This window comes from Culex pipiens, chromosome 1 (genome assembly GCF_016801865.2).
Source record: "Culex pipiens pallens isolate TS chromosome 1, TS_CPP_V2, whole genome shotgun sequence".
Taxonomy (NCBI): Eukaryota; Metazoa; Arthropoda; class Insecta; order Diptera; family Culicidae; genus Culex; species Culex pipiens.
Window position 1 is genome coordinate 134,330,956 of NC_068937.1, and position 68,301 is coordinate 134,399,256.

The 68,301-nt window shown below is 38.4% G+C and overlaps 3 protein-coding genes across 8 annotated transcripts; 1 reads left to right on the top strand and 2 right to left on the bottom strand.

The window, feature by feature from the left end:
- Window positions 1–983: 983 nt before the first annotated feature.
- Window positions 984–6,465, bottom strand: LOC120422562 (uncharacterized). Of its 3 annotated transcripts, none has more exons than XM_039586044.2 (3): window positions 6,269–6,465; window positions 4,421–5,208; window positions 984–3,745 (listed from the first exon to the last, which is right to left on the bottom strand). In XM_039586044.2, exons 2-3 carry the CDS (start codon window positions 5,169–5,171, stop codon window positions 3,717–3,719), a joined length of 780 nt encoding a protein of 259 aa, XP_039441978.1. In that variant the 5' UTR covers window positions 5,172–5,208; window positions 6,269–6,465; the 3' UTR covers window positions 984–3,716. The 3 variants fall into 3 exon arrangements, with proteins under 3 accessions (XP_039441978.1, XP_039441981.1, XP_039441980.1); XM_039586047.2 differs by having other exon boundaries at window positions 4,405–5,208; XM_039586046.2 differs by lacking the exon at window positions 6,269–6,465 and adding an exon at window positions 5,271–5,461.
- A 4,269-nt stretch (window positions 6,466–10,734) lies between these two features.
- On the top strand, window positions 10,735–45,986 carry LOC120422556 (high-affinity choline transporter 1). 2 transcript variants are annotated; one of them, XM_039586033.2, is made up of 11 exons: window positions 10,735–10,942; window positions 12,908–13,706; window positions 31,897–32,454; window positions 33,046–33,153; window positions 33,337–33,791; window positions 33,890–34,019; window positions 34,080–34,401; window positions 35,007–35,049; window positions 41,059–41,288; window positions 41,374–41,485; window positions 44,234–45,986. In XM_039586033.2, the coding sequence occupies exons 3-11, from the start codon at window positions 32,289–32,291 to the stop codon at window positions 44,513–44,515; spliced, it is 1,848 nt and encodes a 615-aa protein (XP_039441967.1). In that variant the 5' UTR covers window positions 10,735–10,942; window positions 12,908–13,706; window positions 31,897–32,288; the 3' UTR covers window positions 44,516–45,986. The 2 variants fall into 2 exon arrangements, with proteins under 2 accessions (XP_039441967.1, XP_039441969.1); XM_039586035.2 differs by lacking the exon at window positions 10,735–10,942 and adding an exon at window positions 11,269–11,382.
- A 3,162-nt stretch (window positions 45,987–49,148) lies between these two features.
- Window positions 49,149–55,991, bottom strand: LOC120422587 (pro-resilin). Of its 3 annotated transcripts, none has more exons than XM_039586076.2 (4): window positions 55,797–55,991; window positions 51,872–52,323; window positions 50,639–51,798; window positions 49,149–50,584 (listed from the first exon to the last, which is right to left on the bottom strand). In XM_039586076.2, exons 2-4 carry the CDS (start codon window positions 52,315–52,317, stop codon window positions 49,908–49,910), a joined length of 2,283 nt encoding a protein of 760 aa, XP_039442010.1. In that variant the 5' UTR covers window positions 52,318–52,323; window positions 55,797–55,991; the 3' UTR covers window positions 49,149–49,907. The 3 variants fall into 3 exon arrangements, with proteins under 3 accessions (XP_039442010.1, XP_052562235.1, XP_039442008.1); XM_052706275.1 differs by having other exon boundaries at window positions 49,149–50,467; window positions 50,585–51,798; window positions 55,797–55,990; XM_039586074.2 differs by having other exon boundaries at window positions 49,149–51,798; window positions 55,797–55,990.
- Window positions 55,992–68,301: the final 12,310 nt, after the last annotated feature.

The following is a 68,301-nucleotide window of genomic DNA, read 5'->3' on the forward strand; positions in this document are numbered from 1 at the left end:
ACACAGAGTTACCACTGCCTCTTGATTTTTGGTTCAACTTTGTGGTTCACCGTAGGTACACCGCACGCCTGCTGCCAGCAAACCTTTTTTTTATAAAATTATTTTTAATAGGTCCTTTTCGGTACTGGGACCTGGTTAGGACTGAGTCGGCTTTTGTAACTACATTTACCAGCAAACCTTATGGAGCCAAAAAATTAAATGACTTTTCTTCGGACTGGTTACTCTGGGTTATTCTGTGGATATGTATACGAATTTTAGGAATTTTGAACTTCGAGAACTTTGGAAAAAGGTGAATTATATGAATTTAAAAATTGATGGATTTAAGAATTTTAAAATTTTACAAATTCAAAATTTTGGAATGAATAAAAAAGAATTTTAGTTTAACTTTTTGTTTATTCAGAATTTTTTTAGTTTATGACTTTTTAATTTCTGGAATTTTGTTAAATTGATGAACCAATGAAAAAATTAAAAAAAAATGAAGTTGGATTTATTTGCGAAAAAACAGACCAAATTAAGAATCAATTATTCATTTTGTTCGGACACTTGGACAAGGTTGAAAATCACTATCGTGGACTTAAAAAAGCCAAAACAGCAAAACAACAACAAAAAAAGAGATTACTATGGGATATTTAGATATGGAATAACAACAAACAGAGAATTGACTATTTATGTAATTCTTTTTCTTTAATAACTATTCTTAATTATCGAGTAAGGTTGAAATACGCTTTTCATAGATTTATTTAAAAAAAATATATCAAGTTTTTATATTCCGAGAAATGTCCATCCGGGGAATTTTTCATTCCGGAAACCTACCTTCCAAGATATAGGATTGGGACCATCCAAAAACCACATGGACATGTTGAATTTGTAAAACCTTTTTTTATGGAGCGTGGACAAACGTCGTGTTTTTTTTAATCACACGGTGCTTCAAAACTTATTTTGTCGTCTATGGGCCATCATCGGAAGAGCGAACGAGTCTCACCTTGAATTCATATGCATAATTTATTAAATACATTCGAGAAAAAGAAGTTCACATTAACAAGGGTTTTCACTCCTGGACTTTGTTTAGACTTTTCCTTCTGCTGCAAAATCCTCTTCCGCCATTTGACTCATGCCGTTTACCGCATTGGTAAATGCTTTCACTTCTTTTTATTTTGTTTTTATTTTCTTGCTTCGTACACAACGTCACTTTTCATGTAGTCTATTTTCCAATGAATTGTTAGTTTTTTTCTTCTTCAAAGACAAGAGCATTCCGTTAGGTTCTACACACAAATTGGGGTTTGCTTTTTATATAGTTTTCTGTTCAACAATCCTATGTTTGCCTCTTATAATTGGGTGTTTTGCGTTTCAGCTTGAACCATTGCCGATTTGTTTGATTTTTGCTAAAAATTTTACTCGTATCGATAGACATCAAAGCAACATTGTTTAGCGTTTGGTTAATTTTGAGAAGATTTTTGTTTAATTTTTGTTTGTTTTGATTTAGCACGAACATATGCCCAAATACATACATAAAAGCGTTCGGAAGGAACTAAATGCGCGCATACAGAATAGAACAATAAGTTTCACCGAGAAATGAAAATATATTTATAAAAAAAAAAAACAAAGCAACAGGTTGTCCCAAGGAAGTGATTTTTTCTTTGTTGGATTTCGGGAAAATGTTTTAGTACCAATAGATTTATAAATATACGTCTAAAACATTTACACACTGGCTTTCTCTCTCTTCTAGAACACCAAGTGCGCGCCACACTCATTCTACTCACAAGTCACGCGTGCGCGCTCTCACCACACTACCCTACCCCTTCTAGAATATATATATATAGTATTAGTCCTTTTTTTTACGTTAATATGCTGTTTAGACAGAAAATGACTGTTGATCGCATTCTGATAGATATATATTTTTTGCTGCACATTTCTCAGCTCACCTGCCGTGATAATTGCTAGAGCTTTCAGTTAAAACCTTAATAATTCATTCATCGTAATTCTTCAATGTTGTGGTGTGTATATTATCCGCTTGACTTATCGCACTATACAGACACAAATCTTGCTTATTGTTTGCTTGCTTATTCCATTCCGTGTTCACTCCCGCTATCCGCTTTGCTGTAGTCGTTTACTATAAGCTAGTTAAATGTAGCTGCTCGTCCTGCCTGTTCGTGTGTGTGTGTGTGTTCCAGCAAGTGCAAATAGAGTTATTTACGTGCGCATGTATTGCGTGTACGTACACGAAAAAAAGTGAGGTTAAATTTTGTCCGGCCAGTGAAATCAAATGGTGCGCTAGTGTGTGTACGCGAAACGTCATAAAGCTCTATGGACGTCTTTTCAACAGTTTATTGCCATCTGTATTTTGAAACGAGCATTAGAGCGCTTTACTGCGAACTCTACTTTTTCAACAATAGTCGAATCAAAAAGACATTCATTTGCTCTTGGTTTTATTGAGTTTCGTATCTATTCTAGTTTTTGTTGCTTTTATGTTTTCGTGTTTAGTTGAAGGTTAGGAAATAACGGAAAAATATTCTCAGATTGTGTTATTCTGTTATACAAAGTACGTTGACTATATGTATCGGTTAGGACTTGATAAAGATATTTCAGATTTCAGATGCTATCTCTAGTTTTAGTTATTGTATCGAGAGTCTTGATTTTACCATATTTATTTCTGTTTGTTTCGCTAAAGAACGGACATCCCCAAAACCATCGGACCGTTTCGAATGGCTGCAGGTCCAACCGTTCCAGAGACGCTTGCCCTTTCTTAACCGTGCTGAGGTTACCATTAAAATTTGATTGCATATTTTGAGGCTGATGCAAATATTTTCAAACGTTGTTGATAAAAAAAAAACGTTTGAAAATAGTTGCATAAGGTAATAGTTTGTGAGTGAATGGACCTGGAATTTGAGCCGAAAACAAAATGCAGAAAATGTCTCAAGTTTTTTTTTCATGGGGTGCAATTTTGAACCAGTGATTTTGTGTGAATTTGCTTCGCGTAACATATATAAATACAGGGAAAAGGTTCCGACGTGTTTCGAATTAATCTTGGTGTTTGAAAACGAAGCACTTTGAAAACACTTAATTGAATGCATGATTTTCTGTTTAGGTGAGTGAAATTGCTCCCTTACATATACTTTTTTTTATAGGTTCGTTAATTATCGTAATTAATAAATGTGGCAAGTATCACAATTCTCACTAACAATTTAAATAAATAAAAAGTAATATTTTATATTAACGTTAAACTTATCCCATAGCACTTTAAACCATTACAACACTGTTATCGCAAGATGGATATTTTTAACGGGGCTGAATATTTCATTTCTTTGCTTAAATCAATTTGTTTTATGCATATATGCGTGTGGTTATGTTTAATTTTTGTTAATCCTGAGTCCATTGTTCTGCAATATTTGTTGTTTGTATTTACCTTTCTGCTGTCTTATTCTAGCTCGTTTTTGCGAGAGAAAACAAAAACAAATTCACACATGCACATCATAATTGGAGCATGAGTTTGATATACAATATTCAACCGGATGCATCTGTGCGTGTGTGTTTTTCTGTGATTATCCAAAATTCCCTCTATTATCAAAACCCCCAAATTCTCACACACACATATGCAGGAAAGTTACAACTTTCTATTTAATTATATATATACTGTACGGATGGGGTTCTTAAACCTAGGGACTTGCGGTCACTGCTGCTGCGACGGCGACCGTAGCGGGAAGCTCCTCCTCCAGCGATCACTCCTTGGTCTTTCGGTAGGCGTCATCTGAGACAAAAAAAAATACATAAATGTTTTACAGAAAACATGTTTTTGATTTTTGGCCGTCTTCGGCATTGATTTGGCTTGATCACTTCTATTACGGGCTTCACACTGCACAACAGCTTCAACGCAGTATTTTTTCCCTTGGTCTGATCCCGTAGTCCAGAAGTATCCTTGGAATTGGATTGACATTTTGAATCGTTTTTTTTCACAGAACTACCGTTACTACACACATCGAGGATTACTATGCTCAACAATCTTCCGTCTCAAGTGCTCCTCCTGTATCAAAAATAACTCTAAGCTCGCTTGTCATTTGCGATACGTTCCTGCAGCTTCAATAAACTTTGATCATCTTGCTCTCATGCCAACCTAGTTTTTCCTTTGCGTGTCGCTCTGTGTGCCGCAGCTGGTCAGCTTTCTTCTTACAGAATTTCTAGTTCAATTGCACACCGTTCCTTGAAACATTCTGGTGAGCAATCCATCGATTCCGTTGAAACTTATCGAAACTGCTTCCTGGGTTGTCCTGAGCCCATAACCTCTCGTAAGGAATGACGTCCGTTCAGTCCGATGCACAGAATTGGAATGACACTTTATTTCGTTTTTCACTCAACTACCGTTTCTACACTCATCAAGGATTACCACGCTCAACAACTTGCTATACTTACACGCCACGTTACTTACACCTCTGAAACTGCTGATGGCCGCCACTGCCGGCCGGCGGCGACGTCGGTGAATCGTCGGTGCTGCCACCCCGCGCCAGGTTCCGCTCGTCAAAGTGCACCACCGTGTTTCGTTCGCGCTGCTCCCACCGATCGTCCTGCTCGGCTTCCGGGTCGAATACCAGCGACCGCGGTGAGGTAGGTTCACGGAATTTTCCGCCGCCGCCCTTTTTCTTGTCCCCTCCTCCGCCTTCGTAGTCCCCGGTACCGCCGCCGAGTATCCGGTTGCCGTCCGGGGTCGTATTGCTCATGTCCAGCAGCAGCTTGGAGACCTTCTTGCACTTGCCCATGTGCTTTTCGGCGCGAGCCATTTCGGTGTAGGTCTTGAAGCACTTGTGACATTTGAACTTCTTCTCGACGATCTTTTTCTCCTTCATGGGTTTGAGATTTTTCATGTGTTCAAACAGGTGCTTCTTCAGTTCCTTCTTCAGCTGGAACGGTTTCTTGCAAAACAGACAGATCGTGTAGCGAACCGTTACGTCCAGTGTCGGACCGGATCCAGCTTCGTCGTGATCTCCGGCACGGCTCACCACTTCGACGTTTTCGCACGCGTCCAGTTCCTCCAGCGATTCCGAGTCCGAGTCACTTTCCTGGTCAAGAGCCTCCAGCTGCCGGTCGATGTCCTCTATGCTGCCTTCGAAGTGCTGTGGACCAATCGCACCTCCTCCGCCACCGGATGCTCCCCCGCCACGGGACCCAACATGATCGGCCATTTGAAAATCGGTTGATTCGGGATAAAGTTGGCAGTTGCTGAAAGAAAAAAAAAAGGTTAAGTGTCAACAATTTCTACAATTACCGTAATGCACTCGTACCGGAGAAAAGGTTGAAAAAGGAAAACAAATCGTCACTTATCGTGCCGACGACGGCTAGCCCGTTTGATAAGCGACAATTTGTGACATGTTCACACCGCCACTCAAATGCTCAATTGGGTGAACTGTTTTTTTTACCTCATTCCCTGTTTATTTATCGATTTCCGCGAAATCAAACAAGGTAACGTGCCAAATCACTGCGGATGTTCTCGAAAGGGTTGCGATTTTGTGGAAATAAGATGATCGTATAATAATTATATTATTGATTATTTATGGGATTTATAGGCTTACCATTAACATATAAATACATTTTTTTTTTCATCTCTATGATAAAGCCAGTGTAGAATACTAAACTTTGACTGATAAGTCAATGTTTTTGATTAATTTAAAAGCTATAATACTTTGTTTTAATTTACAACAACACAGTTTTAAGAAAATTTTAAAGACTCTTCTTACTAAATCACATTTTACGTAAAATATGACTCAACTAGAAAAGTACACAAAAATAAAATCAAAGACTGTTTTTCATCATTTTTAGCTGTCAGTTCATAGGATAGGGTGAAAATACAAAAAGTATAGAGTTATTTACGTGCGCATGTATTGCGTGTACGTACACGAAAAAAAGTGAGGTTAAATTTTGTCCGGCCAGCAAAATCAAATGGTGCGCTAGTGTGCGTACGCGAAACGTCATAAAGCTCTATTGTCAAACTGTCGATGAAAAACATAATTCAATCAAATATGTCTCCTGCCAATACGCAAATTTGTATAGTTTTCATTACTTTTAACAAATTCAATTCGTTCGGAACAATCCCAACTTAAAGAACAACACCAAAAAATAAACTTCCAGAAAATCCACCCAAAAAGTGACTGGAAGAATCTCCGCAGCCATTTATATTTTCCTCTTCCCAGCTCTTGTGTGTGTGCAGGGCCAACAGAAACGAACTCCACGAAAGAAATAAATTAAAAGTATTCCCACCCTCGTCGCCATCAGCCAACATTACCTATCGCACAACACGAATGTGCACGTCCCCGCAGATAGTTCCGAGCGTCGGAACGGATTCGCAGTGCACTGGTTCCGCCGGAAATTCAAGGGGATTTCGGACAACTTTTTCTTCACTTTGGGTTTTCACGAGCAAAATCTTCTCCTGTCACTCGACACAGTCACACAGCCAACTGCGATTTGCTCGCACTCTGAACTGACTCTGGCTGCATGTGAGAGGTGGGGATGTGCAGTTTTGACGTTGAAAAAAAGAAGTTTTCGTTGAATGAGAATTTAAAAATTATTAAGCTCAATGTCTCAATGAAAAAAATCTCACTCACTCACTCAAAAAAAACTGAACATCCAAAATCTGAAAATAAAAATAATTTTCATAAAAAAGGGACACCCCCAGTATGAGAGCATGCGATGGTAGTGGTGGTTGTGTTTTGCTTGGTAAATTCCCGGATTTTGACATGAACTTTTCCCGGATTTTGGCAACAATTTCTCGCCGGATCGCGAGTCCGTCCGAGGTGGGAGAAGAAATTTACAACAGGGCACTTGTGTCTTGTGGCGGCGCTTGCTGTGTAGTATACCTTGTGGCGTTTCTGTTTAAATTTTCCGTGTTAAGCTGTATACGCACCTCGGAAAGAACCGGTCAAGAAAAAATTCAAATGGACAGCAGTGGCAGCGAAAGCAAACCAGAGAGGGTGAAGAAAAGCCCCAAGAAATCGCTCCCTCTCCTTTGTTATGCTGTTCCTTAAGCTTTTTCTTGACCCTTTTCCTTCCGATCTGCGTACTAGCCTTTAAGCGGTATACGCACTTCGGAAGGAATCGGTCAAGAAAAATTTCAAATGGGCAACAGCGGCAGAGTAGGCAAGCCAGAGAGGGTGAAGAAAAGCCCCAAGAAATCGTTCCCTCTTCTTTGTTCTGCTGTTCGTAAAGCTGTTTCTTGACCCCTTTCCTTCCGATCAGCGTACTAGCCTTTACGCTCCATACAAAAATTTTAAAATTTGTATGGAAATTTTGTTACGAAGGGGGAGGGGGTCTCAAAATCCGGTTTTTTGCGTTACGTAATAAAATAACGCTCCCTTAGCCACCTAACTGCCGCGGTGTGAAAATTAGCAAGTTGAACTGAAATTCTACGTTGATTTGGCTGTCAACTTGGTTTGTTTTGAATATTTTCCAAAAAGTCAGCTGTAAACTCAAGGCAACCTTTGACAACAGCCAAAAAATTGTTCTGCGGTTTTCATGCGGCTGTCATGCGACCATTTTACTGCGGTCGTATCAACGCGCGTGAAATCTAATTATCGACGCCCGCAGTAATTAGGGTATTTTAACCATTAGTGGACCCCCTAGTAGAGCCGAAGCACATTTTTCAGAAATTTTCAATATTTTAAGCACTTTTTCATAACCCTTTGTACAAAACAATGAAATATGATGTCTTTTGAACAATTTTGACAATTTGTTTCATCAGTTATTTGTTTTTAAGCAGAAAAATAGCCATTTGGAAAAAAGTGTTTTTTGCCTGTTATGGACCCCCTTTTCCTATAGTGGACCCGGGTCCATAATCCGATTGTGGACCCGGGTCCACTATAGGCAAACTGTTATTTTGATACAAAATTTAACCGATATTTGATTTTTTGGTGCATGGTGTAGGTCTAATGATAGATATAATGAATAAAAGATGGATTTTGGTCACTTTACATCATAAACAATTTTGTTTTGTATACAAATTTGGCTTTAACGGTACACATCAACCATAGCTTTTGCACCCAGATTTCTGTTACAGACATTTTGGTATCTTCAATACTACGGGAACTATCGATATAATTTTTTATTCATCCCCTAAATTACTGTCTTCGTAGTTATTTACAACAAAGTTTGACTATTTTTACAATCAGATTCTTGCAGAATTGGGTCCGTAAGTTTGACAATTTTGGAATAAGAAGACAACAACTTCCTTGGTTGCTGTGCACCCTTAAACAACAATAAAACTTACAGACATTTAAACACATTTATTTTCGAAAAAGATCAGAGAAAACGTTTCAAAAACCACTATAAACATAAAAATAATTAAAAAAAGTAATCTTGATGCAATTTTTTCCATATTATTTACATAAATGGTTGGCCGAAACTAAATTATAGATTTGTTTACAGTTGCTGACGAGGTTGCTGATAAAACCACGCAGGTTAATTTAAAAAAAAGTTTTGTTATTGATTTATTATTATAAAATATCATTTCAAACTGCAATTATGATGCTTCAGTTAAGTACAATTAACTATAGTTTTGATTAGTTATAAATTTTTACGGCTGCAGCATTTTTGGTACTTTTAACATGAAAACAGCTATATTTATACTCATAATTGAAAAAAAAATATACGTTTAGGTTGATAACAACAAGCATTTATTGTATGTTTTAGAGAAACTTTTGCTTGAATACACACTTTCCTTCATTTTTGGAGGTTAAATTAACAGGGGTCCACTTTTGGAAAAGTTTGGATTTCGTTGTCCTATATTGGACCCCCCTTATTTTTGCTCGAAAATGGCAGTTCTTCGCTTTATTTTCGTAAAGATCCTAAAACTTACATTATTTCGACTTGCTGAAGTTAAATAATCAGTCAAAAATGATTGGATGGTTATTTCAATCATAAAATATAAATGCAGTTTTGTTGTGAAAATGCTAGAGGCCATGGCTGATTTCAGATGTCGAACTCAAAACACTTATTTTGGTGAAAAGGACAATTCAATGTCAGTCAACATTGTTTTAAAAGATGCTGAACATGCCAAATAAATGATTTGTAGACAACAACACGCTTGAAATTGTGATTTTATTGAATTTTTCATCAAAAACCCTTCAGAGGGTCCACTATAAGAAAGGGATAACGTACCCTATATTTTTTTTTAATATTTAAAAAAATATCTAGCAGAAGGTGGATAGAAGTTTTTTAGAAAGGCCTAATTTCATCGTAAATCTTTTGAAAACAATAGTACATCGTAAATAAGTAATGCTTTGTCTAAATTAAACCAATATGCAAAAAAAATGCTGCAAATTTTATTTGCGGAAACTTCACCTTTTGCTCGATCGGGGGAGTTTAGATGTTGAAGGAGTTTACAAAGATTGGTGAGTATTTTATTTTCAATTAAAAGTACAGTTTTTTCGCCCTCCTTATTTGCAGAGACATTTTGAAAACGGTGGGTTTGTTATTTATTTTGTTAATTAAACAAATATTTCAATTTATCAAATTGACTTATTAAAAATTACTTATTGAAACAAAACTCTCCATTTTTTTTACCATGGTAATATTTTTGTTTATGAACATGCGAAGCGAAAATTTACAAACAACGAATTTCCTTTTAGAAAATACTAAAATTGTCTAAATTTTCAATTTTGTTTGCAATTTTGATATTTTTGATTGAGTTCAGTTAGAACAGATACAGATCAACTCAAATAGTGCATCGATTTCCTTATTTGAAGCTATTAAAATGCTTTAAAAACTGCTGTCTCTATTCAAACTGTACACCACTCTTTAATTGAATAGAACCACCCTCATCACCAAACAAACAAAAAAAATCGTTTGCATATTTTGGCCAGGGAGAAAAAAGTGTTAAAAACCAATAACCTTCAAAATCAAAGGATTGTTCTGAATAAATTATCGACTTTTTTTTATTAGGTCCTATAAAAATATGTAAACATTCAGTGTATCCCTTTCACACCTTATGTTAATGCCCATCGGAGTAAGCGGTATTCACTTTTATGTTTAAATTTGTTTATAGGACCTTATATAAAAATGTTACTTTATCCACCTTAAGGTGGATGATGCCTTTCTCACCTGAATATACTTTTGATAGGGTTATCAAATCTTCGATCTTTTAGGCTCAACGGAAAGGTATTTTAATTACACATCTTGGGTCGTTTGATGGATCCGCTTAGCTTTTTTTTTCAAAAAATCTGAGATCCGCCCTCAAAAAAGTGTATGAATAACATTTAAGTGCTCATAACTAGGGTTATCAGATCTTTGTTGTTTTGGACTCGTTGGAAAGGTCTTTTAAATACCGTTCTAAAAACGTATAGCATGACGGGTTTTCTTACAAAAACCACTCTTTTTACGATCTTCCGGACTTTCTTTAAAATGGTTTTTTTAGCATAACTTTTGAAGTATTTTATAAAGTTTAGCTTTATAATTTTCAATAGGGACTTATGTCATTTTTCGAGTGATTGTATAACCTTTCATCAGTAAGGTGAGGAAGGCAAAAATCTAGATATTATTCCTTTTATGCGCATCCCAAATCCACCCAACGAACCATGAGTTCCTTTTTCCCCTCCCGCTCTCAAATGAACCTTCCGGCATGAAATCGCTCTGACGTCACGCGAACATGATGTTCCTCCACACATCGAAACATCCCACGTTGGTATGTGTGCTGGGAAAAGCTTTCTCCGATCGATAACGGCGCCTTCCCGAAGCGGAGGGTTCCACGGGCTCTCCTGGCCACGGCAGGTCACAGTCTGATTTTCATCGCAGGACAAGTCGGTCGAATTTTCCGCAAACACCTAGCGCGAGTGCGTCCGTGCGTGTGTGTGTGTGTGTGCCCGTGTGCACGTCACGACCCCGGGAGGTCCAAGAGTGCCAGGAGTTTCCGAAAGAGGCCGTTTTTGACTGGCTACTTGGATATTTCAAACGAGGAAAACTGTTCAAAGTAAGCTTACAACCATTTTGCGAACCGTGAAAAGCAGATTTTCCACTGTGGCAGTGATTTGAGAGACGACTTTTTTTCGGTAACTTTTTTTCCTCCTCAAATGGTCAGCCATTACGATTTTCCACGGTGGGAGCAGTTCGATTGTGGCGGGGGTTGGAAAATTTTCCAAAGAGTAGGCGGAGAGAGCGCAAGAGTGCGGTTGCGAGAGAGGGAGAGAGATTGAGAGATAAAGAGCTTTTCCTTGCAAGGACCTGTGTAATGTGTGTGAGGACGCGCGCGGTTGCATTCGCCAAAAGGGTCACGTCACGAGGTCGACGGCAACACACGATCGTAGGTGGCGTTGAGTCGTTGGTTGGGACCTCGCGTTTTCGCACGTGTGCGCTTGGAGTTTCCGCGGAGTGACAGAGAAAGTATGGCCGTTGTCGGGTATTGCACGTGACGTAAGAAGAGCCCTCTTTATGAATTGAAGGTGGTGATTATGTAACGCAGAGTGGTTTGAATGAATGCTTACACATCATCTCTAAAATGTGAAGTATTGTTTCTTATATTCATAATTTTTCAAAATGACAAACTGAAAGCTTCATAATTATGTTTGTAAATTGACAACAAATGGTAAACATAAAAATTAACATTTCAAAAACTTACCATAACATGATGATTGCAGCATTTCCAACCAATAGTTTGTTGCAGTCATTTTGAATTATTAATTCCAAGAAATATTCACTTAACTGCTTACACGGGAGATTAAAGGGCAGCCGTTTCTCTCTGTGTGTTGATAATACTCATGTGAGAGTTGGCTGGATAGGTTTGAGTGCGCACAACAACAGTTTCATTCATTCATAGAAACAAATTCGTTCATACGGTCACACAGAAAGGTCCTTTTTTGAAAACGTGTATGGCACGTGTTCAAAGGTGTTTGTGTGCACGGAAGCGATTGTAGGGATGCAATAGCAAAGTATTGTTAAACAACACCTATTTAAATATCATAATATCTTAAAATTGATTTTTATCATACATTTGTCAAATTAAATCTTTCATTTGTTCAATTTTTTTTTATTATTTCGATTTTCCGGCCTATTTTTCAGCAAATGCGCGCTTTCGGCGCGCTGTCAAATCCCATACTGCCCATGATCGCATAAATTTCCCATATGCATTTTCGTCACTTTTGAGTTATTGATGTAGTTTGGCTCAAAATCGTGTGCTCTTTCAAAAGAGCCTATAACATCCAGTACTTTGTTCTAGAAATCAGGAGGAATTCCAGTTTTTTCGTGAAAACTTAACACGTAGCCTTATGTGTGGGACAAACTTGTTTAGCGTTTTTCTCAGCTTGCTGTTTTTGCATATGGGACATTTATGCGAACATGGGCAGCATACTACGTATTTTGTTTTGTTAATCTTCTTCTTCAAATCGTTTGGCATTCTTGCCAGGTATGTTTTTTTATTAGACTAAAAGTGCAGAAAATCGCTGACAACAATGTCTACGGAACATTCGCCACGCGGCGTGTACCTTTGAGAGAAACGGACAATACAGAATGGTCAACCAAACAAAACGTGTTTGTTATTGTTTACATTGCGTGCTCTAGTTTTTGTTTATTCAAGGTCAAACATTAAAACGCGTTTTACTCGGAATGTCAAAAAGCGACTTGCCACAAGATACCACGACAACGTTTATTCAAATATTAGTTGAATAAATGTTATTAAACTTTCTTGTGGTTGGATTCTAATGAATTCGGAGTTTTTTTTTATATCTCATGAATTTAACCCACCGGAGGTCGCGTACGTGTACTTTGTAAACAGTTTGTAAGGGCACTTGTAAGAAAGGCGTAAACACGCGACTTCCAGAAGGTTAAAGTAAACATTTTGTGATTAAATATTCGTCAGACTTAGATGAACTTTTGGATCTTTGTGATTCCTCTTGAGATGATACCCAATTTCTGAACCAATTTTGAATTCTTCAATTTCCAGGCCCAGTGCCCCTCTGCCGTCGAGCGCACCGTGGTCGCTCTCCATGAACCTGGGGGTGGGATCCTCCTGGCAGGATCTGGGTCGTCCTCGTCCTCAACGCAGCCTCGGTCATCGTTCGGCACCCGGTTCCGTCGGTTGGCCAGAACGTTCCGCCGTTGCTGAGGAGGCTCCAGCGTGGTGAAGGCGCACATGTGCGGGCTACGCTTCAGAACAAGAAACTCTCCGTCTCAGAAGACATCCCTACGTTGGGGGGACAGCTGCTACTCCTAAACGACTACGATTACGACTACCACCCAACAGCAGCAGTAGTAGTAACCAGCACACTAACAAAACAGCATTACTACACCACTACCAGTGCAGCAGCAAAATCCCACCATTTTTCATTCCACATCGAAGTGAACAATAGAGGAAAAAGAAAACACTTGCGCGAATACGTAACTCAGTTACAGAAAACGAGTGTAACAGTGTGAGAGAAGAAGAGATTTCATTAGCAAGAAGAATAAAAGAAAAGAAAAAATGACCGTTACCAGCGACCACGTGGTGACCGTTTTAATTTTAAGTGTAACGTTTTAAGAAGTAAAATATCTGTGATGTGTTTAAAAGTCTACAAATCAATGTCCTAAGATTTCAAAGGAGAGAAAAAAGAAAACAAGTCAAACAACATAAGTTTATCGAGTGTGCGAAAGTGCTGCAAGTTAGCGAATCAGAAAAGAAGAAGAATAAGAAGAATCCATTGTGCATTCTCATACCCACACAATCGAGGATCCTTGTGCGTGAGTGTGTGCGTCAGTTTTCGAAGGTGAGTGAAATGATGTTGTTGGGCTGATAAGCGCCTTTATGCCACGCGCCTTTTTCCATTCTTGTTTGGTGACGTAAGGAAAAGTTATGGTCCTCTACTGGGTCGGATTTGGCTTTTAGTAACTATGTGAATACTTGTTGTTGTTACTTTTGCTGCCCCAATGGCAGAGCAGCTGAATTGGGATTACATAATCAAGTGCTTTCGAATGGTCTGACAAAACAGAAAAATTAAGATGGAATACTTAATGATAACAAAGCTTAAACTTAAGGAAATATTAGACTACGGCAAACAAACAAACAAACTCGCACTTTTTGTTTATGACAGTTTGCCAAAACTCGCAAACACAGCAACATGTATGCAGGCTGACGTTCGTAGCAACAAATATAGACAAACAAACAAAGCAGGTAACCTGTCAAACAGTGCGAGTTTGTTTGTTATAGTCTAATAACGCCTTCACAAAGTGTAAGTAAAGTGTCTTAAGGGAATACGGGAAGGTACGCTATATGGATTCCACAACTCGAGTTTTCAAAAGCAGTTTTAAAGAAAATGCCGTTAAGTAAAAGTGTTCTATTTGTTGCAGACAAGACAAATGGCGATAGCAAGTCAACTGTCGAGTTTAGAAATCGTAAAAATACGTAATCTCCGACTCACGTTTTTAAAAGCAGCTCAAAAAAACATTGATAAAATAGACCATTTTTATCAGAAAATTTTAACCTAACAATTCCGGTGCATTTTATCAAAATAATACAAAATGTTCTTTTTGATTCGAAATTCAAAGGATTGAAATTTAAAAAATAAAAATGTTTTCACATTTTATAAATTTCACTTTGCTTATGACTTGCACGTTTCAAAATATTCACAAAATAAACCGCGATTGGCTGACAGGGGTGCTCGAAGTTTTTGAGGATTGTGTCACGTTCCCCAGAAAACCGTTTTTCCAGAAAACCATTCCCCCGAATGTACCATTTCCCAGAAAACTATTCCCCAGAATGTACCATTTCCCAGAAAACCATTTCCTAGAAAAGTTTCTTTCTCGAAAAATCAAAGTAGTTTCAAATATTAGTTTGTTTTAAATTTCTTAGAAAATATATAAATTAGACAAGGTTATTTTATCCATGCCAAGAAATTTTCTTTTTTATTACAACAATTCTTGAGAAAATAACAGAAAATGTTAATTTGGCTTATGACTCGTTCTATTATTCTAAGCAATTTTCCCTTCTTTTTCAGTCATGTTAAATTTGTTTTACAATTGCCGAATAAATTGCAGTTTCTTTTTATTTCTTGTTTTCTGTGAATGCTATTTTTAATTTGCAAAATGTTTGTTAAAATTAAAATATGATTATGGGTGTCATTGGTATAATTCCATTTGACATTTTGGACCTTTGGCATATTGCTCATTTTGCATGATTATTTAAATTTTCTAAATTTGATTTTAGGTGACAAAAAATAATTTATCATTTTTGGAAGAAAACAAAACTCTCTTGACTTACAATAACTGACTAATTTTTCCTTCTTTTAAGGTCTCCTGACACAAGTTGAATTTCACCTTCTTTAAAGAAGGGAAAACTGTCTTGACTTGTGATATCTGCTAACAGAAGTTGAATTTTCGCTTTAAAGTTTTTTTTCTTGTATTCTTTCTTGTTTCCATAAGGAAAAACTCTCTTGACTAGTGATATCAAATTTAAAAAGTTGTGTAAGTGGCCATGTATTTTTTCCCTTACTTATAAAGAAGGGAAAATTAAACCCGTGTCAGCAGTTATAATAGCAAGGCTATAAATTTTTCCCTTCCTTAAAGAAGGGAAAACTCTCCTCCTCCCTTTTAAAGGTAAAATTCAACTTGTATCAGTCAGTAAAGTTTTCCTTTAGAAAACTTTCTAGTAATAACTGCTGACACAAGTTAACGTGGTGATTATTGCACTCAAGCGTAATATTTCAATCTTTATTTCTTTATAATTTATCAATGGTAAGTCAAAAAGTCAAATTAAAAACATTTTCAAAATTCTCAAAAATATGAAAAAGTTTGGAATTCAAAATTCAAAATTAAAGAGAAAAGAAATTTTAAAATTTAAAAAAAAATCAAAGATTATGAATTTTTTTTAGTTTTTTGAAAATTTGAAATTATGGAAATTTTGATTTTTTTGAATTTATGGAAATTTTGAAAACTTTAAAATTTTTGGAAATTTAGGAAATTTAGGAAATTTAGGAAATTTTGGAAATTTAGGAAATTTAGGAAATTTTGGAAATTTAGGAAATTTTGGAAATTTTGGAAATTTTGGAAATTTTGTAAATTTTGGAAATTTTGTAAATTTTGGAAATTTTCTAAATTTTGTAAATTTTATAAATTTTGGAAATTTTGAAAATTTTGGGTATTTTGGAAATTTTGGAAATTTTGGCAATTTTGGCAAGTTTGTAAATTTTGTAAATTTTGTAAATTTTTATAAATTTTGGAAATTTAGGTAATTTTGGAAATTTAGGTAATTTTGAAAATTTTGTTAATTTTAGAAATTTTGTTAATTTTAGAAATTTTGTAAATTTTAGAAATTTTGTAAATTTTAGAAATTTTGTAAATTTTAAAAATTTTGGAAAATTTGAAAATTTTGGAAATTTTGAAAATTTTGGAAATTTTTGAAATTTTGGAAGTTTTGGAAATTTTGGAAATTTTGGAAATTTTGGAAATTTTGGAAATTTTGGAAATTTTGGAAATTTTGGAAATTTTTGGAAATTTTGGAAATTTTGGAAATTTTGGAAATTTTGGAAATTTTGGAAATTTTGGAAATTTTGGAAATTTTAGAAATTTTAGAAATTTTAGAAATTTTAGAAATTTTAGAAATTTTAGAAATTTTAAAAATTTTAGAAATTTTAGAAATTTTAGAAAATTTCCAAAATTTCCAAAATTTCCAAAATTTCCAAAATTTCCAAAATTTTCAAAATTTCCATTATTTTTTTTGGACATTTTTGGCATTAAAATATTAGAGAACAAAAATAGTTGTTTATGCAACATGTTGCAAAAAACAGTTTTTTTTTCAGCACGAGTCGTACTAAATGTATCGAATGAGGTTAACCGAATTGGATAAATACGAAGAGTGCTGAAAAAGTCAAGTTTTGCAACAAGTTGCTTACAACATTTTTAGCAATTCCGAAAACGCTTTTTGAATGGAATTTTATATCTAACATTCTTGTGTTAAGTAAATTTACCGTCCAAAAAAAAATGCTACTTTTCAATACAATAGAGCTTTTTAGCACTGGTATTAAAAGGCATTAATTTTCCATTCTGTTAGATTTGGTAGGGAAAAGTTATCAGTTTCATAGCGGAATTGCAAAAATGAATGAATACAGTTTTATTCAATTGATTAATTTTTCTAAAATAAAAAAAAAAACAAAAAAAAAGCAAAAAAAAAAATACATTTTTTATGCCTTAATCAACAGATCAGGTAATACAACCACATTGTAAAAAAAATCCACAGTCTGGTCTCGGTTGATGGATGATTGATAATTTTGTGACTGAAGACATTTGTTGTTGACCAAATTAAATGAAAATGAAAAATGGTGTTAATGGTGTACTTTTTAAATGTGTCATTTCGTAACTCATTTCTAGAATGTTTGATGAAGTTTTTGACTAAATTTACTGTTTTCAATCACAGTCGCACGTGTGAAATTGTTTCAGTAAGTTGATTTTTTCTTGATTCAGGAAGTTGGTGTACATATTCATGATCAAAGTAAGAACAAATAATCGATTTCATGATAAAACTAACACTGTGCTCTAAACCTTAATTTAAAGAATTATGAAATCACTCACAAAGGCCATATTCCATGATCATTCAAAATGGTCCGCGGGCCACAAAAAATCACCTCGCGGGCCATACTTTGGTCACCTTTTAGGACCTTTTAAAAAACTCTAGATTTGTAATTAAAATGTTTACAGGTATTCACAAGGTATAGAAAAACTTTGGATCTTTTATCGGATAAATATGATAAATATGGAATTTGAAAAGCCTGTTAAATATCCGCGGAAAGAGTCGAAAATCCGTACTGTAAGGAAAAATTCCGTACAGTTGGTAGCCTTAGGGAAAACCATGAAACAGTACCATGGAGGCGAAGACATACATGGTAATATAACCGTGAGATAGTTTCACTTAGTCGTTGGAAAATAACTGAAAAGCTCTCTTCGCGCTAGGGAAAGCATTTTGAAAAGCTCAGCGAAATGGTTGTTGGTTTCACTCAACTTGTACCATGGCAAAGGAAGAGGTGCTATTTTAGTCTTAGTGCTAATTATTAACAGAAAGTATTTTTTTCAATTGTGAAAAATCAAAAAAATACTTTTGATGTGTTAATTTATTACATAGTTTAAAATGTGTTAAATTTAGTCATCTATACCCTGTCGATGTCTGTTCATCTGTTCGCCTACCCTAACAAGCTAAGTTTGCAGCGATCCTGGGCGGAAAATTGTGTAGGCGTCGCACCACACCACAAGGTTATTGCGACTCTGGATCGTTTTCAATGTTTGCTGATGATGGCGAAATCTGTGGTGAAATATAGAAGGAGAAAAATTAAAAAAAAAATCGTGGGAAAATGTCAGCTGCAGACAACGGAGAAATGCAATTCTTTTTTAGAATTATTCTTGAGACAAAGAAGAGATTAATGCTTTCGATTAATTTCGATATTCATGCACCAGTTCGCTTCATCAGCAGCACAACGCTATACTATTTGAATATTCATCCAGATTCCTAGCCCAATTTTACGATAACGATCGGGAGCCACCCACACGAGAATCACATTTACCGAAAAACCAGCAAACGACACCCCAGCGGGAAATAGAGTGGAAATCAACGAGTGTCGATTAAGTCGTCGTCTTTATTGGAGAAACGGTGCGCTTGAATGAAAGCATTACGCTTCGTGACACGAATGGAACTCACGTGCTTGGTTAGTTGCCACATTGGCCACCACGACTATCCGAGTTGCCCCTCCAAAAATAGTGCTGGCAAATATTTACTACCAAACAGTTTGTGGTCATTTGTGCCTTTTGTGTCATGAGGTGACAAATTAAGAGTAATGATGTTTGGTAGTAAGTTGAGGTTTAAAAAATTGTTGAGATATTTTTTTTCAGATTTTTGTTTACATTGTTGAAAATCTCTTGAGCAAATCCAAATGTCACTCGAAGTCTTTCTTCTTCCCTTGAAAAAATCTTTTCAAAAGTTCTAAGGGCAAGCAAATAACTGTTTTGTTTAATTTTTTTAGTTCTGCAAATTTAGGCGTTGAGGTTTCAAACAAATTTTGAATTTATTAAAAATGGGTGACACTTCAGTTTTAAATGTCTGTAATCTATTTTTTCTTTAATTTTGCAAAAGATTTTTATAAATTTATTTAACATAACAGAAGATTGATAAGTAACTTTTCAAAATTAATTTCTTCACAAAATCCCGTTACAAGCACGTGCCCAAAATACCACCAATGAAATATGAGTAGCTATCTTTATCCAAACACAAACAACACGCACACCAAGTCAACGGACACCTTCCAGTTCGGCGTTAGCAAAGGCAAAAATAATTAAATTTTATTAGTTTCTATTTATAAACCGCGCTGAGTTCATACCAGCCAGCATTCCAAACATGGCCGAAGCAAGAAATAAACACATGTAAGCGCCTTCTCCAAAGAATGTCAACCACCCCCTCCCTCTCTCTGGACTTTTAAAGAAGAAGAATCAAATTGCTGTTTTGTTCAAGGAGCATCCTTTTGCATGAGAGCATACAGAGAGAAATCATTCGCACTCTTTCTCTCTCTCTCAGCAAGGATGTAATTTTGTTTATAAAATAAGCAGTTTCAAGTCCACCCACTTCCTTCCCCCCATGAAAGTGTGGAGCCCAACCAACACTCACACAAGCACGTACACCCCTAACTCGAGAGAGAAAGCAGCATTTCTGAGTTCATCTCCCGCGAGTTCATCGCAAACTGTGCCAGTGTATGGGTGAACGCAAACGAGAGCGAGCTTTTCCAACCCCCTCTTTTTGGTGAGAGAGCGCGGAAAATGGCTCCTCTCTCTCGCATACAACCACCACAACCAGATGACTACTAGATGACATTCCTTTGCACGGCGAATGGCATCGCGACGTCGTCGGTGGCGTCGTTTGAGTGCAGGCCTTTTTAGAATTTTCCCTTCTTATTTTTTGTTTATTTAGCAGCCGGGAAATTTCTGCTGTCGGTTGGGGGTGGCTCTACACACTAGCGTTACGATCGAAAATTGTAATTTATTCAGAAAGGGCTGATTTACTGTTTGAAGGTTGAAAATATATTTTTGTATTTCGGTTTAATTTTATTTTGTTTTTTAAAGCTTTGTTGTTTTTTTTTATTTATGTCTCAATATCAATTTCAGTTAAAATTTATTCAGATTTTGATTGATTGTCCGAAGCCTTGATTATCCGAAGGTTTGCATGGGACTTATTTTCTTACTTTTAACATTAAATTCGAGTTCATCATCTTCATTTAGGCCGCAATCTTGGATTTAAAAATTCTAAATCACTTTAAAGTAGTTTAGGAGTCAGTTCAACAATAAAAAATAAGGCAACGAAAAACAATGTTTTTTTTTGTGATTCTATTACCCGAAGTTTCGATTTTCCGAAGTGAAATTTTGCTAGGCCTTCGGATAATCGAGTCTGGACTGTACTATGATTTTTGCCTTTCTCACCATACTGAGGAAAGGCTATAAAATCACTCGAAAAATGAACTTATTAATTTGACCTCGTAGACCCACCTTCACGTATACATATCGACTCTGAATGAAATTCTGAGCAAATGTCTGTGTGGATGTGTGTAGGTGGGTGGACAAAAAATTGTCACTCGACTATCTCCGGACTGGATGAACGGATTTTGACCGTATTAATCTCATTCGATTCGTCTTGGGGTCCCATAGGTCTCTTTTTAAAATCAGCAAGTTTAGTTAAGTACTTCAAAAGTTATGCTTAAAAAACGATTTTGGCGTAAGTCCGGAAGATTGTAAAAATTGTGATTTTGGCAAGAAAACCTGTAATGTTATACATTGTCAAAAAGCTTTTAAAAATACTTTTCCAATGAGCCCAAAACATTGAAGATCTGACAACCCTATCGAAAGTTATTAGCACTTAAGTGTTATTTATACACTTTTTGGAGGCCGGATCTCAGATATTTCAATGAAAATGATGTTCGGGTTCATCCTGCAACTTGTCGTTAGTTAGATAATCAAAAGACCTTTCACTTTCAAATGAGCCTAAAATATCGAAGACAACAACCTTATCAAAAGTTATTAACACTTAAGTCACGGCATGTTTTCTAGAACAAACTTCTCAGGAAAAAATAGTCATCGCTACACCCAAAACTGGCAGCGCTAGTACGAGAGAATGATGGTCTCGAGTCGAGAGAATAGTGGTACCATTCACGGACGCAGAGAACACAGCTCGAGATGGGCGATAGAACTATTCTCTCGAGGTTCATTTGCAAAAAAAGTTCATCCGTCAAACAAAAAACCAAAAGTGTCGACAACGGGAATCGAACCAGAGACCTTTGACAAACCAATCCAATGACTTAGCTGCCTCGGCCACCACAGCTTGGTGACCATGGAGAAGTCAGAAGTCGATGTATGACACTTGTTGGAGATTTATTGATTCAACTAACGAATGAACTCATTTGTTATGATGGTGTGAGTTGGTACCATTATTCTATCGATTTTGGCACTGAGCCCTCAATAAATTTTGAGAGAACGATTATCTCGATTCTGAATTTTGGGTGTACTTTCAAATGTGTCTTATAGGAAATTTTCTCAGCTTTCCAATGCTTCTAAGAGTGAAATGTTTCATCGGGAAATTTCTGAGATATCTCTATTTTAAGTTTTTTTGGTTTTGAATTTCTATATTATTTATTAGAAACTTTATACTAACAATTCAGAAAACTTATCAAATGATGTGTTTCATTTGTCATTTACTCATCAAAATGTGCAAAATAAGACAAGAAACAACTTTGTAGAAGGTTGCAAACCGCTAAACATTTTGAAAATTATGTTTTGTCTGAGTTTTTGAATGTATGGGAATTATTCAGAAATTTAAATGATAAAACAGTGTAAAAATATATTTTTTACCATGAATTATTAGATTATTACATAGTTTTGGTGAACACATATCACGTGTCTGTTCTAATTTAGCTTGTTCAACCGAAACTTTGGCAGGTTTGAGATTGTGAATGGTATTATTGATTTTTAATGAATAAATTTGATATTTTCTTAAACAAACATTAACCAGGAACATAAATACAAATATGATTCAAAATCGAAAATGTACTACATATTACTGTTGCAAGCTTCAAAAGTCATATTTTCATGAGTTAAAAATAAATATAACATTTTATATAATGTTTACTTTTAAAAATGCACTTAAAAAGTAGCAATAAAACTCGAGTCTTCCAATTCAGAATGCTGAAAACACCGTCACAAATGTTTTTTGTTCGAACAATATTATTTATCATTTCAACAAAAAAAAAATTCAAACCGAAACTTCCTTTCCAAACTATTTGAAAAAAAATCAGAAAATAAAACATTTTTAAAAAAGATGAGATTGAAGATTAGAGTCTTATCAACTTCTAAAATATTGCTAATTCCTTGATTATTTAATACAAAAAAAAACTAAAACAATCATTTTATACAAATGAAAAGTATTTCTCCTAAAGCTTGCAACAGCAGTTTGCAGTTCAATTGCGAGTATTAAACATTAACATGTTTTGTATCCATTCAACTGGTTAATGTTTGATTTAGGGAATATGATATTAATCTCCTGTCTCGTCAGAGGCGCTGGAGCAGAAATCCCACGTTAGAGGAAGGCCATGCCCCGGGGGGCGTAGTGCCAATAGTTTCGTTTCGATATTAATTCATAAAAATCTTGAAAAACCTCATCAATATCAAACCTGAAAAAAATCGGTTGTATTAGCTAATTCCAAGCTGGATCAGAGCAGACCGGTGTTATTTGTACACAACAATTATGTAATAATCTAGTTGTTCTTGTAAAAATAATATTTTAATGCGGTTTTATGATTTTAATTTCTGAATAAATCCCACATATTCATAAAATCGGTAAAAACTTCATTTTCAAAATGTTAAGCGGTTTTCAACCTTCTACAAAGTTGTTTCTTGTCTTACTTTGCACATTTTTATGAGTAAATGACACATGAAACACATCATTTGACAAGTTTCCTGGACTGTAATTAAAAAGTTTCCAATAAATGATTAAGGATTTTAAAACAAAAAACTTAAAATATAGATATCTCAGAAATTTCCCGATGAAATATTTCGCTCTTAGAAGCATTGGAAAGCTGAGAAAATTTCCTATAAGACACATTTAATAGTAGCGATGACTATTTTTTCTCCTTTAGGTTGCCCAGAGAACACGCCGTGAACTGTTATTTATACACTTTTTGGAGGCTGGATTTCAGATATTGTGATAGAAATATTGTCTGAATCTTCCATGCGAACTATCGTTGAAAAGGTTTTTTATCAGACCTTGCGATGAGCCAGAAATATTGAAGGTCTGCGAACCCTATCAAAAGTAATGAGTAATAGAGTTGATTTGTTAAACATGTTAAGGGGGAAAGTTGCTATTTTTACCGAATTATTATTATATTTATTTACCCAGAATGAAAAATATTTATTGAATGTATTGACTTTATGAATGTGAGGAAGGCACTAACCACCAAAAGATGGATTAAGAGCGAGTTTTTATAACAATTCGACGAACTTGCTTAAAATTCCACTGTTTTTTTAGTTTCTTCTGGATTAAAAATCCAGGAGAAATATTTCGAACTGAAAATATGTCTTAATGACCTTCAATAATATCACTCATTAAGTAAAAAAAATGCCAGCACAAATTTGATAAATCCCTCAAGTAACAAACTGATGCAAACTAATTCCCACGACGATGCTGAGCTGTCACATTCGGGACTTCGACGTGGTTCTGTTCTTCATTGCCATAGTGCAAATAATCGTCAGTTGAACCACCCCCCGCCGTAAGGACCGCTCGCACCATCAATCACTTGTCACACTGTCAATGTCCAAAGCCCGGATCCGGGTTGAACTGAGAAGAAAACATAAGTACCGTCAACCGGGGTAAATCGGGACAACTGTTTGGCGAGAATGTGATTAATACTTGATTTTTCAAGTCTGAACATTGACTTCAAAGTTTGAAATTTCGTATCGACCCATTTGACGGTTGATGTCCCATATTTGAGGCAGTCCTCTTCCTCAGGGGAGTTTAAGCCATTTGAGCTAATTTGATGACAAGATAATATGGTCAGATGAAGCAGCTTAAATAATATTTTTTGATATAAGTATTTCACAATAATTAAGTTAAAATTACTGTGATCAGTTTTATGTGTAAATTTTCAATCGAACAACTAACATTTAATTTTCCAAGACAGAAAAGCTACAACCCTGATACAAATCAAGGCTAATGTAGGGAAATTTACCCCGCAAAGAAGGCAAAGAAACAAGAAACTCTTGCGCGGAAGGATGCTGGCAGTATCAATCAAAGGATAATTCAATTTTGATGCACAGCTGAGCTTCCTCGGTGCGATCGTTATCGGGAGCTAAATTATGTGCTGGTAAACGATTTTCCGCTCGATTTCGGTGTAATGATGATGAGGATGTCGTTGGGGGAGTCGTAATCGATAATGTTGTTTTTTCTCTGGTGTGTTGTGATTGACGTTCTGTCAAATTTGGTGCCACAGACAAGCAGATATGATTTGAACTTTATTTTCAAAGCAGGTTTTGCCTTCCTGCAAAAAAAATAAATAAATAAATAATAATAACTTTTTGAATATTCCTCCTAGACCATTCTTCACGTATACCTCTCGACTGAGAATCAAATTCTGAGCAAATGTCTGTGTTTGTGTTGGGATTTTGATCAAAAAATGTCACTCGATTATCTCGGCACTGGTTGAACGAATTTTGTCCGGATTTGTTCCATTTGGTCCAGCTTCGAGTCCTATGGCTTGGTATTGAAAGTTGTAAAATTTGATTCAGCTGGTCAACAGTTATGCAACCAAACAATTTTGATTTTCAGATTACCCTAATACCTCTCGCGGATATATTTGGAAACTTCCTTTTCAAAGGCTTGCTGGTAGGCTTTTATTTGCCAGTATTCAGGCGTAATCAATCACTGAGCTGATTTATGCACGGTTTGAAAAAAATATACATCAAATTGCAATAAAAATGACAAATAGCTGTGAGATTCAACTGGTACCTTTATTTTAAAATCATAATTGGCAGCCCTTTCATATTAATGACAAATATACGTTTCACCTCTCTAATCCAATGAAACGGTGTTTTCCGGTTAATTCAGCTGGTGGTCGGTTGTTTTGGGTTGTTATTTATAGCATACAATAAAATCACGAAAGCTATAAACCAGCAATGGCTATGCCGAGCAAAAAGTAGAATCAAATTCAAAATGAAACAAAATCGTGAAGGTGGAATAAACGCAATGCAATGGTTGAATAAGTGATTTTGGTGGATAATTTCACCTAATTAAGGTGACTAGTAATTTGAAGAGTATCTTTTTTGAGCAGAGCAGATACTATACATGAATTCACTTCCCTTGAGAAAAGCCTATCGTTTGCGACGCTTAACAAAAAAAAAAAACAACAAATTTCACTCAATCCAAATTGAATCCGTGCGAATCGAGGCATGAATGAAAAAAATAAACAACAACAAAAAAGCTGGAATTGGATTTCATCGGATTTTCCCAATTTTATTCCAACCCACCCTTCTCACTTCCACCCCCACACATTGTGAGTGGGAGTTACAACATTGTAATGATAGTTGGTGTGTGGAGGGGAAGAAAACCAGGAAGGACTAACCTTCAAGGTCATTCACCGCGCAGGTTCGAGAGGTGGTATTTACGCAGCTTTTCCAAGCAACGACGTCGATTGTTGGTTTTCCCACGAGAACCCACGACTGTACGTCACTTGGCGGAAAATTTGGGAAGGTGGGGGAGAGGTTTTCCGTTTGGCATTCAGCGCGCGCCGACACGTAGAGGTTCGTTCCGCGAGTAAACGAATTGGTGTTTGTCTGATAATTTGGTAATTTGTGTTCCTCACTTTGACACCCCCCGCAAGGGTCGTTTACAATTGATGGACGCTCTTGTTGGTATTGGAAATGTCAGTGCGTATGATGGTATTTTGCTGAATAACCTTTCTAATCGAAAATTTACTAACAACCAAAAACCGTCTAACTCAAAGTGGAACTTATTTGGGGACACCGTGGAGATTTTCCCTTATCCCCTTAGAAAGTGGAGCATCAACAGTTTCAAAACCTTTAGCTGGGGTTTTTGTTTGACCGCCCGATGTCGAGCTAACATATTTCGCAGGGACTGTTACAGCTCTTTGTTTTCATCAGGAAACCACCAGCTGCTGTGACACTCTGACGAGGTTTTCACCATTTTTGAGTTATATCATTGTTTTTTAAACTAAGCAATTATCTAATAAATTTTCAAAACAATATTTGTTATTTAAGAAATAATTTGTAACAGGTCTTTAAAAAAATTCAAAAACCGTTAATGCGTAAAAAAAATTACCAAATAATAACCAGCTTGTTGTTCCAATTTCCACCAGCACCTATTTTGCCTACTTATCTCGGCAATCGCTTCTCGCCGTGGCCTCCAACGGTAAGCCTGACCACTAGGATGTAACAAAACCACACTTTTTTGCGGGCATTTCAGGGGATGATCCCCTAGGTGTACTGAGTCAGAATCTCAAATATGAGCTCGATTGGTTGCGACAGGAGCTGGCGCTCCGGCTTCAAAGTTTAAATGGGATTTAACCAAGGGGCTGGAAACTCTAATATTACTTAAGAATACTGAGTATACTAACGATATTCCAGTATACTTGTTAGTATACTAACCGAAAAGCAATAAACTGTTAGTATATTAAGATACTCTCAGTATATTGATTAGTATACTGGCGATATTTAAAGGAAATAATAAGTATACTAACATATATTTTGATATACTGGTTAACATAATAATTATAGCTCTTAGAGTTTCCAACCCCTTGGATTTAACCCGTAAAATCGGTGCGTTTTGGTTTTTGCCATTTTTGAGTCCTTCAACGATTTTTGGATTTTTCAAAAACCTCATGAGCTTATAGTTTGTGTTCCAGGGTACAACTTTGCCGAAGACTGCGAAGAGATTTGACCGCTCTGAAAAATGGTACAGAATTTACAAAATCTTTTCTCTTGTTTTTCTGATAACGTAAAACATGTTCTGGCAACACTCGCTTTTGATGCGCGCTTTCGGCAAACTATGCAACGCATGCTACGGTACGTCGCGATGCGTCGGCATGTATTTGTCCAGCGTCGTGTTGTTGTTTTTATTGTTGTGATTGTTGAGAACGAAAGTTCTTATGGAACTGCAAGCAGATCTCCGGTTGATTCTCAGGGTTCAGTTGGATGCCCAGGCAGAACCGATTCTAAACCTTGCTCGAGTGCCACCTAACGCGGCTGTCTTGAAAGCGCTTTATAACGCACGGATGTTGTGTGTATTTTGAATATTCCGTATTCCGGAAGATATTTCGAGAGACCCGCATTTTAGTGAGAGTTTCCACTCGCTTTGTAATCAATCAAAGAGTTATTGTAATTTGGCAATAAAATCGGTCATAAATAAATTAATATACTGCATTGACAACATTAGTAAATACTATTTTCATACAGCAGAGTTCTCTGGCTAGATATTTTGCGAATTCATTAGACACCAATTGCACTATGCTCGAGCATAGGTTCGCTAACATGCCCCCCAGCACCACAACTGGTCGCGACAAAAAAAGATCCACACGGGTTAATGACAGGACCAGGTGGGCTTAGAACTAAATCCTGCGAGTCACTGCCAAATAGAATACCGGAATCTACGACAGATTAAAAGAACAGCACCGGTGAAAAAATCCTCTGGCACCATCGAAAACATAAGCACAACATCCAAATAAAGCATTTTCTTTCCATGTGTCAAACTTTGATCGTTGTACGCTGGATGTTTTCTCGCTGCTATAGTTACGACGCCTGGCTCTGGATGCGCGCGTTCAAAGAAAGTGTTGCCAATACTAATCAAACAAATTAATGGCAAAAAGTTTTTTTTATTTTCAAATCATTGTACAAGCAGTACTAATTATCAAATCTCTTCGCAGTCGTCGGCAAAGTTGTGCCCTGAAACTCAAACTATAAGCTCATGAGGTTTTTGAAAAATCCCATTTAAACTTTAAAGCCGGAGCGCCAGGTCCTGTCGCAACCAATCGAGCTCATATTTGGGATTCTGACTCAGTACACCTAGGGGATCATCCCCTGAAATGCCCACAAAAAGTGTGATTTTGTTACATCCTACTGACCACCCAACAACCACAGACAAACAGACGTAAACTACACAGAATGTATGGTTGAGTGCTAGCACACAGTTTCAAGCAACTGTCAAACATTTGTGGTGAGTTAAACATTGCTGTGGTAAGTTCCTGATGATTCAAATTTACCGTTAAATTGTTGATTGTTGGAACTCTTGTCTGTGTCCCATGCGACCCACGCACGGCCCATTCGTTACACGTGTTTGTCCGAAAATCGTGTCACGCCGAGTAAATGCAAACGATCACGTGTGGGCTTTCGTTTAATGACAACACAGTGCGGGAAGGGTTGCCATCATCATCATCATCATCATCAACGATGCCGTCGTCCCACTAGTACAGCAAGTGAAGAACATTTATTGCCATCATCTACTTGTACCACACACCGAGGGTGGTTGCCAACGTTTCCTGGGTCTTCAGAAACTTAATGACTTGACAAACCGTCGGTAACCCTTGACATAGTGGGTAAATGACTGATTGCTTGGCGGTTTGACATTTGTGGCGAACAGGGTTGCCGACATTATTGAAATTTTCATTATAGTTTCTTCCCGGAGAAATGATTAACATCGCGTTGATCCAATGTCTAACTTTTTAAAATATAAAAATCATAAAATGATCGGATTTGAATTTCCATGAAAAAAATAAATAAAAATGGTGACAACCTGCAGCCGCCATTACGGTTTGCGGTGACGGTCACGCTGACGGGTGTCATTTAAAATTCAAATTATTCTTGATTTTTCTTTGCTTTCTCTGGTTTCCCTTTATGGCAAACATATACCAGTGGATTTAAACCAAAGCTCGCGGTGAATATTCTTGATTGGCATGGTTTCGTGTGTATACTTAGGTGTGGAGTGTTGGGTTATACAAGCTAGGAACCTAATTATGAATCTGTCAACTTTCGTTGAAACAATGACAAGGTTGCTCCTTTGTGATTTTGTTCTTGAGTGTAAAGAGAGCATTCATTCGAAACATAATAGTGACTTATTATATATAGAATTGTAACCTTATTTAACGTTTTTGTATAGGTAAATTGAGAATATTATTAATTTGTAAAAATGACAATTTACCAAAATAAACCTACAACACTTATGTGGCTATTGAGTATCATAGTCCTAGACTAAAGAATTCCCTTCTGAAAAGGAAATTGATAGCACTTAGCAAAACAATAAAGTCAGCAAACCAACAGACCACTTTTCATCCCTTGAGAGATATTCTCTCGTGTAAGCTGTGAGCAGATGAATCGCTAGTGTCTGAAAAGGGCTTACGATACCCTAATGGCACAGGCATTTTTGTGCTCTCTTTTCCATGGAGTTGGGTGGTCACAGCGCTGAAAGTCTTCAATACACAAAAGCTTTAGGGATAGGATGGCATAATAGCAGCAGAATACCGGGATTAAATGCTCGGAACCACAGACAATTTGACGCAACTTTATTTCACAAAATATTAACAAACATTTTTTATTAAAAAAAAAAAACAAAAACACGTTTTTCAGAGGGTTTACTTTTTTGTATTTTGCTCTGTTCCTGGTCCATTATTATTACACTCTCCAAAGGGAGTTACTGGTTTGTACGTGACACACTTATAGTTTCGCTTTCGTTTCTTGTGTTATTTTCTACAATTATCATCTCGAAAACCGGAAAAACGATGATTGCGAATTATTTCGTTTTGAAGTGATGCTGAGCTGATTTTTTTTTATTTCCAAAGATTCTTTATTAGGAGAAATATACCATTTCCAATCAAACACCTATCTTCGTCTTATGGAGAGTTTGATGCTCGATTAAATCTCCAAAAATACTATTCAGGCTATAAACTTACCAGCAACAGCACCGCCTCGAGTGAGCACGCAAATGTATGCTACTTACTGGCCAAAAAGATCGAATTCAATGCACTTTTTTTCATAATCATATTTTCTATTTTGCGAGACCATTTCTCATCATTTTGTTGGCACACACAGTGACACACGCGAGAAACCCTCAAACGCTTAATGAATATCGTAAAAATCAACTTTTCACGTTAGTTAGTCACTCACTTGAAAAATAATCTCGAAACATGTAAATAATTAGCAAGCGCCATAAAAAAAACAAACGCGCAAAGTCTTTTGACGTTTGACTTTTGACTACCCATTCTAATCGAAGGCTGAAGAAAACCGAGCGAGAAGCGAAGGCAAATAAAGAACAAAGGGTGGCCACCAACACCACCAGCAGCGCCTGTTGGAGTGAGCCAGTGATGCCAGGAAATTTTCTCTATAAATGCTATTGTTCGTGAGTGGTCGCTTAAAATTTCATCAATTTTGGCAGCACTAAGCAGACCCAAAAGAGCGCTGGAAGTAAAAAAAAAACTAAGCTGAAAATAGAAAAATGGGCGTTGCCCAATGCATTCTCGTTTGATTAGAATACATTTTGGAAATATTTTTTTCAAATGCTTGTAAAAGGAATAGAATAACTTTTAGGAAAAGTAAAAATAAAAAGAAATGTTCACTAAAAGTTGCTCTACTCGTTGGTGTACTTAGTAAATTTCAAGAAGCACTCCAGATTATCCAGCATCATTCAAACACGACCGCTTATTAGGCTTAAAATGGGTAAATCTCCGCTACATGTATGTCAGATTTGTAATCAGTTTAACGAACATAACAAACTTGCCAAATAAAAACCACAAAAAGTTACATCCTAAAACGAAAAAATTCAACATCCGGCAAAGTCCTACCTCCTTCCAAAAAAGGAGTCCAATTTTGCGACCGCAGAACGTCAATGTGGTTTATCAACTACTATCTAGCTACTGCCATTGACATGCACGACCACAAAACTCTACAGTTGAAAAAAAAGTTAGTCTCGTTTGTCGTACGTGGTACTGCATTCTAAATTGTCTTCTACTCGATTGTGGAGTGAGCAAATTTGTATACCACTTCAAACATTTCTCAAAACATCAGGGGGTACAAAATCATTCTGAAAAAAATTGTTATAATTTGCGATTGGAATATTGAAAAAGTATGCAAATGTGTAGTAAAAAGCATAATTACAATTAAAGAAGTGCTTCGCTTAGAGACGGTGATTTCTAGCGGATTGCAGACTGGATTTCGCCATATATTTATGACGGTTTTCTAATACAGTTTGCCTAGGAATTGAGAATTGGGAATAATACCCATTTTACCTGTATCGGATTCTCCACACCTTAACAGTCCTCCATTGCCATCTACACCGTAGACTTGGGACAAGGAAAGAAATTTACAAGATAGGAAGTGGTAATGATCCACTTTTTAAGAGGATAAGGGAAAATCTCCACACGGAAAGAAGGTTTATCGTGAATCTTGCTAAATTTTGGTTAAAAATCCTAAAAAAATTCGCTGTTTTTTCAACCACCATTTTTTTTAGCTGGAAATCCAAAAAAAATTGCTGGATTTGACAGCTGGATCCAGGTCCTAAAAATGATAAATCTAGCTAAATTTTTAGTAAATTTTACTAATTTGCAAGCTGGAAAAATGCTGTCAGTCTCAAAAGCTGTATGTTTTGAGAAGGTCTGTTAGCTATTTTAGCGTGCACGATATCCTCAAATAAGTTTCGCTTGAAGTTGGAGGATTTTTGGGAACGTTCAAGGTCTAGGATACGCCCTAAGCAAGCGTTGTGACCAGTCAGTCAGACAAAAAAGTAAAAAAAAGCACACTAAGAAAAAAATAAATAAAAGAGAAATTGTCAGTTAGAACAGCTGAAAATTACTTTTCTACGTTAGATTATACTTTTATTTCCAATAAGATTTAAATTCTAACATTCATATTACAATCATCTAATTCTGTATTTCTGTTATTTCCTTTCAGCATTGCTCCATTTCCGACAAAAAAAAACAAAACTACGAATTCACCTCCATTTCTCACATACTTGCCCCAGGGGCTGGCCCCTTTTCCACTCCCATTTTCCACATTTCCCTCAGCACAATAAACGAAACAATAAAGCCAATGAGTCGTACGGTGTGTTGTGCGTAGAATAGAGTGTATCGTCGCATAAAGTCCGGTGACAAATCTCGCGTCGTAAAACAAAAACCCATCCTCATTATCTCACCCCATCCTCGTCGTCGTCGTGTGAAATATCAAGCTTTCAGCTTATTTTACGAGCACCGTACAAAACGTTACAAAGTTTGCACAAACGATCCCCGCGAAAAGAGGAGAGCACCTGAACCAAACTAACTACTGCTGATCATCATCACAGCAAAATGATCAACATCGCCGGTGTCATCAGCATCGTGCTGTTCTACGTGCTGATTTTGGCCGTCGGCATCTGGGCGGGCCGGAAGAAGGAGGCCGGAAATGACTCCGAGGAGGAGGTCATGCTGGCGGGCCGATCGATCGGGCTGTTTGTCGGCATCTTCACGATGACAGGTGAGTTTGGGAGGTGCTAATTAGTGTATTTCGGGTTTCTGGATTGGAGCCGGAAGTCATTCAGGAAGATCGTTTACTGGAATACGGGAAATTGGCTGTAAGAAATTTGCCAAATCGCTTGTCGGGCCTACTTTGTATAGAAACAGCTCGATTTTAGGTTTGCCTTTTACAACTGGGTAGTTTGAAACAGTGACAGCTGTGCACGCCAACACAGAAAGGCTAATTTGTGGGTTAAAATGAGGGGAAAACCATTTTCTGCAACACATTTTGAACTAAATTAAGAAATTCGATTCCTGTTCGGAATCTGCACTCGACAAAATAATTGATACTCATTTGTTCTCGACTGTGTTTCCCCTTCAAAGCAAATGTGGTTGCGGTTTACCGTAGTAGATGCCATTCATCTAACGTAGAAGAACCCTCCGTCAGTTGGGTTGAACAAATCCCCCAGAAGGCACGTTCCAGATATTTTGTGGCAAATTTTCCGCAAATGAATGCCCGTCCCTTACACTTTTCGAGTTTGCATCGTTTTTCACCACTGTTTGTTATCATCCTATCTTTTATCCTCACGTGTCACACACACACACCCATCAGCTACGTGGGTTGGCGGTGGCTACATCAACGGAACGGCGGAAGCAATCTACACATCCGGGCTGGTCTGGTGTCAGGCACCGTTCGGATATGCGCTCAGCTTGGTGTTTGGTGAGTTTTTCGAGAAAATGCACAGGTTAAATAGACTAAACACAGACAAGCAGACGTAAATAATTTAAGATTTTCACTACTCAGAGCCATCTAGTTGTGAATGTTTCTGCTTGTTGAAGTTCAAAATGTGCAAACAAAGGAATTTAGGTCATGTTCCCTAGTGTAACAAATGGTACTTCGCAGGCGGAATCTTCTTCGCGAATCCGATGCGCAAACAGGGTTACATCACCATGCTGGACCCGCTGCAGGACAGCTTTGGGGAGCGCATGGGTGGACTGCTGTTCCTGCCGGCCCTGTGCGGGGAGGTGTTCTGGGCCGCCGGTATCCTGGCCGCGCTCGGCGCCACCCTGTCCGTCATCATCGACATGGAGCAGGAAACGTCGGTGATCCTGTCGGCGTGCATCGCCGTGTTTTACACCCTCTTCGGAGGGTTGTACTCGGTGGCGTACACCGACGTCATCCAGCTGTTCTGCATCTTTATCGGGCTGTGGATGTGCATCCCGTTCGCGTGGACCAACGACCACGTGAAAAGTCTGTCGTCGATGGACGTCGACTGGATCGGCGAAATTGGCGAGGGCTACCACTGGTATTACCTCGACTACGGTCTGCTGCTGATTTTCGGTGGAATTCCGTGGCAGGTAAGATTCGGAGCACAACGCCATCTACTTTTTGAAACAAAAACCAAGTTACTTTGGATGCAAGTTTGCTTGCAAGACTAACTATATCTTTCCCACAGGTGTACTTCCAACGAGTACTGTCCAGCAAGACCGCTGGCCGGGCCCAGGTCCTGTCGTACGTGGCCGCATTCGGCTGCATCCTGATGGCAATCCCTCCGGTTATGATCGGAGCAATCGCGAAGGCAACTGGTGAGTAGAAAAGGGTCTTCCAGGGTTTCCAAATACCTCACGATTCGTCGTTGATTCCAGCCTGGAACGAAACCGACTATAAAGGTCCGTGGCCACTGACCACGCAGGAAACCAGCATGATTCTGCCGATGGTGCTGCAGTATCTGACGCCGGACTTTGTGTCGTTCTTTGGGCTGGGTGCGGTTTCAGCCGCAGTCATGAGCTCGGCCGATTCGTCCGTGCTGTCGGCATCGTCCATGTTTGCCCGGAACGTGTACCGGTTGATCTTCCGGCAGCGCGCCTCCGAGATGGAGATCATCTGGGTGATGCGGGTGTCGATTCTGGTGGTGGGAATCCTGTCGACGATTATGGCCCTCACAATACCATCGATCTACGGGCTGTGGTGAGTTTTTATTTGGGTTAACGCCCAGACAAACACGAAATGTAGTGTAGTGTGTGAGTGGTGAATTCAAATTCCCGTGGTTAGTTTCATTCAAATTGACCGTTTCTGATTGTTTGATTTAAAAATGAGATTTACTTCGGTTTGTCTGTGACCGAAGGCAAATTTGGGTAAATTTTACACAAAAAATATTAAAGTTAAGTGAAATCCGGTTAGAACCAAAAAACCTCTCAATTCAAGCTGCTCCATAGAAATGTTCCCAACATTTCAAGTCCCTATCCATTAACGCAAATGGAGCGTGGGTGTTAAAAAGCTCCAGCTAAAAAAACCCCAAAAAACTTTGCACAAAATGATGAAAAAATACTGCTCAACGCTGCCATCGGGTGGGTACCTCCGGGCGGGTGGTCCATTAGATTAGCAGAGATAAACCGTAACAGTCGTTGCTTTTTATTTTCTCTCAGAGGTGAATTTTTCATTTGGTGAAAATTGCTCACGCGAAAGCCTTGGCAAATATGGGGTGATAATTGAAGCAGTGATTTTGACGATTCGTTTGTTTCGACGAGTTTAGTTTGATTTAATTAAAATCTATTTTTATACTCCCCACCCAGGTCCATGTGTTCCGATTTGGTGTACTGCATTTTATTCCCACAGGTAAGTCCTGAGCAAATCGTATATATGTACTATTATTGAGGGACAATGGCCGTTTTACATATCTAACCACGAAGCACAAAAAAGAACCTCGTTCCACTTTTCGTTGCTCTTTCCACGTTTTCCTGTAATTGACTTGCATTATATTCGTTTCATCGTCCTTTCAGTCCCAGCGACCATCAAATTTCATTACCTGCACTTTTTTTGTTTGTCCAAATTTCCTTCCACCCAAAGTAGCAAGCCATGAAAAGGCGAGTATTATCGACGAGGACTCTTTCTCTTCGAAGAAGGCTGCCAGCAAGGTCTGGCTGTAATTTATTTCTCACAGACTACTTTGTTTATCTTTCGCTGACTTGTTCATTTCATCTTCGAAAAAAATGGTCGATTTCGAGCCCCAAAGGTACTCAAGATCATGTGCATATCGCAAAAAAAAAACTCAAGCCCCTCCAACTGAAAACTTACGGATCAAATTTGAACAGCAGCCGAAAGTTGTACCTTAATTTAATTTTTCATCCCCCCCTGCCCCACCGTATCCTTCCTCGAAGCGACTCAAATTTCATGTTTCAGCTGAAATGTTTCCACTCAATTCTGCGAAATGAAAGAAAAGTCATCACAAGTGGGCTCTTGACGAAGCAGGCGGCGCGGCGCGGTGGTCTGACTTTTCTCCACCCACTTGATTTTTGGACACACACACACACACTCACGAGAGTTGAGCTTTTCGAATTTTCATCTGAACCACGTGCTCAAGAGCAGTTTTCGAGGGTTGTGTGTTTTTTGTGTGGCTTTTGAGGTGAATCGGTGCAGGATTGTGTTTTATTCTCGCAGCTTTCTGAAGGACAGGCTTGAAATGGCTTTGACGAGTTGTCGAACTTGATTGGAGGAGATAATCGACCTGTTTTTTGTATTTTTTAATCCGGCTGAAACTTTTTTGGTGCCTTCGGTATGCCCAAAGAAACCATTTTTCATCATAAGTTTGTCCATATAATATTCCATACAAATTTGGCAGATGTCCATACAAAAATGATTTATGAAAATTAAAAAATCTGTATCTTTTCAAGGAATTTTTTAATCGATTTGGTGTCTTCGGCAATGTTGTAGGTATGGATATGGACTACACTGAAAAAAATGATACACGGTAAAAAAAATTGGTGATTTTTAATTTAACTTTTTGTCACTAAAACTTGATTTGCAAAAAAATACTATTTTCAATTTTTTTTAATATGTTTCAGGGGACATAAAACTTTTCAGAAATTTCCAGGTTGTGCAAAAAATCATTGAGCGAGTGATGAATTTTCGAATCAATACTGATTTTTAAAAAAAAAATCCAAATATTGGTCGCAAAAACTTTTCAACTTCATTTTTCGATGTAAAATCAAATTTGCAATAAAAAAGTACTTTAGTGAATTTTTCATAAAGTGCACCGTTTTCAAGTTTCATGTTTCAGCAGTTTTCCTTTTTTTTTTTTAATTAGTGCACATTTTTGCCCACCTCTGAAAAAAATATTTTTGAAAGGCTGAGAAAATACTCTATATTTTGCTTTTCTGAACTTTGTTGATACGACCCTTAGTTGCCGAGATATTTCCATGAAAAGGTTTGAAAACAGGAAAATTGATGTTTTCTAAGTCTCACCCAAACAACCCACCATTTTCTAATGTCGATATCTCAGCAACTAATGGTCCGATTTTCAATGCTAAAATATGAAACATTCGTGAAATTTTCCGATCTTTTCGAAAACTGATTTTTGAATTTTCATATATCATTTTTGTATGGACAGCTGCCAAATTTGTATGGCAAATTATATGGACAAACTAATGATGCAAAATGGTTTCTTTGGGCATACCGAAGGCACCAAAAAAGTTTCAGTCTGATTAAAAAATACAAAAATTAAAATTCAAAAAGAACTACTCATTTCAATCAATTTATGTTTAGGGGAGAGTGGGGAGACTTGATCCCCGGGGACACTTGATCCCAAGCCTGTGGGTGTGGGTGAAACAATTAGCTTTGTTCTAGAAAGTTGTGCGAAATTAACTAAAACTCACTGTAGAAAACAAAGAAAAAAATTAAAAAATGTTTCGATTGAGTTACACACATTTTTCTAAAACGAGCTGCAAAAAACTTCCAAGAGATTTTTTTTTTCTTTTTCTGATATGCATATAAAACACTTAAAAATTATTCAAAAAATATTTTTTGTATATGAATTGTTTGATAAACTTATCAACTTCAAAACACTTACGCATTTGATGTTAAATTTATCGTCATACTATTTTTACAATCAATTGTTTAAAAAAGTGCGTTTAGGGAGACTTGATCCCTGCATTTTTGCAGTCACTGGAATCAGCCTCAAGATTAATTAATTGGGCTGGGATTTCATACATAGTTTCCTTTAGAATAGTTGTACATAACTTACTGCAATTTGAACCTTTTTTCAAAAGTTTTGTAAACAAAAATTTCCAACTTTTGTAAACATGCTTAATTTTGATCTAAAAAATAATATTTTAAGTTTTTAAATATTTTACATACTAAACTTGTTAAATTTTGAACACAAACGTACAGGTTTTATGTGAAATTGCTGTAACTTATAGAAAAAGATTTCTTCAAAATGTTGATAGGGGGATCAAGTTACCCCTAACATTTTTAAAATGCCGATTTAAAATATTTTTTTAAAACGCTTGGCATGATTCGAAGGGTTCATCTGATGAAATACCCTTATTATCCAAACATAGATGAATGTTTAAGCTTTCAATTCATGCAAAAAGTTTATAGTTTTGTGAGTAATTGACAGAGTTATGTGCGATACAAAAAAAGGGGACCAAGTCTCCACTCTCCCCTATCTTAATTCAATAGAACAAAAATTGAACTGGTTTTGTGACTCAAATTATTTTGCTTGATATTTATTCATGCAAATAACAAATGAAATTTTATTTTTTTTTATTTATTGTCATGAAAACCAACCAAAAAATATAGATTTACCAAGTTTGTTCTACTAACAAAAAAATTTAAAATTTTTAAATGATCTTAGTATAAAACGGTTTATGCATTTCTTAAATACAGCCCGTTTTCAAATGCATTTTTTTTATCAGGACAAAAACCTTGTTGTTTTTAGAGTTTTGAAATAAATTAAAAAAAATTAGACAATGAAAGTTTTGCTGATTTTAGCGTGACGTACTTTATTGATGAAGCCAAGTTTGATTACTTTTTGATTCAAATTAGAATTGGGCCCATTAACGAAGCAATTTTTGAAAAAGATAAAATGCATTTCAGCTGTTGAAACGCAATATTTAATTTGGAGGACTACTTTTCCTACACACAGAAAATAAATTACCAATTGTCTTCAAATTGGTGAAATCATAAAAAATTAGCCCAGTTACATATGTTTTGAATGTTACAAAGGTCTGGGTGAATTCAACAACAAATTCCTTCTGATTCCTAAATTAAAATTTATCAAAAAATACTGAAAAAATCATTTGTAATCATTTTCTGAGTTCACACCGGAGTGCAAGGCTAGGGGATTTGGAAGACGGAAATTGTTGATGTTCCAGTTTTTTAAGAGGATAAGGGAAATTCTCCACCTTATTCTCAAGCTTGTTTATGGCAAGGTGAATGGTTGAATGCGAGTTGTAACAACTATTTGCATTGTTGTTCCCATTGTTCGTACAGGCGCCATCTTGGAATTCATGATCTTGGAATACTTTGGAGTATCCTCAGTTTCATATTCGTGGCCAGCGACCCCAAATTAGTTAGATTTGAGTGGTTGAATGGCTGTTACACCCTCAAATAAATATTCCCAATATTCTACAGGCACCTTATTGGCCGCCATCTTGGAATTCATGATCTTGGAATACTTTGAAGTATCCTAAGTTTCATATTCGTGGCCAGCGACCCCAAATTAGTTAGATTTGAGTGGTTGAATGCCTATTTCACTCTCAAATAAATGTTTCCCATAATCTACAGGCGCCATATTGGCCGCCATCTTGGAGTTCTTGATCTTGGAATACTTTGGAGTATTCTTATTGTCATATTCGTGTTCAGCGTCTCCAAGTTAGTTAGATTTGAGTGGTTGAATGGCAGTTACACCCTCAAATAAATATTGCCAATATTCTACAGGCACCATATTGGCCGCCATCTTGGAATCCATGATCTTGGAATATTTTGCAGTATCCTAAGTTTCATATTCGTGGCCAGCGACCCCAAATTAGTTAGATTTGAGTGGTTGACCTCTCAAATAAATGTTTCCCATAATCTACAGGCGCCATATTGGCCGCCATCTTGGAATTCATGATCTTGGAATACTTTGGAGTATCCTCAGTTTCATATTCGTGGCCAGCGACCCCAAATTAGTTAGATTTGGGTGGTTGAAAGGCTGTTACACCCCCAAATATATGTTCCCGCTATTCTACAGGCGCCATATTGGCCGCCATCTTGGATTTCTGGATTTCTGAATATTTTGGGATATTCTGAGTGTCATATTCGTGTTCAGAGACCCCAAATTAGTTAAATTTGAATGGTTGATTTCAAATTTTAATGCTTTCTTGTTGATTTGGCCATGACGTGTTCCCTAAAACGAGCGCCTAAAAAGAGTTGCTTCGACGAATTTAGTCGGTATGACTAGCAGGTTAGTCGGATCAAGTTCGTTCTTGTTTCAGATGAATCTTGAAATCCTACCGGTTCGAATGCTGCAAGAACGATCAAGATTGGGTGAAATGGGGCCAAATGCGAGCGAGTTGAAATTAGCGAAGCAACGGTTTCGGAGGCTTGGACGGAGGAGTGTTAAGAGGATAAGGGAAATTCTCCACGTTATTCTCAAGCTTGTATTTCGTTTGGATTTGGACGGTTTATGGCAAGGTGAATGGTTGAATGCGAGTTGTAACAACCATTTGCATTGCTGAAATCATTTAAATTGATATTAATTTTGCATGCCAATGCAAACCAGCCGGGATCAAAACCCACCGTGAACTCATGTATTTCAGACATTTTAGAATTCTACGAGTCCAGAGCTTTCTCGTTGTTAGCAGATGATAATCGAACCCATCACCATTCGCTACCAATGAGTTAACATCGCAACCATTCAGAAACGACTGATCCCGTTACGAGTTAAAGATATATTTATTTTTAGATGAAAAAGGACTAACTATGACAACCCATGACATTTTGTTGGTTTAATAATAACCGTTTGGGATATCAATACCACGTAGTAACGAATCCACTCGATACACACCACCGGTTAATTAACACAAAAGCCCAGCGGTATAATTATTGCAAACACATCGTGTATAAATATGCTGAGCCACGTGAGAGCCACGTCTCTCGACCAGCACTCGGGAACCGTGCACGTCACTGTCACTATAGTGTCACGTCACCAACCTGGATGGACGAGGACAGTTCCGTTGAGCGATTCAGGACGATTGTGCAATTACGATGATAAATTATTGAACTCCGGCCTTGATGAATATTCCAGGCACTTTTGCTCACCCACCATTTACTATACTCTGCACTCTCTGTGTTGTAAAACAGGGTGAAACTCAAAGCACTGACGTCATGAAACCTCCCTTTTTCTAGTAGCTGAACTAGGGGAACAGCATCTAATTCCAGCGTGCCTCTAATGTTGGCAGGTCAGAACTTTGACATTCAATTAAAGCTAATTAAAAGCGTTTTCAACTGAAATCCAGTGATAAATAGCTCAATAAGAAGTGAGCAAGCAAGTTTCTATAAAAAGTTTTGCAAAATTAGTTGTTTAAATAGTGAAAATCTGCAAATTTGATGGAGTTAGGAGCGAGTGCTTAACCTGCCAAACATACGAGAATTTCCCCTATATATATATATATATTTCAGCTAGAGATAGAACCTCGATTTATATCATCACTCTTCATTGTTCCTTCGATTTTCCACTCGTTCTTGTTGGGGGTGGTGGAGAAATTTCTGTCTTCTGTTCTCGGTTACATCATCATCGAGTGGTTGCAAAAGGGAGGCTACCTTGTAACTTGATTGCCTAAAACCCCCCACGACTCCTTCCAGCTCCTGATGGTGGTCCACTTCAAGAAGCACTGCAACACCTACGGCAGCCTGTCGGCGTACATAATCGCCTTCATGGTGCGGCTGTCCGGCGGGGAGGCCATGCTCGGGCTGCCGGCCCTCATCCACTATCCGGGCTACGTCGAGGAAACCGCAACGCAGATGTTCCCGTTCCGGACGATGGCCATGATCATGAGTTTGGTCACGCTGGTCGGGGTGTCCTGGTGGACCAAGTGAGTCATTGATTTCTTTTAAATTGATTTTTTTTTATTGAAAAATAATTTGTGATTGTTTTTCCTTTAATTAAAAAAAAATCAGATGGGTCTTTGAAACGGGACGGTTGGCGCCTAATTACGACTACTTCCGCTGCGTTGTCAACATTCCGGAGGAGCTGCACCGCGTTGGAGAACCGTCGGACTCGGGTGAACAGGTAGGTTTGGTAGCATGACATTTCCTGATATTTGGATTGAGTTAAGAATAAAAACGTTTCTTAATCCACCATTAGGTGGGTGGTGCCTTCCTCACATTTACAAAGTAATAATGAAAATAAGTTTATGAAAAAAATATATACCTGATACAGACTTTTCCAGAAAACATGCAGACTCTCATTTGAAGCAATGTGGCAACAGGGCGTTTCGCATCTGGCGCGACTCTCGCATGTAAACAAAAAGACCTGGCCTTTTGAGGTTAGGAAAAAAATCACCCTTTTTTGTATCTACAAAAATCTTTTTCTTGGCATAACTTTTCAAATACTTAACTAAACAGAATAAAATTTAATAGGATCTTAGGGGACCCCAAAACGAACAGAATATGGTGGATCCGGCCAAAATCGGTTGAGCCATGTCTACACACATCCCCACAGACATTTGTTCAGAATTTGATTCTGAGTCGATAGGTATACGTGAAGGTATATCTAGGAGTCGTGTTTAAGAAGTTCATTTTTTGAGTGATTTTATAGCCTTGTCTCAGTGAGGTGAGGAAGGCAAAAATGATTGAAATACAAAATCAACTAAATCCACCTATGTGGTTGGCTCCTTTCTCACTCCGAACTAAAATTGGATCGCATGAAAGATCAGCGTGCCTCTAATGTTGCCGTAGCAGCACTTTGACGTTCAATTACAGCTTATAAAACGCGTTTCTGAACTGAAATCGAGTGATAAATAGTTCAATAGAAAGTGAGCAAGCAAGTTTATATAAACAGTTTTACAACAAAAGTGTTTTAAATAGTTAAAATCACCTAATCGGATGGAGTTAGGAGCGAGTGCTTAACCTGCCAAACATACGAGAATTTTCCCTGCCAAGTGCGCAGAAAACTGTTTTTTTTAATATCCGAGAAAAAATAATAAAATGAATAAAGGCACCGACTAGTTTTTTCTTTAAAACAAATAAAATCCTATTGCTTTTTTTTTAAAAGATACTAAAAAATTTCACAAAATGCCGTATTTTTCTCGAAAAAACTCAAATTTCCATAATTTGCAATGTGGGTATCAAAAGAAGTAAAAAAATGTAATTGCATTTTCACTTAATTAAATATTTTAACGTAAAATACTAATATTTTCAAAATGTACAGTATTTTTCGAAAATATTGAAAAAATTATAATTGCAATATGGGTATCAAATGAAGCAACATTTTAAATGCATTTTCACTTTATCTGATTTTTTTTGTAAAAATCTAAAATTTTCATAATTTGTGATATTTTGTGAAATATTGTCATGAAATTGGGTTTACATTGGGTCCGAGGGGGAGTGAGTGGGTCATACGGAAATGCTGAAATTTGTATAACCCAATCTCACCCTTCCAGACCCAATGTCACCCTGATGACGCTACTAAAATTTTCACAAAATACCGTAATTTTTAGAAAATACTCAAAATTTCATATTTTGCAACATGGGTTTGATAACAAAGCCAGATTTTAAAGGCATTTTCACTTTATCAGATTTTTTTTTGTAAAACACTAAAATTTTAACAAAACACCGTTTTTGCAAAAAAAAAAACTATTTTTTTATAATTTGCAACATGGGCTGATACCCATAAAAAAGCAAAGCAATCAGTTTTTAAGATAGCTTAAAATACATTAAAAATCGCTCTTTGATGTGCTTTGGAACCGCAATTTTATATATATTTCCTTTTTATTTATTTATATAACATGACTTCAAAAGCTTAAACAATTTCATTGAAACTGTCTAAAACAACAACACTTTAGATAAGTTTATATTAAAACATATTTTAAAAATTATCCCTAAGTCACAACCGCCAACTGGAGGTAATCGGGACTGCAGTCTGAATAGATACAGGAGATTTTAGAGCAATAAATTTCGAAATCGGTGTACTAATTGTTCTGTAATGTTCCTGTTGTAACTAAAATCAATCAAAACAATCAGAACATTATGTAAAAAATGGCTGAAACAGCAGTCTAAATTCCTTACTTTTTTTAATAAATAAAATTTAATAGAAAATTTTGAAAGCGCAATCTCTAAACAAAATTTTCAGCAATTTTCCCTAACAAGCCAAATTAATGCTGATACATGCCGAATACAAATATGAATGCTTTAAAATTCTTATCGAGTACTAAGTATTAAACTATTCATCTATTTCCACAACCAAATCTGAATTTCCAAACCAAAATTTGATTTGTTTTCAATTTCGGGAATTCCCGGGACAAAATTAAAAAAATCCCGGGATTCGGGAATTCCCGGTTTTGGAAAAATCCCGGGATTTTTGTCCCGGGAATTCCCGGGATGGACGCACTAGAGAGCTGATACCCATGTACGAAGTAAAATCTTTCTAGGAATATTCACTTTACTAGAGTTTTTTTTTTGTAAAGACTCATCCTCTAATCAAGTGAACATTCATAAAAAATACGCTTCGTCTGATACCCATATTGCAAATTATCAAAATTGGAGTATTTTCGAAAATATACGGTATTTTGTGAAATTTAACGTATTTTGCAAAAAAGTTAAACTTTTGACGAGAATTCGGACATTTAATTCGGTATTGATTTTTTTTTTAGAATGATAAGTTTAAAATTATTTATGATTTTATGAAATATTTAAGTGTCCAAAGGGCGTTTAATGTTCAATGTTAATTACAATCGGAATTGATGAATTAAACAAAACAAAATTACATAAAAATTTAAAAACCAAAGAAAAAAATTCTAAATCAATATCCCTCCCACAGCTCTCGGTGATGGCCGGTGGCGGCATGACGCGGATGTACGGCGCGGCCGCCTCCTCGACGATGGTCGGCAAGGACGAGCGCAACGGGCGCATCAATCCGGCCCTGGAACCGGACGACGATCTGCCGGTGGTGGAGGCGAAGCGCCAGATGCAGCAGCACCACCAGCGGCTCCAGGACGAAGCCTTTGGGGCACTTTCGCCGGTCGTGGGCGGAACGGGCGGTGGTGGCGCGTCCAGCGGGGTTCTTCCCGGGGGCGGATCGCAGGGCCACACGGCGTTCTGAAATCGGGGGAACGCGGCGGCCGATGGTGGCGAGTGGTAACTACATGAAGAGTATTATTGACACGCAAAAGTCACACACACACACTCATACTCACATAAAGGCTACCGATCTTACTTTATTTGCACCGGAAGTGGAAGCGGAAGAGTGTGTGGTCGGAACGGGTTTCCGGAGGAAAACGATACATATCAAAGCGTATATTATAAAGTATAAAACAGCTTTAGTGTTTAGTTTGGACTAAGAAGCAACAAAAACATATCAAACTAGATTTTAAACCAAAAAGAAGGGAAAGATTAAAGGGAAAACATATCACATAAACTTACGCAGAAACGCAGCAATTTTAGAGTAGAGATATTTTATTAGTTGGTTTTTAAACTTACAAGCAAGGAATGGGATCGGGATGGGAGAGGGGTTAAAACTAAGTTTGTTAAGTTGTTCATCTTCTAAGCTACTCAATTCAAAGTGTTTCTTTCAAACTGCAGGAAAATCAATAACCAATTGTACAAATTTATCGTTTAACGAAGAGTTTATTAAAAAAGCATTTGTTTTATACACAGCATTATTACTTTTAAGCACGTTAAAGCAAAAAGTTTCCCAGTTATCGGAGTGTTTATCGAGAGAGAGGTTGTTGCCAGTTATGGTTCCCAACAGGCTAGGAGAAGAGTTTATTTCCATGTTTTGCGCAGAAGCTTTAAAAAATGACAAAACTGTTGTGAACAAGAATGAAATATGCATATATCTCAAAATCAGTCAAAGGTGCTAGAAACTAAAGAAAAAAAATAAAAACATCCGTTTAAAGGGAAGGTGGAGAAGAACACTGTTGTCGAGTTGAGTTTTTGATTATGAACTTTGTGTTGTACTTTCCTGTTGCGTTAAACTTTTCTGTTGCTGTAATCGAAATTTTAGAATAAAGAGCAGAAAAACAGATGGGTGTATCGCTTGTATGGATAAAAGAGTTGAGCAAATAGAACTGACTATGTAACAAGTATCCATTTAAAGCAAAACATTTGGGGTAGCCATTTAATTGTATAGTGATGAGGGGTATACTCCACACAACATGTAGGTGTTATATATTAAAGCAAAACTGAACATTATTAAAACGAAACAGTGGCAATTACTACGATTAATATGAATCAGAACCAGAGACGGAACTAAGTGAAACCTAATACATATCAATGGTGTCCTTCCAGAAGAAAAACATGAAAATTAAACAATTTGTCATCATTAATGTTTTACTAACGCACGTAACTGTCAAAACTTGTTCAACAAATGACCATTGCCTTTATTGTTTTAGTGTTTTCTGGTAAAATGTTTAGAGTTTCTGTCGTGTAAACCAGTTTCTAAATTTACTTACATTTGAATGCATAGCTAATTGATCTATTTTTTTTGTTATATAATTGTTAACTCAAATTTAGTCAGTGGTCCGCACTTTATAATTAATATTAATTTAGATTATTTTAAAACAATGTTTTCAATGAAACCCAACACGGTATACACAAAATACAAATCCCGTCAGAACGAGAAAAACACTCATTCCTTTCATTGAACCACCCTGTTGTTGTTTCTCATATAACCGTGTACCATCGCACAGAACGCACCCACACGCATACACTCTCAAACAAAATGTGCATTCATTGTGGGAAGAAACTACCAACGCATACTCAACCCACATATCATCATACTGTTGTTACTAAAGTGTTACTCTATACTATTATACACAAAACAAAAACACCCTAACCTGACACATACACGCAAAGAAAAACATAAGTAAGGTGACGTTATTAGATCAAGAAGAAGGAGAAATCATACCACTATGAATATATATACAAACCAAAAAGAACAAAGCTATAAACCAAAAAAATATTAGTAATGAAATGGTAAATAAGCTGGATCAAATCGATAAAAAGAGAAAGCAAGAAAAGTAATTTGTGTAAATTAAGCCGAAAAGAAGCAACCAATAGAAGCATACCGAAGCGTTTCCGGAACGGAACAAAAACTAATTAAAATGAGATAAAGAAAAAAAACAAAACAATATTGTAATTATACATCTAGGTATATATACACAAAGTAGTGTTGGACGGAACGCAAAATACAGAGCTAAAACAAACCCTGTAGTATTATTGTGTCGGCGTTTCAAGTTTAAATTGAAAGAATGTGAAACATTACCAAAAAAAAAAAAACACTCCATCGGAACGAGATTAATCAGTTTGCTTCCGAACGTAGTTCGGCATTAAGAAGAGAAACGAAACGTCAATCGTGAAGAGATGTGGGGTTTGAAGAAGCGAAATCATACATATCAAAGTGGGATTAAACACATTTGAAAGCGGGACAAAATTGTGCTAAGAACAATGGAAAATATACATATCTGTACACACTAAACAGGCACATACATAAGAACTCACGTTAGGAAAATGGGTAGCAAAACCAAAAAGGCCCACAATGATGAACATGAAATAAACAGATACATATCAACTATAATAGGACTTGAAAAAATAGAAAATAAATTGTTGTTAAAAGTATTTAATGAGACAGGAATAAAACATATATGACTATATAAATCAAAACATGAGTTTTTTTTCTGTAATTGATGACAAATCCTGAACGGCTCTAATGTTTGAAAACTTTATTCCAGCATTATAACCTTCGACGTTCATTGTTATCTTGGTCCATTTGCCTCAAAGAAAGACTCCCGGTTAAAAGTGACCCATTAGTTGTCGCTCGGCTATCGCGATCCGTTGCATAATTCGAACCCGCCACATAACTGTCGTTACGTTACGTCGTCGTGACTGGCTTGAACGGACGGTTTTCGGGCCATGTCACTGTAAAGTTCATCCCCAGCGCAGCGCGCGCCTACTAAGCCGGGCGCATGGCCCTCTGGCACGGCCAAGTTTGAGGCCAGTTTGCGAACGAGAAGGAAAAAAATTGCGAAGAACAAAAAAACAGCAAATTGCAAGACAAAACGATGAGCGCGAATGCGCCAATGTTAAAGTTCGCGTACTCTTGGTCAGGTGACCCTATTTTGGGCATAAGAAGGAGCAAAGAAAAAAACTAAAATCTGGCATCCCTGGCTTCAGAACAATTACAGTGTTGCTAAATTCGTGAAAATAGAAGTTAAAAACTATAGGTTTAATATAGGGACACACACCATAGTAAGATCCAACGTCGTCGCCGATCATGAATGAATCGTCTTATGCTGCGAACCAAGGCAGCATCGTAGTAACCACCGAGAAGGTGTCGTCGGCAAGGGCTGCTGCGATGATCGTTCGCGCGTCTCCAGTGAAAAGTGAATGCGCGAGAAACGAGCCAAAGATACAATCGCATCCACACTCAGAGTTAATGGCCACCTTGTTTTAACTCACTCAACAAAAATTATAATCTTTTTTTTTCGGCAAGACATCTGACGGTAAACGACGCATACTTACCAACTACTGGAGTCGGAGTCAAATTTCATGAGAGGAAATCAGTACAACTAAAGAGGTTTAAAGTTTCCAGCTGTATTGCCCAACCTCAATTAAGACTTCAGACGGCAAAGTTGTAAGTTATTCTCACACTAGATTTCTGAAAGCGTAAACCACAAAACTCGAACCCGACGTGAACCTCGCCAGATCCTTATCGGGTGTTCTCATTTAGATTGAGTAGTCATTGTTAGACGCGCCTAAGACTGGAGATAACATCTTCTATTGTTTAATACCGTCACGATTGCACTTGATCCATCAAGCCCAAGAACGATGTCGTCTTTTTAAACTGGCAACCAAAAAAAAAAAAAAACATTGTGGCTCTATTGTCATATTAACCTTGCTCTGAACATTTTCTTACTTGTTAGTTCACTCAAACCAAACATCGCTGACATTCAGTGGTGACCGAGCTGACTGACATCTGTTGTCAGCTTTACTGCCAAGCAGTAACGAAATCATCGTGTCATCTTTGCAGTTGGACAATTTTCGTGTATGTTCCAACGCGTCATCAATACCAATTGAATCTCGTTATGGTTAACCTGAAGCCGTTGATCATTTTCGAAGAAAATTGATCATCACTATAAAATATTCCGTATCAAATTCAAAATTCACCAAAAGGCACTGTGTAAGGCACTATTCTAAACAACTTGCTGAAGGAATTTTGTCAAAATATTGAAAGCGACGCAAAATTTATATCTTTGAACGAAAAATCATGGCAATGATGGAAGTCTTCACGTTAAGGTCGTGGATGGTTTCATTCCCTCGTGGGATGTCAATGATGGTTCCGAATTTGGGTCCAGAAATAGTAAATTTAAATGAAAAAATAATCACGATAAGTAAAATGCTTCAACAAACAACACAAAGAAAACCATTACAACCATGCAACAAACATAGCCGCCAAAATTTCAGGACGTCATTTTGTAACGTCCATTGTCAAAAAGGGCAATTTTGACATGTTCAGAACAGATAATCCGAAGCCTGTGTTAGCCGAAGGCCTGGGATAATCGAATCACGAAATATTTTTTTCTTGATTCGACTATCCCAAGTGATTTTTTGGATTCAGATCGAAGTGAATCGAGCCCGAATTTAAAAAAAATAACTGCTATTACCAGTTAATACCCAAATTATAGATGAGGACAGTAAAAAAAAAACATTTCGGATAAATAAAAATATCAGGTTGATTTTGGAGGAAAATGATGATTGCTTTCGTTTATTTCTTACTCATTTTGACTGTCGTCGACTGACTTCGCGCTCTCTTCGCGGCAAACGTCATCCAACTTTGCGAAACAATTTCGTGCGGAAACAAAATTAATCCAAAACTTTGGACCCTGCTGAACAGGCCGTTTGCCAAAAACACCGCACTGACAAATCGGCCCAATTTTGCGCGTGAGTGTTTGTGTGCTTGCGTAAATGCAACAGCTGGTGATGATTTGTTGTTGGTGTTGTGCGCGTGCAGTTGTGGCACGGTGCGATGGGCGGTCAGTACAATTCGCGTAAGCTGGCTTGCTTGCTCGGTTGAAATCTCGCGCCTGCAGCATTTTCGTACTTTGTTTTGTTTTCATTCTGATTCTTGCTTGTTGTCAAAGCGTTTGTTTCGTTCTCTTCCTAGCATACAAAAACATTAAATTAAGCTATAATATTACAATAATTTAAATTAATTAACCATAAACAGTTAAAACATAGATCCGTTCGTTTCACAGTTGTTGATAGCGTTTTCTCTTTTCAGGTCATGTTGGGGAGTATTTTCAAAGGAAGGTAGCCAAATTTTGTGGGATTCAAAGGGGATTTGGATTAAGGAGCTCTGGGGCTACCTAGCAGAGAGAGATAACTATATCATACACGTTTTAAGGCACATGTTCATTTGGGGCGCATGAGAAGCGGTCCTGGGGATTCCGTTGATTGTCCGTAGTAAAGTCTGAGGTTTGGTTCTAAGGCCGAGTTTAGTAGTTGTAGCCTCCGCTTTGAGTGTATGACTGAGGGATGGTGGCCGGGACGGATGATCCACCGTTGGGTCGGCCCGAGCTGTATCCGGCGCTGCTGCTGCTTCCACCGTTGGACGAGAAGCTGCTGGCGGAGAACGAGCTCTGCGAGTAGCCGTTTCCGGAGGAGCCGCTGCTGTGGCCGTTACCGTTGCTCGGGGCGCCATATTGCGACGACGGAGCCGATGGAGCACCGTACTGAGACGAGGGAGCAGAAGGAGCGCCATATTGGGAAGAAGGAGATCCTGCACCTGGGGCTCCGTACGACTGGCTTGGACGTCCGTTTCCGTTTCCACCTGGAGCTGGGGCACCGTATTGGCTTGATGGGCGTCCACCATTTCCGTTACCACCTGGCGCTGGGGCACCATACTGAGACGAAGGAGCGGAAGGAGCGCCGTATTGGGAAGAAGGAGCACCGGCACCTGGGGCTCCGTACGACTGGCTTGGGCGTCCGTTTCCGTTTCCACCTGGAGCTGGGGCACCGTATTGGCTTGATGGGCGTCCACCGTTTCCGTTACCACCTGGGGCTGGGGCACCATACTGAGAGGAAGGAGCGGAAGGAGCACCATACTGGGAAGAAGGAGCACCTGCACCTGGGGCTCCGTACGACTGGCTTGGGCGTCCGTTTCCGTTTCCACCTGGAGCTGGGGCACCATACTGGCTTGATGGGCGTCCACCGTTTCCGTTTCCACCTGGAGCTGGGGCACCATACTGGCTTGATGGGCGTCCACCGTTTCCGTTACCTCCTGGAGCTGGGGCACCATACTGGCTTGAAGGGCGTCCACCATTACCGTTGCTGTATCCACCGTTTCCGTTTCCTCCCTGGGCTGGGGCACCGTACTGGCTCGATGGGCGACCTCCGTTTCCGTTTCCTCCTGGGGCTGGGGCACCATACTGGCTCGATGGGCGTCCTCCAAATCCGTTTCCGTTAGATGGTCCAGCTGGGACTCCGTAGCTAGTGGCTGGTGGTCCTTGACGCGACTGTCCGTTTTGCGGGGCACCGTATTGCTGAGATGGGGCACCACCGGATGGAGCGCCATACTGAGAGGAAGGAGCACCACCGGAAGGAGCACCATACTGAGAGGAAGGAGCACCACCGGATGGAGCACCATACTGAGAGGAAGGAGCACCACCAGATGGAGCGCCATACTGAGAGGAAGGAGCACCACCGGAAGGAGCACCATACTGAGAGGAAGGAGCACCACCGGAAGGAGCGCCATATTGAGAAGACGGGGCACCACCAGCTGGAGCGCCATACTGGGAAGAAGGAGCACCACCTGAAGGAGCACCATACGAAGGAGCACCATACTGGGACGAAGGAGCACCACCAGCTGGAGCACCATACTGAGAAGACGGAGCACCACCAGCTGGAGCACCATATTGAGAGGAAGGAGCACCACCAGCTGGAGCACCATACTGGGACGAAGGAGCTCCACCAGCTGGAGCACCATACTGAGAAGAAGGAGCACCACCAGCTGGGGCACCATACTGGGAAGAAGGAGCACCACCCGAAGGAGCACCATACTGGGAAGAAGGAGCACCGCCGGAAGGAGCACCATACTGCGATGAGGGAGTCTGGGGACGACCGTTACCGTTTCCACCGTTCGGGGCACCGTATTGTTGAGATGGGGCACCGCCGGAAGGAGCGCCATACTGCGATGAGGGAGTCTGGGGACGTCCATTTCCGTTACCACCGTTCGGGGCACCGTATTGCTGAGATGGGGCACCACCCGAAGGAGCACCGTACTGAGAGGAAGGAGCACCGCCGGAAGGAGCGCCATACTGCGATGAGGGAGTCTGGGGACGTCCGTTACCGTTACCACCGTTCGGGGCACCATACTGCTGAGATGGGCTGTAAAAAAGCGTTATTATTAGATTCGGACAGTTTAAACAAGGGTATATTCCTTCTTCGTTTAATAGCTTACCGGGCACCACCGTTACCGTTGCTTGGGGCTCCGTACTGCTGGGAAGGAGCCTGAGGGCGTCCTCCGAAGCCTCCGTTTCCATTTCCGTTGGGCGCTCCGTACTGCTGCGAAGGAGCCGACGGGTATCCGCCAGCACCGCCGTTGCCATTGCTCGGAGCTCCGTACTGCTGAGACGGTGCACCTCCGGCTGGGGCTCCGTACTGCTGCGATGGGGCCGATGGGTATCCGCCAGCTCCGTTTCCGTTTCCGTTACCATTGCTTGGTGGGCCGTAGCTTCCGCTCGGCGGACCAGCTGCTGGGTAACCTCCGGCTCCTCCTCCGTTCGACGGTGGCAGATAGCTGCCACCAGGAAGAGGCGCCTCTCGTTTCGTCACGGAAGCGGCGAATGCTGGGCCTAGGGCGCAGCACAGCACGGCCAGTGCTGTGAGCTTGTGGTGCATTCTCATGCTTGTCTGGAACGAAAAGGGCGTCGTATTATCTAAGAGTGTTCCCCGAGGGAGGTCAACGCCGCTGACAGGTGATGGATTGAGCTGTACGGTCTACTATTAATCGCGGCGACGACGTTTGTAGGAAATAATCGTCAGATTAGCGATCTCGGCGGCTGGCGTGTAAACATTACAATGTAATCTCCGTCGTCGGTTCTGACGTTTGCACGACGATGTTTACGATCTTAACCTAGATGCCACATGTGCTTTATTGTTATTCGCCAGCATCTTTGCATAACTTCTCAACGCGTTGGTGTCCGAAAAAAAAACGAGAAGAATTACGCGGAGCAAATATCGACACCGATCTTACATGACTTTTGCTGATCGTTCGACATTCGACTCATTACTTAGCTGTACACGAAATTGATAAATTGTTGGCTCTTATGCAACGTTTGACGGTTGGGGAGATCTGCAGATGCTGCCGTTGCATCTTCATCGCAACTAAGCTGGCGCTGAGCAATGCATCGCGCGCGCGCGTGATTTTATCGCGATCGTCTCCATAGAGATCCCGCTGCAGCAACAACGGGGCTGCAATTATGCTGTCAAATTGAATTATTCTTCGCTTTGTTTGGTGGGCCCCCTGGGCAGACGTCGTCGAAGCAGGCGTCGTTGGTGGGAAAAAAACATCTTGTCGTTGGTAGCCGCACAACGCGGACATCCCCTAACGACGTCGAATCTGTTTGGCCTACTGCGATTGAACGGAAGCAAAACCGTGGCGTGATGATGGCACCTCTTTAGCTGGGTTTCATCACCTGCAGTCTGCACCAGACAGCACAGCATGCTGCGATGACTGCCGTGCTGGATTAATGCCGGAAAACAGTGCTTTATTCAGCGAACAACAGGGCTGAACTAAATGTGATTACTTGAACGTTTAGGTATTTTGCCGAGTTTGGTGAGTGCGTCATTTCTACCCAAAGCATTAAAATTAAAATTACATGTTTTAAGAAATTAAACCCTGATTCATCAATCAAAGATTTCTAAACAAGCTGGCGCCACGCTGTCTCCCAAACAAGGGTAGCTACACCAATTGTTGTGCAGATCCCAATCTCGGTAATTCTGCTTACTTTACATCTCAGCTGGAAATTTGCAAACATCATCGCGATTTAAGCCGATCCACCATCGAACCCCCGTTGTCCTCTCCCTAGTCACGAACCGCGTGCCGTGAGGAGCAAGGTATCCATTTGTTTGCTCGCTGTTTCTTTCCTCTTTTTATGGGGCCACTAACGGCCGTTGGCTACGGGGTCGCAGCGGCGTGGGACTCTCTTTACATCACACCACAAAGGCAGTTTACACAGAAAAATTGTAAATTTCGCACCGAAAAACTAATGTTTTGCATGGTTAGAGATTTGTTATGGTAATTTGAGTGAGACTAACCGGTTTGAAGCGCCAAAATCGCAAAATTAACTGTTTTAAACCAAAACAGAAAAATGTTGGTAAAACTGACCAACTTTTAGTAACCGTGCAAAACCGGCAAAGATAGATCATCCCGCGAGGGGGTTGATGCGGGGGTTGCAAATTAAATTAAGCTGATTAATTTTCTAATTAAGTGCCGCCTTTTTGTCTCGTAGATCGACGATCTGCCGACGACGCGGCGGGGGTAGAGTAACCTGACCGGGTTTAGACAAGACATACGGCCCGGGAGGAGGCCGTATGATGAATGGACGGTGCGGCGAGCGCGATGAGCTGGCTCGATTATGGGTTAATTGCGATGGAGAGGGAGCCTTCTGTTTCTTTTTTTGCAGCATTCTTTTATAATCGGGGATAAAAGGTTGATTACATCATTTCTTTTCGAGTTACAAAAATGACGTCCTAGCAGAGATCAATGCACCTTTTTTTGGAATATTAGTCAAAAACGTAAAAGTTGATCCCTAAACAATAACATTTTCCAAAACATTGGTTTAAAAAAATGAGAAATATTCGTTCCCGTGTATTTTGAAAAATGGATGATAAACGGATTTTTTTGCAAATTTTAAAGATCGAAGGGGTTGATTGTTGAACAAAACGGAGAAAAATATTTTCAATCTAATTTTTTTTATATTTTAACTATTTTAGATATTTAAATTTCCTGCAAAAAATCATTAATTTCGTGTGACAATTAAAAATCTTGATATAATTTTTAAAAAAATTAAATAACTCTTTTTTAATCGAATGGAATATTTTTACAATGCAAAGATCAAAATATAAGTTTGTTAGTTAGGTTGGACGAAACTTATTCTTTAAAGATATTGGAAGAATGCTTCAGTTTTCAAAATTTGCATGTTAAGGATTTTCTCCATTGCAATGGTAAAGTGTCTTTAATAAAACTAATAACAATGTTAAGGATTTAAGCTAATTTAATGTATTTACTAATTGGCATTTATTTAGTTATTTTGACAAATTAAACTTGGATTGTTAATTTATCTTCTTGGTGTGAAAAAAAAACAGAGGATAGAAAAGTAAGTTCACAGAAAAAAATTATGGTAATATTTATCAGGAAATGGTGACAGATCTTGTGTCAAAAATATGATTGAATTTACTTCAGAAAATGATGAATTTTTATCAGTTTTTGATGAATATTCATCAGGTTCACATTTTTACACATTTTTCTGTAATATTACTCAAAAAAGAGGTAATATTCAACCTATTAAATTTTCAACATTTCAAAATTCAACTTTTTTTTGCTGTGTTGTTAGTATTATTTAAAGAGCAATTTGTTCTTGTGTAAAAACAATAATTTAAATTGTCATTTTAAAGCGAAAGTTTTTTATGTACCACATTCACCAATTGTAAAATTGGATATGATTTAAAATCATATAATTTTCAGCCTAATAAGCTTAGTGTCCGATTTAAAACATTTTATCACCACATTTTTGAAGACATTCAGTTTGGAAGCGTTAATTTTTTCAAACCAAATTGATAAACACATCTTAGAATTTGTATGAAATATTTGTTTTGGTTGATTAGAGAAAAATGAGAGTTTTCGATTAATTGTGTGTTACTTCAACTTGTTCATTCTTCTGGAAAACTTATAAACCGAGTAAGCATTGATTAGTCACTTGTTAGCAAAAGAAAACATATTTTTTCCTATTTTCAGTTCATCACAATCCCGGAAAATGCTCGCACTAAAAGTTTTAGCACACTTTGCCGCTCTCAACGCATCGGTTAGTAGTGTTGTTATAAATGGGTTAACTTTTCCGTTCGTTTTTCTTCACACATTTTTACTCGAACCTCACTCCACCCTTAAAGTTTTTCCTTTAATCCCAGCATCACACTTTTGCACATAAAGAGCCGCCCACTCCGAAACGACGAAACTTTTTCAATTTTACTGCAGCTTCCGGAGATTTTCCGATTTTTCCGGTGCAAGTTTGTCGTTAAGGCCACTTTTGTGTAATTCTTTTTTCACTAAACCCGCCACAATCCAAGCAAGCGACGAACCGCCTGTTCCGGAAATCGATGCTTACTTCGATTGATCTCTAGGACCGATCTCGATGGGGAAACGACGCGAATCGCAGGTGGCGTTGCAGCAGGATCGACACGTGTCAGCTGGGCTGGATCTCAGCAGACTACGGTGTGTCGTTGGTGTGTTTGTGCTGGTGGCAGATTCCTCGGGTCGTCTCCGGTTGGATGAACGACCAAATGAACCGAACCGATGTAGTTAACTGAATGATATTCAAATCGGAGTAATCGTCACTTTTATACCGAAAACTAAACAAAAGTGCAATTTTCGTTTGTTTAGGCCTGAGAAAAAAAAACCCGACGCGGGCTAGAAGATCGGGCCAGAATCGGCTCCACTCGCGAATCTCGGCTGCCGCCGCCGATGGAGCATCAAGGGATGGGGTGCGCAATGTTTTTGTTTTTTTTTTTTGTGCTATGTGCCTCTTCTTCACGTGCTTTTCAGAAGCCTCGGCAGCGCAGCACCCCCACCCGATCTTCACCCGAGCAGGCTCGGATCGCAAACGAGAGTGAAACCGACGACGAAGAGTAGGCTGCGCGGTCGATGGTGAGTGAGCACCACAGCTGATCAGAGAGAAGATCGCGGCATGCTGTGCGATTGAAGAGACCGCAGAAGCATGATATCGCGAGAAGAGCGGATCGGAGATGATTGCGGAAATGACGGGGCTCCCGGCCTACTGCAGCGACGGCGGGTATTGAACCAAGAACTTTTTTGTTGCCAAAAGTGCAACGGTGAGGATAATGGAGTGTCGCTGTTCGAGCCGGTTGGTGTGATATGTATCTTCTTGACTCAGAATGATGTGATAATGAGAGTGATCGTTGGAATAAACCAGTTGCAATTATTGGAACAGAAATGCATTTCCTGAAAAGTGTTGAATGAAGAATCGTTTAGATAAAGTCCACGAACATATATTTTTATGATTATATGAGAAGTTTTAACAATAAAAATTAATTTGAATGTCAGGTTGAGGCTCCGAATGATATGACAAAATACAGTCAAAACGCAGCACACTCCAAATTTAAAAAAAAAATATCAGTAAAACTGAGAATGTCGGTTTGTTCTGTTTTCAATTTTAAAATACATCTAAAAAAAATACATAGTAAAAAATAATGTAAATTTGGAAGCTGTAATTTTGGAAGGTTGAATATTACCTCTTTTATGATGTAATTTTACCTCATTCTAGACTGAAAAAGTGGCATTACACCAGAAAAGTGGTAAAATTAGACATTTCCAGAGGTAAAATTACACCTTTTTTCTGACATAAAAGATGTACCCCTTCCCAGATGTAGGGGAGAGTGGGGAGACTGATCCCCTTTTTTTGTATCGCACATAACTCTGTCAATTTTACACAAAACTATAAACTTTTTGCATGAATTGAAAGCTTAAACATTCATCTATGTTTGGCTAATAAGGGTATTTCATCAGATGAACTCTTCGAATCATGCCAAGCGTTTTTAAAAAAATATTTTAAACCGGCATTTTAAAAATGTTAGGGGTAACTTGATCCCCCTTACAACATTTTGAAGAAATCTTAAGCAAAATGTTTCTTATTCATTCAAACTTTTAATTTTCTGTAAGTTACAGCAATTTCACATAAAACCTGTACGTTTGTGTTCAAAATATAACAGGTTTTGTATGTAAAATATTTAAAAACTTAAAATATTATTTTTTAGGCCAAAATTAACCACGTTTACAAAAGCAGGAAATTTTTGTTTACAAAACTTTTGAAAAAAGGTTCAAACTGCAGTAAGTTATGTACAACTATACTATGTATGAAATCCCAGCCCAATCAATTAATCTTGAGGCTGATTCCAGTGACTGTAAAAATGCAGGGATCAAGTCTCCCTAAACGCACTTTTTTAAACAATTGATTGTAAAAATAGTATGACGATAAGTTTAACGTCAAATGCGTAAGGGTTTTGGAGTTGATATGTTTATCAAACAATTCATGCATAAAAATATTAATATTAAAACAAAGAAAAAAAGATCTCTTGGAAGTTTTTTGCAGTTCGTTATAGAAAACTGTGTGTAACTCAATCTAAACATTTTTTAATTTTTTTTTGCTTTCTACAATGAGTTTTAGTTATTTTCGCACAACTTTCTAGAACAAAGCTAATTGTTTTACCCACATGCTGACGAGATACAGGCTTGGGATCAAGTGTCCCCGGGGATCAAGTCTCCCCACTCTCCCCTAATATTACCATGATTTTTTTTCTGTGTAATGAGTATTTGTAAAAATTTTATGCAAGTATCGCAGTTTCTTTTTCGGCAGATTTTTTTTTGTGAAATCCTAGATTTTTATTATAATTGATGATTGTACTTGAACTGTACTGGTGCATAATGCTGCCAACAATATTTGTTCTTTGGAAAGCTAAAATTAAAATGAATAATTGTTTTTTTTTCATTTTTTGCCTCATAAAATGATTTAAAGATTAAAAAATACTCTAGATCAATTGAAATTTCCATTGGAAAAACTTATGAAATCAATTGTAAGTCACTCAGACAACATTGTTTTATGCTTATATTTCTATATGTTTTAAGAGCGAGTCCACGAACAGGGCATACCCCTTTGTATGGGACGTCGTTTGGACCTCACCAATCTGCCTGAAATTTTCAGGGGTTGTTTGTACATATAAAACTAGCATCTGGCCAAAATATGAGCACTCTAGGTCAACGGGAAGTGGGGCAAATCGGGACACAAATTTTGAAGGTTCAAAAACGTCAAAAATCTTAAAAAGGCTATAACTTAGGCAAAATTCAATTTATTTCAAAATTCAAAATGCATCTGAAAGGGGTTAAAAAATGCAACAAAATGCAGGGTAGAGCATCCCAATTGGTTAAATCTAAAGGGAGTTATTGGCATTTTAGTGAAAAATTAGCATATTTTTCAAACTCAAATAAAAAAGTGTTCCATCCAGATATCAACTCGGTTCAACCTGCAGCTTGTAGGGGACATCTGGGACTACCATCTGAGACTGAGAACGCTTTGGGTAAGGCAGTTTAACATAATAAATAAACACTTTTACTTTTAGTGAATTTTTTGGTTGTAAATTTTTGCTCGGGGGACCCCTTAGATCCCATTTTCTGGTGATAATTTTATCATATTCGTGTTTCTGAGACAATTTCACAATAGAAACATGCATAAGAATGTTTATTTTGATCCATTTTAACCCTTTAAAAAATAAAAGTTTTGCTAGTTGTATATGTACAAACAACCCCTGAAAATTTCAGGCAGATTGGTGAGGTCAATGCGAGATGGGTATGCTTTGCTCGTGGACTCGCTCTTAATCATGTAAAACCATGCGCAGATTAAAAAAAATAATTAACATAATTTTATTTAATGTGTTCTCATTTACCTACACCTCATAACAAATTTGCGGTCAACCAAAATGTTTCATGATTTGATTCTGTCGTCGTCGAATCACCTCCAAACGTCACACCATTCCCGATGAGAGAGTCTTTTTAGTTTGCTCTCCAAGGGGAGGTGACTGACTGTACACAGCTGAAAAAAATCATGGTAATATTACATCTTTTATGTCAGGAAAAATGTGTAATTTTACATCTGAAAATGTGTAATTCCACCACTTTTCTTGTAATATTCAACCTTCCTAAATAACACCTTTCAAATTTACTCTTTTTTTATTGTGTTTTTTTGACGAGTGGGCTCAGAATCAGGTGAACGGATAGGACGAAATTAGGTGCACTGCTCTCGTACACAGACCATATGATTGTATGAAAATTGAATAAAGTTGACGACGGTTGGTGTTGATGATTGCGCAGCGCTCACATATGGTAAAGAGGGAGTACAATCGAATTTAAATTTAATTTAGTTTGCTGAACGGTGGCGATAAAGGTTAGAGCTTGACGTCGGCGACGGTTCTTCTTCAAGGCGTTCGAGACACTCCAGATCCAGCCTTCTCCGTGCATGTGAACGTGGTCGATAATCGGTGCGATGTTCGAAAAATGGCGTGATTGTTGGTAAGACACTCACGCAGCCGTAGCCTTAGCCTTAGGATGGCAAAATGTTGATTATTATTCGCGAATGTCGAATGTCGGAGAGCGGCTGCTGCGGCTCAATTGGAAAGGAGGGCACCCGGCTGCTGCTGCAGCTGCTGGCTGCGAGTTCGAGACTGTAACGAATCGAACAGCAGCACCACGTGTGTGGCAATCTCTGGCAATTGTGGCTCGTTCTAGATGAGTCGAGGAACAGTTCCTGCATGCTTGAAAATCGCACATTCAAAGATATTAAAGCCAATCACTCTCAAAACAACTGCCACGACACCTGATATCAGTTAAATCGAATCTCCAAATGGATCCAAGCTGCGGTCTCTGAACATAAATTTCGCCATATAGTCTCGCACGAATCGACGCGCCGGTCAACTCGTGGGTCGTAGGGAAATTATGCAACTTCATGTAAGCTACTGCAGCCCAGCATGCAATCGGTTAGTAATCAGTAAGATGTACTAACGACTCCCCGATATGACCATCGTCTTCACGAATGATTGGAAATTTTCGGCATGCCATTTACTACAAGATGTCCCATATGCGGTGTGGACACTGTTTGGGGAATGCTTCGCGACATGGAATGGTTGATGGCGCCAACGACTTGATACAATCTGATAGTTTACGCAAAACAGTTGCGTAAAATGAGTTACTTTCAAAAACATGAATGCTTTTGATTTAAGAATTGCTCGCATACAATCTTGTTCTAGGAAGTCTACAAATTCTACTTATCTTCTAAGAAAAAACAAAACACTTTGTGAGTGGATTCGATTGTTGTCTTACCGCACTCGGTTACGAGTTGTTCTCACAAACTCGAGTACTTGTTGAACAATCCACTAGAAGGGTCCTCGAAGCCATTCAGCAGCTACAACTCCGGTTGTAGGTTAGATCCTGGAGTTCGCCTGAAGAGCTGACTTCATTATGAGTTGCTTATCGACGCTCGAAGATTTGATGAGCCCTCAATTGCTCACCACATCGATCGTGACCAGAGAAACCTGCACGGATCTTCGAGCAACAATTGCACTCATTAGCAGACACTTAACCTTGGTCGAACAAGAGACGAGCGAAGGTACTCCAGTTGTACCACGTTGTGCCGTGCCGTGTGTGGGCACTTGCGTTGAAGATGCTGGTGGTGAACCCCATCCTAGGACCCTCACCGCAAACGTATCCGGACCGAACAAGGGTCGAAGGTCGATCGATTAGATAGAAAACCCCGGAAGGCAAGCGTCTAATGGCGTCTGGCTGCCAAATTGTTTTTATTTTGGGTACGCAATGATTGCCATCATTTGCTGGTCGTAAAAATGCCGTAAAGTTTATTACTGACCACGACTGCTGACCTCGCGATCAGGCTGATTTGCTAAGAGGTTCTGTGCCTTACCAAATTTAAACTTTAGATTAGCGATTCCAACGTAACCGTTCCAAGTTCGTGCTCTCCGGCGTTACGTTTGCACAAACTTTCCAGACAGTCGATAGATCATGTGTGAACCTCAAACAAAACGCAACAACCGAGGTACTATCAGCGATTCAAGTGCAAATTCTGTCTGGCACTTATCTTGTAACCTACATAAGCGCGTATTGCGAGATTTGCCCGATTATGATGCGCGCAGACCGAGTTAACCACGTGCTCCGAAGATGTCACGACAGCGCGGTCTCATTATTGGCCAACCCACCAAGTCAACTGCATCCACCGAGATGCAATTAGCTAATTCGGTTCGGACGATGCGACATCAAACGATGCACTTTTTGTGTCCCCCTGAGTTGTAATCACGACCCGGTGAGAGGAAGATGTGCTGCATGGGAAAAGACCCGGTCGCAGTTGAGTTGACACGCGAAGCACAGTTCAGCGGGCCAAACAGGTCGACGTGAGAGCGTGAGGGATCTTTAGTGATGGATGATCTATCATTTTCAGCCTTTAATGAAAAGTAATTAGTGGTATGATGCCAGTTGGGAGAGTTTTTTACGTGATCCACCTAGTTAGTTATTGCTTTCTTGCGTTGTCGTTTGAAACATAATTTAAAGCCTCTTAACCATTTTTTGATCGATTAAAAACCTCATAAGCTTATAGTTCGTGTTCCAGGGAACAACTTTGCGTTATATGCATTGTTCGCAAATTCAGTTGACTTGCTTGCATGCAAGAGTGACAAATTCCCTTTGGCAAGTTGCCACAATTGCAGGATGTGTAAAAATAGCAAGACCAATTGGAACTACATTTCATACGAAGAGTGACAACATGGCTTGTTAACTCAGTTTGCCTAAATCTGTTTTCTAATCATGCTCAAAATTGGTGGGGCTGTTAATGCTATCAAAATTGCAATAATCTTGATTGTCATTTAAGTTGGACCGCCCGTAGGGTGATAAGAAAAAATGAAAATTTTGAAAAATCTCTAGAGATACCCCCTGACTTGATTCATTAGGCAATAATAATATTAAGTAACTGTGGCAATTTTAAGCCAAATCGGTCAGGTTAAAGGGTCGCTTTTTATCGTTGAAGTTTATATGGGGAAAATCATCCCCCCCCTTCGTGGACAATTGTCCATACAAAAAAAATCTTTTTTGTATGGATCGTGGACAGTCGCCATTCCACCCCCCCCCCCTAAAGTGTCCACGTGGTTTATGGATGGTCCCATTAGGAAATAATAAGAAAATACTTTTTACTAAAAAAATCACCAAAAATCAGGATCAAATCGGATCGTTTTGCACTCTTTGACAAAGTTGTAGGAAATTAAATTTCCTACAAGAATTTTACACTTGGACATTTTTTTTCCTTTTCAGCATCAAGGATGATCGAGGACTTATTTTGAAGAAAATAGCTCGTTGAGTTGGGTGGTGGTCAATTCGGGTGAAAATCCAAATTCTTGCTTGTTTTGATAGTATAAACTGCCAAACTCGAGCTTGGGCAGAAAACAATGGTTAAGAGTGGGTTTAAGTTGGAATGAGTCATATTAAATTAAATAAGGTTTAGTCTTTCTGTCAGAAAGAAAAATTTCTCATTTTCAAAATCATGTTTAAAAGTTTTTCATAATAACTTTGTTATACTTAAGGCTACCAACTGTATGGATTTTTTCCTTACCATACGGATTTTCGACCCTCTTCGCGGATTTTTAACAGGCCGGAATTTTTGTGGGGAATTTCACGCATAATACGGATTTGTATGGAATTTTAACAATTTTTGAACATTGAATGCTTTTTTGATTTGGTCAAAGCTTTTGTTAATTAGACATTTTAATTTAACTGTGAGTTTAAAAAGGGAGAGTTTTCTCAATTCAAACTTGATTTTTTTTTCTTTCGTATGTTAATAGGAACTTAAAAAAACACTCTAGAATTGTTCTTTCAGACATTCCTTCACTGCAAATAATGTAGTAATCCAGCTGCGTGTAAAAGGCCTGGGTACAAAATAAGTTTTGCATTATTTAATGAAATTCTGTGTAATATTACACCCTGATATATGTAGCCCATCAGTATGGGAAACGTACTTGACCAAAATGTCAAGCTCACATATATCGGTCTGATGGCCGAGCGGGCTAAGGCGCCAGTCCTTACTATAGGTGCTGGGTTTGAGTCCCGTCGGTTGCGACTTTTTTTTGTTTTTACAAAAATTGTACATGCAGCGTGTAATATTAAGTATCTTTTTGACGAAGGTGATGTGCATGCTTTTGAATGCGATTTTACCATCGGATTTTTTGCTGTGTTACTAAATATATTTATCCATTAAAAGATCCAAAGGCTTTCTTTAACTTGTGGAAACCTTTTAACATTTGAATTAACAAATCTGGAGTTTTTTTAAAGGTTCTATAAATTGTTGTGTTTCACATGTTATAGGACCTTTTCAATAAAAAAAACTCTGGAAAAGTGTTCGTGAAAACACTGAGAACGATATCATTCGTAAAAGCAAACTTGACATAATACTCGAAAATAACATTTGAGAAGGGCGTAAGGTATTTAAATATTTTTGTATTTTGTAATTTAAAAATTACTGTATCTCGAACCGTTGCGTCGTATCAAAAAGTGGTCAAGGACAAACTTGTAGGAAATTGGACAAGCTTTTTGAAAAAAATACACTGAAACACAAATACACGCCACATCAATGAGATTTTTTGATTTTTAAGTCTAAAACTTAAATTTAATGGTGATGTCACGATTTTTCTTTATTCAAAATTTTTGAAAAAATAGCCTTAAATGTTACGAAAAGACTGACGAAAAATGCAGGATGGTATGTCTCTCCTAAAAAAATACAAAAATCATTTACTAAAACTGTTTTTTTTGAAAAGTAGTCTAAACGTCAAAATTTTTAAAAACCAGTAGTGGGGATCGATTTTCCAGACAATTTTACATAAAAGTCTCCATATTGACCATTGTCCTATGTCCAATCCTTGGGAAGATACAGCGGTTTTAAAAATAAAAATGCTGAAAAAACGTTTTTTTTGGTGGTTTTTGGCAACGGAGAAGGTCGGGTACAAAAGTACCAGAAAAATTCCTGATTTGAGCTGGAATTGCTCTATACAGAAGTTGTTCGGTAGCTGGTCGTTGTTTAACTGGGCTGCTTTTTAACTGGGCGCTCGATAACTGGGCCGTAGCCCAGTTAAAAAGCAGACAAACGTCAAAAAACCAAAACAAACCAAAATGACCGAGGGGTTAATGGATGTAAAAATCATATTCAATAAATAAAAAAAAACTTTTTTCAAACTTTTGTTCAATTTCAAGTTACAATTAAAGAAATAAGAAAAGTCAAAATCAAACCATCCACATTGACGACCCCCGGGTCTTTTGTGGTCTCTATTGCAAGTTTCTGCTCGAACCTAGGAGTCCGAAGGCTTGAATGAGGAGAGCACCCAAACCTCTTTCTACTCCAAGGAACCTTCCACCCAAGTGTTTGAACTGACGACCTTCGGATTGCGAGTCCAACCGCCACCAGCGATTCCACCGGAGTAGGTTTGGTTTGGTGTGTTGTTTGTACTTATGGCATGGAGACGACTCCTACACCTGGAATGACTTAACGGCCTAACAACGAAGGCCGGGACCGACATTTTACTTCCTCATCCGATGGAAGGTTGGAGCAGATGGGAATCGAACCCAGAATCATCCGCTTACAAAGCGGACAGCGTAACCATTCGGCCACGCACTGCTCCAAATAAGAAAAGTAAGCATTGTAAATAAATTTGAGTAACTTTTTTTTTTATATTTCATCTGGAAAATATTATGCATCGGTGGTCCCCTCGTTATTTTTTGTTCAACCCAGTTAACGAGCAACATTCGGTGACTGGGCTACGTTCTCAGCCCAGTTACCGAACAACTACTGTACCATGATGTGGGCAAAGTGTACGGATTTTTGCTCATCAAGAGTTGATAGCCTTAGTTATATTGAACGTTTTTTATGAACATTTTTTGATGAACTTAACAGAACCAATTATAAATAACAAGTCAAACGCATAAATATTGCAACGAAATTGCCATGCATTTAATTGCTCATATTAATCACCATAAAGGAACCTAACGATTACTCGTTTGTCAGTTTCGAATCATAATGATGCAGCTTAATTAGTGCACCTGGCTCCATTAGAACTATATAATTTGCATATTATTTAGTGAATGTAAATTATTTTGAATTGCTTTGACTGTAGTGCGAATACATTAGACCTAAATATCTCTGTTTCCGTTCTAACAAACAACCATAAAACGTATCACAAAACAAACCAATCGATTCGCGCTTCAATCGCGAAAGGAAGTTGTAGTAACTAGGGGGTGCACACGTGTGTCGCGAAATCGCAAACACACAATTCAAGGCAGATGATGATGACTGCTCTCGGCAGGAGCCTATGACGACAAAAACTAACCTCAAATCCATTCACAATTTTGCGCTCGTCTCCTCGTTGCAAAAGCGAAAGGGTTCCTGCTCCAGTCCTCTGTACCTACTAAATCCAGTGATGCAAATTGTTTCAATAACATCTATTTAATTTGCATCGAATTTCAATGTCACTCGAACCAATAATTAGTGCACGTACGCACGCACGTTTAGATTGGAAATCGCTCTCTGCGAGCCTTTAAAGACATGAAACTCGTTTTAGTGGCTTCATCTTCCCAGCGTGGCTGGAGGTCATGCAAAGATGAGCTGAACAAGATTGCACTGACTATGCAAACTACTTCAGCCGAAACGATTGGATGGGAGGGAAAAAAAAAGCAGAAATAAAACGAGGAAGCAAATTGCATCTGCTCGATCTGTCAAGATATCATCTGAAATGGTGGTGCACTCAAGGGGTGGAAATAATTTTGGGAAACTTGAAACGAAGCGACAAGATAAACTATTCAGTTTTTTTTAGTGCAATCTGGCAGCAGTTTTCCGACTGACGGTGCTTCCAGTTCACCTTCACCGACCTCGTGTCAATTGTGTCTTTGAGTGAATTTTATCACTCATCAGTCAACCGTTGAGGTTGTATTTATCATTTTGCAATTTTTATTTTTTGGTGCGTGTTGCGTGTTTTTCAATGTCAGAGGTGAGAAGAAATACTCTTGCGCGCTTGAATTTGATAAAGTCAAGTTTGATTATGTTTTCAGCATTAATTTGTGCCAAAATTACAGCAGTACCCTTCACCTAGCAATCACGAAACCCACGTGGATCGCCAGACAAAACCCAGGAAAGCATTCAAAATCGGAATGCTTCAGAGTAATATCAGACACTTCTCACAAACTAAAGCCACAAGCCAGCTGGCGGATGGCGACGGCGCGGCTCTGCCACCTCGGGAGCACTCTCTGTAGGTTAATGTTTTAATTATTGCAATTATTACCATCTTTTTCCGCTTCTCGACAATAGCGCAGAGCGAGTCGTTGCACAGTGCAAAGGCGACCTCTGGTGGTGGGTTTTACCGCCCGACGACTGGACGGTCGACCGTCGGTGTAGGTACCGCATCTTCAACGAACTGGCGCTGTCGTCTGGCCGTTTTGACCTCAGAGTAGTGGCAACCAGCCCCCCAGAAAGCGTTACGGATAGGCCCCGTCTGGGATGGCTGACTTTTGCAGCGAATTACATAATGGGTGCATCCCTATTTTTGCCTTTGAAAGCGCGGTTTGAAGAATCACATGTAATTATTTAGGAATATCTCAACAACCTTTGTTCGTGTCACCTGTTATGAAGGCAATTGAGGAGTCGTGGAGCATTTTGTCGAAATATTTCAAAAGATTTTCATGTTTATTAGGCCAAATATCTAATTTAAACAATATTTTTCATGCAATGATGGTCAGGCTCAGATCGCTAAGAATTGATATTTGTTTATAAAATCATTTTTCTCAGAGCACATCCTTGAAAATCTGAATGCCAAATTTTGACGGCCTCTCAAATTTCAATTGAAGACTACTGGTAGGAAAAAGGATTTGGATAACGGGAAATGTTGCTGTTTTTAAGGGGATAAGGGATTTTCTCCACAACAAATTAGCTTAGCTTGGAGTTGGTTGGGGATGCGGAATATTTCGTCGCAAGTTGTTTTGATAAATGCAAGCAATTCCACGTCAAATCAGCAGTATTCAAGTCAAAAGAGCTCCGATTTGGCTCAAATTTGGTTTTTGGGGGTTCCTTGGGAGATAATTAAACCTTTTTTTTTGTTTGGCAAATGGGGTTGGTGGTCCAAAAAATACGTATTCAACTATTTTCGTAATATGTAAGGTGGAATTGACATTTTTGAAAAAATCTCGTTCATATTTTTTTTTTAAGTGGGCAAAACATCATTGCAAAAACTTTGTAGTTTTACATTTTCTCATCGATAAATTGAAACGATAAAAAATCGTTTTCAACTCTCATTCACCATTCCATATCTGCCCTGGAAATTGTCAGCAGATAGGAAAAGCTGACAACGCTTCCTCCCACACCTTGCGACAGACCTGACTCACCCACTTCAGGCCAGTCTGAGCCGGTGACGTTTCACAGCCACCTTTCCAATGAGTCCAAAACATTGAAGATCTGGCAACCCTGTCTCGAGTTATGACCGCTTAAGTCAGGGGTGACCAAAGTATGGCCCGTGGGCCAAAAGTGGCCCGCAAGGTGATTTTTTGTGGCCCGCGGACCCATTATAGATAATCATGTTAAATGGCCCTTTGACCCATCTGTGGAATTATTTCATATTTATTTATTTTTTTAACTAAATTTATAATTTAACCGCATTCCCGACTTTGCGACACAAATATTTTGGTCATAAGTCTATTTCATTGAAACAATTTAAAAACAGTAAATTTCGCCAAAATTTTCATCCAACATATTTTAAAATAATTTATGAAAAGTTCAAATTTGACTGAAGTAGAAAAATTTTAAAGATATAAAAAAAGTATATCATCTATATATTTAAAAATTTGGACGGTTTTGTTCGAACGCGAATCAATTCAACACGGAACGTCGGATCGAGGTGCTCTTTGTTTCTTTGGGTTCGTATAAGTTCAAGGAAGGTTCTTACGCTAACTAATTGACACTTTGGCCACTCTGGAACCGATTTCGGAGCATCGGCAAACTGTATGGAGAATGTTACGTAAAA

Bases quoted from the DNA above. Each gene is read 5' to 3' on its own strand.
- LOC120422556 (XM_039586033.2), top strand. From the start codon at position 32,289: ATGATCAACATCGCCGGTGTCATCAGCATCGTGCTGTTCTACGTGCTG. The intron at 33,792-33,889 runs GTAAGATTCGGA...TCTTTCCCACAG, and splicing joins TCGGTGGAATTCCGTGGCAG to GTGTACTTCCAACGAGTACT. The intron at 41,289-41,373 runs GTGAGTCATTGA...AAAAAAAATCAG, and splicing joins GGGGTGTCCTGGTGGACCAA to ATGGGTCTTTGAAACGGGAC.
- LOC120422562 (XM_039586044.2), bottom strand. From the start codon at position 5,171: ATGGCCGATCATGTTGGGTCCCGTGGCGGGGGAGCATCCGGTGGCGGA. The intron at 3,746-4,420 runs GTAAGTAACGTG...TTTTTGTCTCAG, and splicing joins CCATCAGCAGTTTCAGAGGT to ATGACGCCTACCGAAAGACC.
- LOC120422587 (XM_039586074.2), bottom strand. From the start codon at position 52,317: ATGAGAATGCACCACAAGCTCACAGCACTGGCCGTGCTGTGCTGCGCC. The intron at 51,799-51,871 runs GTAAGCTATTAA...GCTTTTTTACAG, and splicing joins AACGGTAACGGTGGTGCCCG to CCCATCTCAGCAGTATGGTG.